Here is a 72,089-nt window from a genome sequence, read left to right as displayed (position 1 = left end):
CTTCCTGGCTCTAAGCTAGATACATCTTTAATTCCCAGTTTGTTAGAATTTATAGTCCTATCTCCCAATCTGTCAGAACCAGATTGATGATTCCTGCCTGGAGATTCCTGCTCACCAGAGTTTGGATTCCACCCCTCTGCCTTTGTTTAGTTACTGTGTATAAATATGTCATGGAGAACTCACATTCTCCAATGGATGCTTTGGACATCAGCCCTGCACAATCTCTCCCTCTCAGAAATCAAAAAAAAAAAAAAAAAAAAAAAAAATTAAAAACTCTCTAATCTCTATCTTACTTCAGTTTCTTTGACATTACAAGTTAATATCAGGGCCTGTTATAAATCCAGGTTTCCTTTTAGAATCTGTGCCACCTAGTCCATTCTGCTTTTTGCTTTTATTGATTCTCCTCTCTTTGGCTGTGATATTATTCATTTTAACATTCTGTTGTTGTTTCCCCCCCTTCTGTTCAATATGCAGTGATGGTCTGTGTGAAGAGGATGAGGGATGTTTCATATGGACTGTGGGGAATGCCCACTTGCTACAAATGTCTAGGCAGACATTGCTTTGCCAATCTGTTTGGTTTGTACTGCTTCCATTCTGACAATCATGGTAGGTTTTGCTTAACATCTGTGTTATTTTTTCTTAGTTACTTGTTTTCTAGCTTTTTCCTTCTTTGTATAAACCTCCCATCTCCTTACATGTAGAATGGTTTGATGGAAAAACATCTAAGTTTTCTAAATTTTGCCTCCTAACCCCAGGTCTGCCCTTAACCAGATGTATAAAACCTTGAGCAAATCTCTACTTTTACAATATGTGCCTCAGTTTCTTCACTGCAAAATTGGGGTGATATAATTCATTATCCCCCAAGTTCCTGTTAGCTCCAAAATTCTATGGTGTCATAATTCCCTGTAAGTTTAGATCTGATCAGACAAAAGACTATTATTCCCAAATAGATGCCTCTGCATTGTAAAAGTTTGGAAGATATGTCTTAAGAGTATGAAGGATAAAAACTGAACCTAAATATTGCTGCCTAGTCATGCTTTGGGGCATTGTTTCATGAGAGAGATGATGTCAGTATTTATAGATTCCATTTCTGCCTCTCAAATCAACTGACTAACTGGCCAGAAGCAAAGACCTAAATTCAGCAGTAGGGCACAGTGGAAGGAATACTGCATTTGAAAATGGATTCAAAGATTCAAAACTAAGATTCAAAAATCTTAGTTCTGCCACTTTTTGCTTATGAATTTCAAACAATCATTCAACCTCTGTGGGTTTGGATTTCTACCATAAAATGAGGCGTTGAAGTAAGGACATTTTAGTCAATGACCTCTAAACTCAGTTATATTGTATGTTAATTATTGTAGTAGCTCTTGCCACCTACTTCCCCAAAGGAAAACTATAAAGCAAATACTTGAAGTGCCTTGGAAGGGCATCACTAAAGATAAAATTTTATAGTGGACCTAAATTAGAATTCTGGCTTTCCTCCTTACATCTGTATAACCTTGACCAAATCATTTCCCTTTAAGGGATTCAGTTTCCTCTTCTGCAAGATAAGAATTATGGACTAGACCATATTAATGGTTTCTACAAGTTCTAAATTCTATAAATCTACCAGGACTGACCATTCTTGGCTATTTTATGTGGGAGATTAAAATTATCCCACTTACAGTAAAAGAGACTGAGAGGGGTCTCTGAGATCCATGGTACCTGTATGTGCAAGAATGTTTGTGGCAGGCCTCTTTGGAGTGGCCAGAAACTGGAAACTGAGTGGATGCCCATCATTTGAAGAATGGCTGAATAAATTGTGGCATATGAATGTTATGGAATATATTTGTTCTGTAAGAAATGACCATCAGGATGATTTCAGAAAGGCCTGGAGAGACTTACAAGAACTGATGCTGAGTGAAATGAGCAGGACCAGGAGATCATTATATACTTCAACAACAATACTATATGATGATCAATTCTGATGGACATGGCTCTCTTCAACAATGAGATGAACCAAATCAGTTCCATTTGTTCAATAATGAATAGAATCAGTTACACCCAGCAAAAGAACTCTGGGAAATGAGTGTGAACCATTACATAGCATTCCTAATCCCTCTATTTTTGTCCACCTGCATTTTTTATTTCTTTCATAGGAAATCATTATTTCAAAGTCCCATTCTTCTTGTGCAGCAAAATAACTGTATGGACATGTATACATATATTGTATTTAGCATATACTTTAACATATTGGTCTACCTGCCATCTGGGGCAGGAGGTGGGGGGAAGGAGGAGAAAAATTGGAACAAAAGTTTTGCAATTGTCAATGCTGAAAAATCACCCATGCATATATCTTGTAAATAAAAAGCTATAAAAAAAGGTCCATGGTTCTCTCCAATGAAGTTAGCCTCAGATCTTCCTCAAGATCTGAGATCCCTCTTTCTTCCAGTAACCTATTTTTATAAGGTTAGATGTCCAGACATTCAAGAGAAACTATACCAAACACAGAATAATTCTATTGATTGATATGACACGTAAATTAAAATAATCAAAACCATATGTCAGCAAAGTTAGAAGTTGGATGAAACAAAAACTATCTCCTCACAAGATGGACAGGCTTCTCCTTAAGTTAGGCAAGAGGGAATGGTACAAGCTATCATAGTCAGTGACCTAAGTGGTCATAAGATGGTCATCTGTTCCTTGGACAAGAAATTGACCCAGAAGTACAAAAATATTTTAGAGGATTTTTCATGTAATTGAGTCACCTCTGCCATACTGGACTTAATTACCCTAACAAAGAAAAACAAAGGTAAAGGACATTTAGTTAACTTCCTTATAATTAAACAAGTAAACTTAAAATCTACTGCTTACACCTCTGGAACCTTATATAAAAAACTTTGATATGATTCTACCAAATTGATTAATATTGATTAGAATAGAGCAGGACTCCAAATGAATTATTTCTCACATTTAGTTTGTGTATTCATTGAAGTCAAGAGATCTGGGTTTACATCTTGCCTTTATCACTCATGTTCTGTGTGATTTTTGAGAAAGTTATTTAATCAGTTGAGATCACCTTAACCTCATCTATAACATGAAAGAGTTGGATCAAATAGCCTCAGAAGTCCCTTCTAGCTCTAAAGCTACATTCCATTATTTTGGGCCAACATTGCTCCCTATAAATCCTAGGCTAGTAGATTGTAATGAAGACAATACAATTTACATCAAGTAGAAAAGCTGAGTGATTATCTGAGGAATTCAAGCTCTTAGGAGATAGAGTAACTAGGATTAGTCCCAATCATTTCAAATTTTGTTTGCCATAGCCCAGATTCATCCAATAACTATACCCTTCTCCATTTGAATTCGACTTCATTTAGCTCAATAAAGAAGAACTAAAAAGAGGGAGATTTTACTTATGTGAAATCACAGATAGAGTGAAGCAGAATGCTAGAATGTAAAGATTCTAAGAATCAAGGGACTTGGATTCAAATTTGATTTCTGGCACTTCTTAGTGATATGATCTTGAGCAAGTTATTTGCTCATTTAATTTTCTTGGGTCTCCTCATCTGTAAAATAAAAGATTTTGAATTTGATGTTCTTTGATATTTTGGATTTGATGTTTGGTATTCACTGATGATCTTCAATTTTTTTCTTTTGTTGCCTTACATTATTCCTTATAGCTTGAGATTTTTACAGAATCCTTCCAGTGCTTTACAAAAGTGGGGCAATTCACAAATATTGTTGGAAGTTGGATGGAATGTTGCTCCTAAGTCCCAAAGGATTTCATTTATTACAACCATGTGCAGAGCACAATACAATGTCAGAAGATTCTAGGAGCATAGATTTAGATCTGAGAGGGACCTCAGAGGATTTCAAGCCCAATCCTCTCATTTTACATATGAGAAGACTGAGGTCCAAAGACTCTAAGTGATTTAAGGTCACATATATGGTCAACATAAGATGTAGGATTTGAATACATATCCTGTGATTTCATAGCAAGTATTCTTTTTCCACTATATCAGAGGGACATTTAAAATTTTTTATCATTTAATAGAGATACATGAAAAATATATATATAAAGAACAAAACTTGCAAACAAAACATACAAAAAGCTCATTCACTAGCCACTTATCTGACCTCTTTAGTCTACCCTGGTTTCTCAGTGTTTCCCCTGCAGTCAGTTAGTATATATTTAGGAAATGTGAATTCATTTGAATATTTTTCTAAAATAGGAAGGCACAGCTAGTCTCCAAAATTTGTATAATGTATTCCAAAGCTAAATACCAATAATTTAGGATTTCCTGCTGTTTGGGGTTATTGAGGCCAGGTTCCTTTCCCTTATGTCAGATGAAAGAAATTATGAGGGATAGCACTCATTAACCTGTGCCATGGTCTCCCTTCTTTCAAAGATTCCACATATATTAGAAGAGAAAAGAGTCAACAATAGCAAAAGAGATGATGCATGCCAAGTGCTTCTTACCGAATGCCAGCAATTTTTATTACCAATTTTATTATTTTAGTGAGGGGGCAAAGTATGTAGAGCCACACAAAAGTGACTTCAAGTAAACTGGCATTCTGTTTTTCATTTTTATTATTATTTATGCATTTATTTGATAGCTTTAACTATTATCTTCAGGAGTTTTAGCAATATTAATGTTCACAACTATGCATGTTATGCATGAAATTTTCATAATTTTTTTAGCATAAAAGTCCAAATATTTGTTGTTTATTTATTAAAATGTGAGTTTCTTAGGGAAAGGGCTGTGTTTTTCCTTTCTTTGTACTTCCAAAGTTTAATACGATGTGTGGCATCTAAGAAGTGCTTAATACATACTTTTGATGGAACAGTTTTCTTACTATGGATGTTTTGTTCTTAGTGGTTTCAGTATCAGAAACAAAAGATGTTTTGGGATGAAAGTTGGATTATAGATTTCACCTGCATCAAACAAGGTTTATAAATAATTATGGTTGATATATTTTTCCAAATCATCTGCAATTTGTATCTTCATATCCTGATAAGAAGTTGAATGAAAGTTCACATAAGACAGCTCTGTCTGGTTGGATTCATGTTATTTTGTCTTAATAGCTCTGCTCACGTGGCCCTGAGGTCCAAAGTCACATTAGTTTATCTCTACAGAGACTGTAGGAAAATAACCTAAGATGCTATTTATGATAGCATAAATGGAAATTTGTCATCTGTGTCTTTAATTCAGCTGTGAAATGTTCACTAGAGGCAAAAAAGAGTGAAAAATCACTTTTGTCATCAGAACTTTAACTTTTTTGCAAGGACATCACTTATTATGGTACAACTTGGAAAATTGAGGAGGGGGTTGAAGACAGGCAAAAAGGTAAATTCTCTCTTTAGAAGCTGATAAAAATTGTCATACTAGATGGGAATCACTATTTCCTTATAGCATACTGTGAAGGCCCTGTGGAGTTTGGAAATAAAATTCAATGTCATTCCACTTAACAGAAACTTTTCTCTATGCCATGCAATAATGAATAAAAACAGACACAAATAGTGAGCATCATCATAACTTATTAGTTCATCTCTGCACTCCAGTTCAACTTTTCCTCCCTTCACAAATGCCCTGAAAATATTCTCTTTTTTTCATTTAAGAGAAATGCCATCACCAAGAGGGTGATGACTGCTGATGTCTTTCTGCTGTGATTCGAACCATTTAATCTAGTGCTTCTTATCAGTTTCCAAAGCTCCCAAGATCCACTTCTCCACATTATCATGCATTTAGGCTCTCCCTGGAAGAGAGCATCTGTGAGTTCTCATGGAAAGCCCATTGATTAGGTCAGAGATAAACAATTGAGGTTATACTCCTCTTAACATTCAGATGTCCCTAAATCCCTAAAATGTCCATAAAATCTTCTTGTTCCATAGGAAAAAAGTTGTTTATTGAGGTTGATTAGTCTGATATTTATAAGAGCATAAAGAAAATGCTATAGGAGTTTGAATGAGGAGTGGAAGGAGGGGAAAAGTGCAGGGATCGGGATAGGCCTTATCTCTAGAAATTTCTGACAAGTATAAGCAGTTTCCAGTTTGCTCCAACCTCCCATAGGAGAAAAAAAGTTTAAATATTCATTACATTATAGGACAAATTGCCTTCTGGTTAGGCTGAACTCTCTCTTTTAAGGAGTTTTTTTGGCTAATTCTTTTGGCTAAAGACCAAAATCAGATAATCTACAACTGGATTATAGCAAGACAATTGCATTCTTAACTGATTTTTCTTTAATAAACTCTAGCTATGCATCCTTCTTGTTAAGTAGTTGATGTTCAGGAAATCACAATTAACTTGGATATTAGTCTAATTAAAAGATCATTAAGTTAGTAAATTTATATTTTAAAAGGTTATAATGGATTTTATAACTAAATTTACATGTTTAGGATTATGTAGTCTACTGTTAGAAATAATGATTGTAAGAGAGTATATGACACAAATTATGTTCCTAAACAGGACCATGTTATAGGATGCCATTTAGTCCACTAAAAATGGTTTAGAGACCTTAGTACCTTAGTAGGCCTAGATGTCCCCTGAGAAACTTTTCAGCTCTCTACCTTTAATCCTAATGAATCCTATACTGATAGTCAAGAAAAGGCTAGAACCAGTTTTAGGCAATGACAGAATAGGACTGAGTAGAGAGGAGTTGGAATTCTTTGGGTCGGGGAGAGAGGCCAAAAAGAGTAAGTAATAGGAGGATATATGAATATCCAATAGGCTTAATAGGTATTCAAGTTATAAGCTTCGATGTCAAATTCAACATTTGAGGTTTGGGGTCAGGAGGGAAGAAAGAACATGTAATCAGATTATGAGTTCATTCATGATTTTCAGAGTCCAGAAGTTTGGAAAAGGTTGGGAAGAATGCTTTGATAGAAAAGAGTCTCCCCCAACCCTACCTCCCAATAGTATTTATTTTCACAACTTCATGTAAGGATAGTTTTCAGCACTTATTTTTGTAAGATTTTGTGTCCTAATTTTTTCCTCTCTCTCCCTTGATAGAGAAGATTCAACATAAGAAAATAAGAGATGACTGATGAAAGAGAGAGGGTGGACCATGTGGTTCCCAATAAATAAGCCAAGTTTAATTATCCTGGTGGATAAAGGATCAAGGGATTAACAAAAGGGAATCACAAATTAGAATAATGTCCTGAGGAATCAGAGTTTATAGAAAAAGAATCTAGCCTAAGAGCAAGGCAACTAGGAAATGGAGACCAGATTCCAATGAGATAAGTGCTATTATGGTGACCATTTTACAGATGTAAAAATTGAGGCAGATAGTGATTAAGTGACTTGCCTAGAGTCACACAGCTAGTAACTTTCTATGATCAGATGAAAAAGTAAGTCTTTCTAATGTCAGGTCTGGTGCTTTATCCTGTTCCCTGAAATAAAGGCAGTGTTTATTAAACCATTCTTTCTAGCAGTTTGGCAGGGAAAGGGAAGGCAGGACAATAGTTGAGGAGGTGGTTCCCCTCTTCCCTGGAAGATTTGAAAACTTGTATTTGGCTAAGGTGAAAGAATCAGTAAAAAAAGAAGAGACTGAATAAGTGAGTAAGAGTGAGTATAATATCTGGAATGAGGTCTCAGAGTAGGCAGAAGAGTATAAATTGGAGGGTGGGTTTGGCTTAGCAAAAAAGAAGTCTACTCTTTTAATATAAGACCAAAAAGAAAGAAGTGAAGATCTCCTGATAGGAATAAAGATTAGGAGAGTAGATGGTAGATGGGGGGGGGGGAGTAGAAGGAATTCAAATCAGATAGCTTTAATCTCAGTAAAAATGGAAGGTAAAAATTATCTTCTGAGAATAAAGGAGGAAGGGTGGAGATAGGAGAAATATTGTAATAGCCATTGTAATGACGAGTCCATAAGAAAAGAATATAAGTATTGCTTGTAGCAGTGAAAACCCAATTAACATTATATGAGTATATTTGTAGAGAACTGGTTCTTTTACTGCAATTCAGAAGCAAAGGATAGAAAACAGAAACTTATTATTATCCTTCTACCAATAAAAAATTGACACAGTTTGCAATTTCTAGAGGTTACATGATTTATTTGAGTTGACTAAGACAGTATATGTCAGAGTTAAGAGTTCGAATCAATGTTTCCATACTGTCTCTAAAATCAAAAACGTTTGAGACTTGAAGGGAGTGCATAACAAGTGTATCTCTATGTGTGACATACTCAAATTTAAACTGCATTATTAACTTTCTCCATCATTTTCTCAAGTCTAGACATTCAGCAAAGCAAAAAAAAAAAAAAAAAAAAAAAAAAAAATCAAGCTCTTATTTGTAGCTTGCTGATTTTTGAGGTGTAAATGGAAAATTTATAGAGCCATTTGGTTCCCTGACCAAAATCCCTGAAACCTAGACATAATTTGGTGACTAAACAGAACCTCAACCTTTTCAGGGAACTCAGAATCAATCTGGGTTTTGAGCTGTTCGTGCAGTATTCTTCTGGGAAGAATATTTGTGTTCCTTCTTTCATTTCACCTTATCTCTAAAGGTAGTGGGCACCCAGACCAGGTCTGGGCTGTGGGCAGTATTCTCCCGTGGAGAGTATTTGCATTTCAGGCAAAAAGGCCTCTTTTTGTCACACTATTTTTAGAGATAGCAGGACCAGGAAATCCGGAACTCTAGACAAGGTAAAAGACTTTTTTTTCTTTCCCTATCCTGCAGTGGATACCCAAGCCTCTCGGTTAGGCTTGGGTGGTTGTTAAAGCTGTATGCTCAGGCACAATTCTTTCCGAATTGCTGCGGATTGGCAAAAGGCCTCCTTTTGTCTCACTCTCTGACTCTAGAGATACAAGAGATGCTGCAAGAATTTGGAAAACTAAAAGCTTTTACCAGTCCACAATCTAGACACACCTCTGCCTCTAAAATCCTATCTGGAGCAGATGCTTGGCTTGAGGAAACTCCCTCTGTCCAAATCCTTCCAGAGACAAAAGACCTTCCTTTGTATTTCAAGGCATTTCTAATCTTTTTTTTTTTTCTTTCACCAGAAAACTCTGTTCTCAGGCAGGAACTTCAAGACATGAGAGGAAGTGTCTCTTTAAACCCACCCCACTCCAGACCAAGGAGACATGGCCATTCTGGGAACCCCACCCCCGAGAGGGCCAGCACTCTCCTTGATCTATTCTGGGGAGATAACTGGAGATACTTAAGAGAATCTGTATTTGAGCCCTTCTCCCATTCCACTGTTAAATACAATGGAGTCTGTAATGGTCAGGTTGTAGCCAGGAGGAGAAAGGTCACTGAATTGAGGTTAGCTTGGAGATATGTCTCTACCCAGCTGCTACTCCCTGGACAGGGGTAAGTGGTCTCTCCTTCAGGTCTTGCTCTCCAGCAAGGTTTGGGGGCTTAGATGAGCTACCCAGCCCTCAAGTTCCTTTTTGAAATCGCAAGAGGAGTCCTCACCATTTGGGACCCATTGGGTAAGATGGCATTTCTTTCTCCCCCATTGTCTCTCTGGCCTTTCCTCTCCCTCCCCCAGGGAGTGGGGATCACAGAACTCAAGGCCTTTTTCAGACCTCTCCCATATGGCTTGGCAACCTGCCATTTAGATGCTTCTATCCTGTCCCCTTCTTGGGGTACTGTACAGTGGGGAGATTGGGGACTCAATCTTAATCTTCTCAAATCTCCAGAAAAGTTTTCACCAACTTTTGAAAAGGAACTTTGCCGGCAATCTGGACAAACAGGCCACACCCCTCCCAGAACTTTTCCTTCTTAAGAGCAGAAGTTTCCAGCTCTCTACCTCAGTTTCTCTGGCATTGCAGCTCAAAGAACCCAGGGGCTATAGAATATGAATATTGTCTAGAGTTAGGAGAAGAGATATTGAATGAAGAACACACCCATTCCTACCACACCTCTCGATACCCTGCCCTCATCAGTGGCTCTTTCCTGAGGTTTTCACTGAGGCAAACCCAACATAGCACCCTTCTATAGCGGGACAATTAAAAATTTCCAGGAATTATTGGCAGAACTGTCGGGAACTAAGATGGGCACCCAGACTGAGTCTGGGCTGCAGGCAATATTCTCCCAAGGAGAGTCCTTGCATTTCAGGCAAAAAAATAGCTCTGAGGATTGTCTGGCTCAGGGACACCTGTGCAAATGAATTCCTGTTTATTGACAAATAGCCCTCTTTCTGAAGAAAGCGTTTTGTTGGATCTTCCTAGAGACATCTAGAGAAGGTTGTGCTAGAGAATTGGAAAATTTTTGGGCTTGTGGCAAAGATGGGTCAGCTTCCCTCCTCCATGTCCAGAGATTCTCCTTTAAGCTGTCTCTTAATGCAGAGACAAACTCTGGGCTTGAGGAAAGTACCTCAATCTCAAAACCAGAACTCTGAATAGATTAGATGAATTCCAATCCCTCTCCACCCACCAACTCTTTAGGCAAACCCTGGGATTGATACTTTTGCCCTCAGGCAAAAAGCGGAGAGCCCAACTCACCCAGCACACTTGTCTCTTTCAAAGCTAAAAACTCAGCCTAATGAGACCACCCCCCTCAACTTTTTTTTAAGGGGTCCAAGGCCAAAACAAGAGGAGCCCATTCTGAGCCCTCGATATTTCTTCCATTTTGCTGCTAACACCTTTTAACTCTCTAACCCAGTAGTCCTCAAACTTTTTAAACAGAGGGCCAGTTCACTGTCCCTCAGACTTCAGGAGGGCCTGCTCTAACTTGAGACTCCCAGCTCTCTTCTTTTCAGGGCAATTTCTGCCTTCTGAAAGAAACACTCACAGCGGATGTGCCCTTTTAATACAAATCTCTTCCAGACTTAGCGCTGTAGGTACCATTGAAACTGTCCAATGAGACGTCAGTCTCTGTCCTGAGTTCGAGCAGGAGGAATACTGGAGAAACTACATCAGCTGAACTGGCCCCTTAGTGTCCTGCTCCCTGGTAGGAAATTGGGGTCTGGCCCTGTTTCCCTTTTTATCCCAGGACAGTCCAAACACCTCAGAGGCTGGTAAGCTGGGTAGGCAATGCTGATGCTTGCACCCCCTCTGACTCCTTCCACCCCTCTCCCACAAGAGTGGGGAAAGTAGGAGGGAAGATTCAGGATCTTTGCTTATTGAAAAGATACAACAGTTAAAAGATTTCTAAGAGCTTAAACTGCATTCTTATCTTGACCAGATATCAAGACCTCCAACCTCCCCTGACTTCAAAATTAAGAATGAAAGAGCTAAACTCTAGGCTACTTAACAACTTTTAGTATCGACTAATAATCTTTTGCTCACAGGATTTTCTCCTACTTCTCTTTGATAGTTAAATGGGCCATCAGCATTCTACAAGAAGCCCACAGAAGTGACCTAATGCATTTCTTAAAAGTCGCCTCCACCTGGATGACACCCCACTGTTAATCTGTTCCCGAGATGTTTTCTCAAGGCTTCAAACTTTGGATTCTCAACTGCCTTCAGCTTGGAGAACATGGGATGACTGACTGGGACAAACACCCCTTAGATGCCCTGCTGCCATCCCCAAACCCCACACCTCATACCTCACCTCCTGGCATGAAACCCCCAAATCTCCACGACCCTTGTCAACTCGAAGCAGTTAAGAGGAGATTGTTGCCCCCTTTCTCACATGCATTTGGAGGTGACTGCTTGAGGGGGGAATGGAGAGGGGACCCCGAACTCTGAAGATCCTTGGAGAAAATCTTAAATTCTGCCTCAATAAGAGACTCTGCCCCAAGTCTTTCTTTCTTTTTTTTTTTTTCTTAAATGAATTTAAGTTTTAACTGCTTGAAGGGGGAATGATACAGGTTGTGCTCCCTTTAAGATATTAGTCCTTTCAGATTGATTTATTCCTTTCTGATTCCCCTCCTAGCTGATGCATTATCAATTCAAGAAGCTAGGACCTTTGATTCACAAAACCTGGTCAAAAGCACCCTTTTGAATTCCAGTAGGAGATCTTGACCTGTGCCTGTCTCAGTCCCCCATCAGATCTGAGCCAATCTGGGACTTCACCCACAGACCCTTTTAGCTAAATCTCTCATAAAAGAGCCAAGCTGGAGTTCTCTCTTTGCAAAGGTTCTAAACATGGCAGCCTTACGCCTGGCACACCAAGGATCTCTGTCCATTGGAATATTGTTTCTGGTGCCCTCTTTATCTTTACCTTCACCTTTACTAATTGGACTTTAACTGTACTTCCAACCCCATAATAAACCTCTTTTATCCATCTAGGTTTTCGGGTCTGTAAATTCCTTTACAGGGGACTCTTGCGCCACTACTAGACCTCATTTAACTCTATATCTTTGTGCCGAATCTAAAGGGGTTGCAAGGGAACTCTATTTGACTCCTTGGACCCCAAACCTGCCACTAGACCTCAATTAAGCTCTAATTTCATTTAGGTATCCCAATTCTAAACTTCATCAGTATGAGCTGTCTCTAGCACACCTTGATGATATTATAATATTGGGGTAAAATAACAAAGTAGCAGAGATCTTACCACTACCAACGTTTATTATGATACTATTTGGGGTTTTTGCCTTCTGGTCAAATGGCCTTGTCACCTGGCACAAGGATTTGTTAAGGTGTTTGTGTTAATTGTATGCCCTCGTTCCCTCAAAGAAGGTAGAGCCAGCCTTTACTGATGAACAACCTCTAATGAACTCAGGGCTTCTTTGTGTTGTCTGCTATATAGTATTCTGGGAGCCATGCCAGCTCCGTCCCCACTGTCAGCTATGATATAATGCCTAAGGAGATAGAATTCTAAGTTTTCCTTTATAGGGTCTGGCTGAAAAGGTCATGTCTCTTTTCCATGCCTAATGTCAACTTTTGAATAAATAGAAATAAGACTTTATTCCACTAATGTAACCAGAGCCATGTAAGAATATTTTAGTCCTTCCTTTGAAATGTGATAATGCCGACAGCCATACTATAACTTATCAAATACTTTAAATGAGGCTTGTCTCAATTCCCATAATTATTTGCAACCTCCTTCTCTCTAATAGTATTTTGTATTTGCTTTGTATAGATTTTATGTTTAATTGTCTGTATAAATGTCTCTTCTCCTTTCCCCTTCCCCCAGCCCCCATGGAATCATTTTCAGGACAGGGACTTTTATTTTATTTTTGTCCCCAGATCCTAGAACAACAATTCTTAGCACGTAGGAGATACTTAATAAATGCTTTTTGAGTTGAATAATGACATATCCATTCCTGTCTGAAGCAACTATCTTGGAGCTTGTGGAACTTCAGATTTTACAAAAGATTCAGGCAGGCCAATAATGTATAAAGAACTTAGAACTTTATGATAGGAGTCTTAACTCCCATGAAGGAAAAGAGAGAGAGAACCAACATTTATTAAGTGCTTTAAAATATTATTTCATTTAAGATTCATAACAACCCTATAGGATAAGTACTATTATTAGTCTTAATTTACAGATGAGAAAATTGAGATAGCCAGAAGTTAAATTTCTTGCTCAGGGCCATTAGTGGGATATGTGGATAACTTTGAACTCAGATCTCCTTGACTCTGGCTGGGCTCAGTGCTCTATCAACCCCACCATCTAGCTGCCTCAAAACCTAAATTTATATACTTGAGATGGACGCAAGGAGGGCAAGGACAAACAAGGAGACAGCCATGGAAACTACTAGACTCTTAGGAATTATGGTCTCTATCGAAGGATAAGCGAATTCCTGGAAGAAACTGACATCAATTTGGTGCACCTGGCTTTTATTAAGTTCTTGATACAACTTCTAGTCAATCAATAGGATACTTGAATCATTTGTCTCATCCATATTGGCAATATAATGATAGAGACTGGCACAAAGTAGGTGTTTACTAAATGCTTGTTGGTGGAGTGACTAAATCATGAATTTTATAGATGAGAAGTAGGTCCTCATTCAAGGGCATTGGGTTGATTTCTCATCTCTGAAGACACAGGCAGGTAGATTCTAGGGATAGGCCAATGAAACCCTGACTTATCAGGCTTGAGACTCAGAAGTTTTCAGCAAGATACATGGAAATTTCCAGAAAAGGTTGGGTAGGTGTGTTGGGCTGGAGAAGAGGGTCAAGCCTTATCTCCCTCCTCCCCAAAGATAGCAAGTAATCTGATATAGGCTATACATGTACAATTATTTTAAACATATTTCCATATGAGTCATGTTATGAAAGAAAAGTCAGAAGAAAAAGGAAAAGACCATGAGAAAGAAAAAGCAAATAAAAAAAGGAATAAAATGGTAAGCTTCAATCAGCATTCAGTCTCCATATTTTTCCCTCTTGATGTAGATGGAATTTTTCAAGTCTATTAGAATTGTCTTAGATCAACACATTGCTGAGAAGAGTTAAGTCTACCATAGTTGATCATTACCTAATCTTGCTGTTACTGTGTACAATATTTTCCGGGTTGTGCTCAAGAAGTACCACTTTCTATGTGAAGCCTTTCTTGATCCCTCCAGTTCCTAGTGTCCCTCCCCTACAAAAATCTTGTATTTAATTGTTCTATGTTCTGTAGATGATTTTATGTAGACATTTTGCCCAATGGAATATAAGCTATTTGAGGGAAAGTGCCTTTTGATTTTTAAATTTGTATTTATATTACTCAGTACAGTACCTGGTGTATAAACACACACACACACACACACACACACACACACACATATCCCACACACACTGTTTTAATCAGCCAAGATCTGCCTTCTCCTTCTTTTCTCTCCCCCTGACCCTTTTGATCTTGAGAAAACAAAAAACATGCATAGTTTCTACATTAACAATATAAAAACAAATATTAGTTTCATCTTGTATTCTGAGTCCTTCACCTCTCTATCAGGAAATAGGTACCATGTTTTATCATTAGTCCTCTGGAATTCAGCATATTAGCATTCCTTCACATTTATACATACCAATACATGTTAACATTTGCCCAATTTATGGACACTATCTAATGGTAGCCATCCCTAGGATGTGGGTAAAAGGTTGGGAAGAAAAGAAAAGGAAAAAAATTGCATGATAACTTTGTTGTATATTTGAAAGGAATAGCAAGTTGAGCATAATGGATTTGCTGTTTTGTATGTAATCATCTTTTTTTTAAAAAATTGTACATGTTATAGAAATGTTTGTTTTATTCCATAAATTAAAAGTAAAATAAATATTTAAAAAGAGCTATAGATATTTTTGCACATCTTTAGAGTTTGTTTTGATTAGGATTAATTACTGTTTCTTCTAATTTTCCCTTTCCCTTTTCCCTTTATTCTATCCAACTCCCAATTTTTCTCCCTCCTTTTTCCTTTCCCTTTCTCCCTTCTCTCTCCCTCTCTCTTCTTCTGTCTCTCTCTCTCCCTCCCTCTTCCTTTCCCTCCCTCACTCCCTCTCTTTTTGTCTCTCTCTCTCTGTCTCTATCTTCTTTCTTATTTTAATCAGTTTAGACAAGAGTAAAGTTTGTGTTAACTGCTCCTCCAACCTTCTGCTTCTTTTTTGTATAGTTATAGTCTTGTGCACCTTGATTATGTGAAGTAACCTTTTGTCTCCCTGTCCCCTACCAATGTATTCCTTTTCTTCTCTTTTTTAATTCTTTTCTTAATATCATCAAAATATAACAAAATCATGCCTAGATCTTGTATAATTAGACTCCCTCATTGAAACCTGATAATAATATAGTTCAGAGAACACACATATATTATTTCTACATATTTGAATGCTAGCAATTTATCCACTTGTCTAGTCCTTTATCATCATTCATGTTTACCTTTTTCTCTTCAGTTTGTTGTCTAAACTTCAAAGTTTTTTCTTTTCATCAAGAATGTTCAGAAGTCCTCAATTCATTAAAGATTCCTTTCCTCCCCCTGTAGCACTATAGTTAGCTGTGCTGGGTAAATTATTTTGGGGCTGTAAGCTTACATCCTTTGTTTTCTAGAATATCGAATTCCAAATTCTCTGATAAGGTTGCTAAATTGTTTGTGACACTGACTGTGTCTTCTCAGTACCTGAATTCTTTCTTTCTGGATGTTTGAAGTATTTTTTTTTTTTTTTTGACTTAGAAGATCTGTGCTTTTGCTGTCATGTTACAGCCAATTTTCATTGTGAAGTTTATTTCTATTCGTTCTATTCTATGGATTCTTTCTATTTCTGCTTTGCCCTCTGATTCTAAGAGATTTGGACCATTTTTAAAAAAGGTTTTTTGAACTATGATTTTTAGGCTCTCTTTTTTGTCTGTAGAGTTCAGATAGTACAGTGAATTCTTAAATACTTCCCCTCATTATGTTTTGCAGTTCACTTGTTTTTGCTACATCTTATATCCCCCCCCCCCCCCCAGGCTGGGGTTAAGTGACTTGCCCAGGGTCACACAGCTAGGAAGTGTTCTGAGACCAGATTTGAACTCGGGTCCTCCTGAATTCAAGGCTGGTGCTCTATCCACTGCGCCACCTAGCTGCCCCTACATCTTATATTTTCTTGGTTTTTTTTTAGCCTTTGACTTTATTTTAACATTTCTTATTGCCTCATGAAGTCATTGAATTCTATTTATTCCACCTTTTTTTTTCCAGGGAATCTTTTTTATGAAAGCTTTTTATTTTCAAAATATATACATGGATACTTTTTCAACATTAACCCTTGCAAAAAACTTGTGTTCAATTTCCCTCCTCCTTTCCCCCATCTCCTCTCTTGGATGGCAAGTAAACCAATATATGTTAAACAGCAAAACTGTATGTTAAATCCAATATATGCATACAAATTAATACAGTTACCTTGCTGCACAAGAAAAATAAAATAAAAAGAGAAAGAAAATAAAATGCAAGGAATTAACAACAAAAAGAATGAAAATGCTATGTTGCCTTCCACACTCACTTCAGGGAATTTCTTGCAAGATTTTTTTTAAAAATTAAACATTTTTTTTTTCAAAATACCAGCAAAGTTATTTTCAACATTCAATCTTGTAAAACCTTGTGTTCCAAATTTCTCTCCCTCCATTCCCCCCATCCTCTTCCCCTAGACAGCAAGTAATCCAATATGGGTTAAATATGTTCAATTCTTTAATACTTTCTAATATTTCTATTCTTTTTACTTTATCATGCTACACAAGAAAAATCAGCTCAAAAAGGAAAAAAAAATGAGAAAAAAGAGAACAACAAAAAAGTGAAATTACTAAGTTATGATTCACATTCAGTCCCCACAGTCCTCTTTCTTGGGTGTAGATAGCTCTTTCCTATTGCAATTGGCCTGAATCACTTCATTGTTGAAAAGAGCCCTGGCTATCAGAATTGATAATCACATAATCTTGTTGTTGCTTTGTACAAGGTTCTCTTGGTTCTATGCACTCCACATAGCATTAATTCATGTAAGTCTCTCTAGGTTTTTCTGAAATAATCTTGTTAATCATTTCTCATAAAACAATAATATTCCATAAATTCATATACTATAACTTATTCAGCTATTCCCCAACTTATGGGTATCTACTCACTTTCCAATTCCTTGCCACTACAAGAAAGGCTGCTACAAACATTTTTGCACACGTAAATCCTTTCCCTTTTTTTAATGATCTCTTTGGGATATAGATTGGGCAAGATTTTGTAACAAACAGTTAATATCCATTTTAATTATTGCTTTCATAGTTCTTATTTCTTTTCCAATTTTCTTTAAACACTTTTATTACATTTGTAAAAATATTTTTACTTTTTAAAATGTTTACTTTGTTGATTGTTAGGGCCATACATACCAATCTTCCCTGACAGACATGGAGATGAGACCCATGTTAAAGGTGCCAAATAGCCTTTCTTTATTGGTAATCTCAGCAGGGGTTAGCAGGAAGCAAGAGCAGATGCAGCTCTGCTTCTCTGAATCCCTGAATTTCTCTGCAGCTCTCCCCGTCTCTACTTTTCTCCACATCCTTCCCCTGCCTATGGCAAAGCTGACCATTTATATTTATTCTCCTCTGGGATTACCCCGTGCCTAACCCACCCAGCACAGCATAAGTGGATCCGCAGAAGGGAGACACCTGGAGTTAGTGCTTCATCCTAAGAAAAGATCTAACACATGTAAGGCACAACCTCCTGCCTCAGAGGCCAAGCCCCCTTCTACCTCCTGGGTCCACTCTACCAGCTGACATGATAATACATGGCAATTCTTGGAAGGAAAGTCTCTAACACTTTATCTCTTCCAGGAATTTTAGTTGAGTTTATGCTCAATATGTGTTTTTCTCTGAGACATTGCTTATAAGTGTTTTGGAATAATTTCTTCTTTTACATTTGTATGTTGAGCATTTTCTGCCATCATAATAGCTGATAATGGTGAAATTCTCCCTCTCCCTCTCCCTCTCCCTCTCCCTCTCCCTCTCCCTCTCCCTCTCCCTCTCCCTCTCCCTCTCCCTCTCCCTCTCCCTCTCCCTCTCCCTCTCCTTCTCCCTCTCCCTCTCCCTCTCTCTCTCTCTCTCTCTCTCTCCTCATTGTTCCAGCTTACTTCTTGAGTTCCAATTTAATTTTAGGATTGTACTCTGCAGCATATCTGGAGGAAAACTCTGATCTGGTCCTATTGCTGTTGCTTTGGGATATTATATTTTTGACTTCCTTCACAGGCTAAGTGTACACTGTTTCAAAGTCCAATTCTTTTTGTACAGCAAAATAGCTGTTTGGACATGTATACATATTTTGTATTTAACCTGCCATCTGGGGGAAAGAGTGGGGAGAAGAAGGGGAAAAGTTGGAACAAAAGGTTTTGCAATTGTCAATGCTGGAAAATTACCTATGCATAAAATTTTTGTAAAAAGAAAAAGAAAAAAGAAAAAATTTGTCAGCTCTGTTGTATATATGTACAAGTTTTATGAAATTTATTTCAAAGTTATTTAATTGCGAATCTTGAAGTTTAAAGTTTAAAAAAAACTGATTTAAAAACAAGGGATAAGAAAGACTGATTTGAACTATTTCAAAAAATAGTTTAAATGGAGCATCTAGTTAGAAGGGTTATTGGCTTGGGAATGTGTTTAAAATATGTCAGAGAAAGTTTGAGCAAGTAGATATCGGGAGGAGATAAAAATGGGACAGGAAGAGATGGCATGAGAGAAGGAGAGAAAAAAAAAAAGAGAGGAAAATGGCTTGCCGAAAATAGGGAACAAAAAGGCGCAAACCCCTAGTGAATTTGCCATTTGCCATGAGAAAGGAGATATCCCATGAAGTTGGTTAGCTGGCAGATTGGATCCTGGGTGATTTGGCACCTTAAAAAAGTTAGCTGTAAGAAGTTGGGGTCAGGAAACATGGTGGAGTTGGGAGAAATGTCATATGGAGTGAGTGACTCCCCCTCCCCCCACTAAATGTGGCTGTTTTTTTTTTTTTTTTTTTAACAAACTGCAGCTCCTTGCTGCTTCAAACATTAATTGCTTCTACTGTTTAAAGGAACAGCCTACATTTACATGGTGTTAATAACTGAATGTTTTATTTTTATTTTTTAAGTCTATAGCTGCTCTAAGAGGTTTGTTGGAACCGTAAGCTTTCGGAAAGCAATTTATTTCTATTATGTCTTCAGCAAATTATTTAATGTTTTAGTGCATAATGGTCTCCTTGTTTGAGGAATATGATAAAAAACCCAGAGCAGAATTTTAATCTGATCTGATAATTGGATAGGTTATTTCCAAAAGTTTAATATATTTATTTTAGGATGAAAAGAGTATTAATGTTAAATCTGAAAGGTTCTTTTATGTGGAAATTGGATATTCTGTTTGAGTTTTAATTGATTGTATCGATTCATCTTAAAGTTGTATCATTAAGGGACTCTGAGAATAATAGTTTTTGCTTTTGTCCCTTTGAAAATGTTTCTATTATGGACAATATGCAATTTAGCATTTTTCTCTGTATTGGGCATTTTAAAAGCAAAAATGATCTGTGTAATGTTGAATTTAGAACCATCTACTTAGATATAAAAGATAAGCTGTATAAGCTATGAACTTTCTAGGATGAATTTCTTACTATGATCCTTGAGCTAAATTCATCTGAAGCTTTGATTAATGATAATTGCTGTAGGAGATAAAATCTTTTGGGACTGCAGCTGATATTTATTTGGAGTTTTAAATTCAGGTATGACTGCCTGGATAAATCATCAAGCTAATAACACCATCTGAAAGGAATATGCCAAAAGTTACTCAGAAATTGTTACAGGTGGAAGTTAGTATCTGGGAACGAATTAGAAGGACAATCTTGGCCTCTTCTGAAAGTAGTATCTTTCTGACTCAATTTCCAAGGGATGTTCTTTAGAATGAGAACCCACCTGATTATTCCTGAGTCTGGCTTAAAGTGGAATTATTAAAAAAAGAAATTAGGACAGTTACCTAAACTAAAACTACTTTAAGTAAATGATGTCCCTGATTTTTCCTTTTATAGCAAATGTCTGTAATCAGAGCAAGTGATCAATGGAAGATATAAAACACAATACAAGTATATAGATATTTTAATTTGCAGCCCAGCCTTGGACTGCTGAAATTTCACTCATTATAATTCTTGCCTTTAGTCTCTCTTGCTCTGATGTTCTCTCTTCCTTTATTCTGTTTTTGTAGGAGACTTAAAGAAAGAATGAGGTCTTAATATATATGCTGGATAATATTGCTTTCTACTACAAGCACAAACCTATGGCAAATTACAATGAATACAACCTTTTCACTTCATATATGAATTACTTTTCCTTTTAGACTTCTCCAAACAACTGAAGAGCATCTTCCACAGAATAATTACTCAAAATACCTGGGGGATCAAGCTGACTTCTTTGTTAAAACTATATCTTTACATATTATCCCCTAGCTTGGTCCTCCGGAAAAAGTGAGGGCAATATTTTTCTCATTTAATTAGAATCTAAATAACTTTCCCCCCTCTTTGCAGTGATGGAAAGATTGTAGCCATCAAGAAAATAGCAAGGATAATATTTTACACTCTCCAAGATAATACACAAAGAAGTGAAGCAAATAAGGTAAATAGAAAATGTTGGATAATAGAATTGTGGAATTTCAAATTTGAAGGATCTTTAGAAATCAATTTATTCACTCTTTACAAATGAAGAAGTTGAATTAACCTCTCGAAGTTAAGTCACTTAGTCAAACTGTGTAACAAAGATTCAAACTAAATATAAAATTTATATATATGGAAAAAAAGAGAGAAAAGGGAGGAAGGGGAGAGAAAGGGAAAGGAAAAATAGAGAGGGAAAAGGGAAAAAAGAAAAGGAAGAGAGGATAGTAGAGGGGCAAGAGAAAAGTGAAAGTGGAGGGAAAAGAAGGAAAGAGATGGAGAGGAAGAGGGAGAGAGGAGACAAAGTGGAGAGAGAGAAAAGGGAAGAGGATGAGGGACAAGGATTGTGGCAAAAGTATGACAGTGGATGGGGAATTTAAAACCAGGAAGACTTGGGCTCAAGTTTTTGTGTTGACACAAACTAGCTGTATGATCTTTGACCAATCCATTATTTCAATGCCAGAGGTGTTAACATGGATTGATAAAGGGGGAATTTTCACACCTGATATTTCCTTATACTAATGAATATCACAAGTTTTGTTCCTCTCTCTTATCGTGTGTGTGTGTGTGTGTGTGTGTGTGTGTGTGGTTGTATATGGGATAACTTTTTTTGAAAAGTCCATGATATGGTATGACTATGATGTTCAGATTATACCATGACATTAATTTTACTAAGCATGATTTACTAAATATGATTATATTTCCCACTTATCAAGTTGATTAGTTTTATGTGGAATTTTCTCAAAATTTGTAGAATAAAAATTACCTCATAGTAGAGTTGTGAACTTGTCAAATAAAAATGAACTTGGAGATACAGGCAGAGGATCTCAGTTTTGATCTGGTTTTACTGCTTGCTACTTATGTCATTTTGGGTAAGTGACAACCCATTTGGACCTCAGTTTCTTCATTTAGAAAGGAGTTTGGGGTAATTGAACTCTAAGGTCCCTTTTAGAACCAATTCTAAGTCAAATAACATTATAGCCTCATACAATCTATTCCTGATTCTTCAACTTTGATAGGTGACCTCTAAGTGAGCTTAGCAAAATTAATGTCATGGCATAATCTGAACTACATAGTCATCAACCTACAAGTTAGGAGAACTTCATTTGATCCTGTATCATTCTATTGTAATTAGTTCACTGTTCATTTTTCTACAGTACTTTCACATTCCTCAATAAAGTCCTTCTCTAATTCTATATCATGGTGTGGAGACTACTCATGTTTCCTGAAAGCTTTGCCAAAAAAGCACAGGTTCTACAAAGTTCTACTAAGATGGAAAGGCTTTGATTATTTCTATAGCAATACATTGCTTACTGAGGCACAGGCAAGCTAGGGACACCTTATCTAGCAGGTTTACCACTAAGAAATGAATTCTCCAATTGAAAAGACTCATAAAACATACCCACATCCACACACATCCCTTTCTCTCTCCCCACCAAAAATGCAAAATAATCTTCAAATCTGTGAACTTTCTATTTTCACAGTAATGAATTGTGGAAATGACAGAATGGGAGAAAGTTAAAGAGGATATTAAGAATTAAACAGCTGTTGGACTATTTTCAAACATCAGTCTAATTATGTACTCAACAGCTGGGTGGTGCAGTGGATAGAATGCTAGGCTACGCTATCAGGTAAATGGAACTTCCTGAGTCTAAATGTGGAATCAGATACTTACTAGTTGAGTGACACTGGGCATGTCATTTAGTCTAGCTTATCTCAGTTCCTTAACTGTAAAATGAGCTGGAGAAGGAATGGCAAACTACTCTGTATCTTTGCCAAGAAAACTCCAAATGGAATCATGAAGAGTCAAGACTTAATTTAAAAAAGGACTGAATAATGACAACAATGCATATATAGATATATTGAATAATATTGTTTCCAATGAAGAAATAGAAGAGAGTTACAGACTACTCAGAAACATGTCCTCATACCATGGATACTTTCCAAAAACAGAATCAAAAAGTTCTGGATATGATAAATATAGAACATAACAGAAAATGAAATTATTTTATAATAGACAGGAAATGATTAATTACTCATATAAAAGTTATTTCAAAAATGACCCTATTGTTAGGCATGTTGATTAGTTAGAATACAAAATCACCTCATAAAATAGCACATTAGGGGAAAAGATAAACATGAGATGGCACTAATCCAATTATAACAATTCAAATCTACTCTATAATACTTAATACATCTTATAAATTCCATCTTGAAACTCAGAAATCTGTAAAAGTAAAGTAAAATATTTAGTATTTGGTATTTAGTAAAGGTATTGGTTTTTAGCATCCTTTCTTCAAGAAACTTACCTGTTAAAAAAAATACAACAGTGAGAAACCCTAAAAACCCCACAAATTGATCAGCTAATAAACATTTGATTTCTTTGCCAAGTACCAATATGATAGGCAAGGGGTAATAGGTATCTAAAGTATAACATCTTTTCCAAAATACTATATATGACAGAAGATGAAAAGCAGTACCATCTCATAAAACAGTCCAAAGCAATAGAGAAGGGAGATTTTGTTACGAGAGCCAATTAAGGCAAATTTCCTTAAGAACATTGATTGCCAGATGAATCTGGAAGGAGGACAATGAATTGATATGCCATTGATTGGCATTTCTATTGTGATCTATTCTTATTATTAATATTTTTATAACATTTGTACTCTATGATCTTGATATCCAATATTAAGATATGGAAATGGTATTTAGTTCATATCTACAGATAAAAACCTATTTTTATAAGAACACAATTTTACAAACACATGGAGGTCAATTTTCAAAATATCTTTGAGTATATTTCAAACTAATAGAAAATCACAAGATGGAGAAAATATTAATTGAACTCATATGTAACCTTTCTCAAAGTCTTTTTTTTTTTTTTTTTTGGAGGCTGGGGTTAAGTGACTTGCCCAGGGTCACACAGCTAGGAAGTGTTAAGTGTCTGAGACCAGATTTGAACTCGGGTCCTCTTGAATTCAGGGCTGATGCTCTATCCATTGAGCCACCTAGCTGCCCCTTTTCTCAAAGTCTTTATGAGAATGTTAGTTGACATATGTTAGGTATCCTTACTGAAAATTTGAGAAGACAATAGGAAGTTATCATGGATTATCATGGAAGTTATCTGGTCTGGTCTACACAAACCACTTTTTCAAAGTCACATAATGGGTTGAGTACTATACATGATATACACTATGTTCATAGTTCCTAGATTACACAAAGTACTGTAAGATGTAGAATTAGAAGTTCTCCTGTAACAAGGTATTTTCAGGCATATGATAAAAACATGCAAGATTCCATGATAGATACACCCATATAAAACTTCCTTTAAACAATACAGAGTATCAGTTGGCATAAGAAATAGATTTACTAAAGGTAGCTACCAAGATGTCACCTAGACAGTCCAAATGGAAGAGCAATTTAATATAGATAGCAAGCTTCTTTAGATGCTTGTTTATGGATGGCATTATGTAGATTTCTATTGAACTCCAGAACACTATTAGGATTACTCCATTAGGGACTCAGAAGAAATCAATGTACCAATCTAGACAGAAAAAAACCCTAATGATTTGCTGTTGGACAGTCAGACCATTGAGATAGTTTATCACTAGAAATATTTTAGATCAGCAGTGAAGATGGACAATAGCTCCAGAAGTCAAAGGAGGATATGGGCATGTGGAATTACATTTGGGGAATTTCATAATGTCTTCAGTAATTTTATGCCTCTCTATGCCACCTGTTTTGGTCCAGGCATGACTTGGGCAAATCCAATGATTCAGATTCAGGATTGGAACAAAACGAGACATATACCACCTAACATTTAACAACAATTTTACTTAATAGATCATAGAAAACAGATTCAGCAAGGATCCAGTACCAGTTTAGGCAGCTGCAGTTCCCTTTGTGTACATATAGAAAAGTTCTGGTTAGGAGTATGTCTTGACTTGCATAACATGAAACATCCATTAAGACTGAGAAACCTTATCTCCTCATGGGCTGGGCTTTTTTTGATATAGGTACAAAGGAAGTATGCTCAAGTCCTATTTCCCTGACCCAATCAAATTTTGAAAATGGTTTCTTTGCCTTTTAGAGATAAACTAGTTCTGTATTTATGTAAAGAATATGAGTATATTTTGTTCTTACCATACCATTGAAGTCTAGCTTTTTGATACCAACATTCTAGCAGTGACAGGGATGGCAGGGATCTAGGGAATATCATAATCTCAGAAGAATCACTATTACAGGTACACTGTAGCACATTACCAATCAAATGGCAAGAAAAACTGGTCATCAGGGTCATGTATGTCTAGAAAAGGAGGTGAATTACTTAACTAGTGAGACTGAGGAAGTGAAGGTGAACAATTCAAATGTTGTACGGGTATTCTCCAATATGAAAAGAAACATAGGGATTATTCATATCAGGTAATATGCTTTGTGAAGACTTAATAGAAAGACATGGACAAGACTCACATAGGATCACAATGCATGGATGAATTGCAGATTGTATCCATAGAGGAAATACACTGATGAGATTTCATATTCATCAAAATAATTTCATTTAAATTCTACAAAGCATTTCCCTCAAAACAATCTTATAGAATAAGTACAAGTATTATTAGAAAGTAAAAATGCTTTGCTTTGCCTATGTTTACATAGCTAATAATTATAGGAATCAGGATTTAAACTCAGGTGTCCTAATCCCATCTGGTGAGGTTTCTAGTGTACTAGGTTGCCAAATATCGAAAGAATATTTCAGACCTTGTTCTTGTAGAATGTGTGGCCCTTGAATGTATTTGTTTCATTTATTGTTTTTGTATCCCTAGAACCTAGCACAATCTAGTACAATTTTTGTATATATTCAATGGTTAATAGATGATTATTGATTGAGTGTTTTCAGAACTTTAGAGAGAACTTAAAAGATAATGATATTGAGTTATACCTTGGAAAATGTGGCATTTTCGAATTTGAATCAGGGATTTCTAGATTTAAAGTTGGGGATGAGAAGAAAGTAATGAAATTTTTACTGGACAAAATTGCTAAATTTTCATGAAAGCCATAATATTTGGTTCTGCTGAGAGTGGAGAATTTTAGTAATCAACATTGCTAAAAGTGTCAGCACAGCTAATGCTTTTTAGAAAAGAGAAATCCTGACCCTGTCTTAGGGATGTCAGTCTCAATGAAAGCCAATTCATCAGGGACAGGTTTGGAGGGAAGCAAACTGATATCCAATAAGCTTGTGAAAAACATTGCCATTTGTTTTCAAAACTACTGGATAAAATGGGTAGCAGAAACATTACTAATATTTGGGAGACAAATTTTCCTCAAAGATCAGAATTTTCCTTTTCCTGTGCTACCCTGCTATTACTTTTTTCTCCAAACAGCTTTCACCCTCCATAACAAATAAAATGTGTCTGGTATTACGGGCTCTTTACAGAGTCTTAAGAAGTACAAGGAAATGTATTTCTTATCTTGCTTTTTTGCAGCTTGCTTATTTTCAGTCCCAAATACTTCTGGTTTTATCCTTAGCATTCAAATTTCCTTATGAAGCAAACTAATAATGGCTGCAATGATAAGACCTTAATCAAATTAATAACCATTTTTTTTTTCAAAGCTATTCTCTTGTCTACATTAAGGTCACATCCCACTGTTTGGTTGTGCAAGTAGTTTTTGATATATTTTAATATCTACAGCTAACTTTAAAATCACATTCTTTCCTTTATATTAAATTTAATTCAATTCTGCAAGCATTTTAAGTGCTTACTATGGACCAGAGACTTTTCTAGGTGTTAAGGGTAGGAAAGAAAAAGAAATAGTTCTTGCCCTCATGGAGCTTATCTTTTACTGAGTGAAGAAATCATATGCATAAATAAACATATGTAAAATATAAACAAAAAACATAGAATTATCAGCAAAACAGGATGAGATCTCCAATTGAGGATTAATAAGGGTGTTGTATAGGATACCTGAGCATTAAGGGGAGTTAGGTATTTGATATTCTTCATTTTTTTCAAACTGCAGGTCAAGCTCAACTTCTATTTAGTTCAATTCAATAAAGATTTCTGATATTCTTTCCATGTGCCAGATATGATATTAAGTATTAGAAATACAAATAGAAAAAAAAACAACACTCGGTCCACAAAGAGCCTACAATCTCATGGGGGAAGACAATATATACAAAAGGAAGCTGGAGATACCAAGTAGTACTCTGGATCAGGCATTTTATTTCATCAAGTTCAAACAAAGCAGAGCTATAGATGGAATAATGCTTTCTCTTACTTGTGATTAACCATAAAGTAGACACTTAACAATGCTTCTCCTTTGAAAGTGTAGAAGTAAAAAGGGAGATCATTCTAGGCATGATAGGTAATGATAGGATGGAAAGCATATTGTCAGAAAAAAGGAGGAAAAATAGTGTTAGTAAATATGCTCTGGACAGACCCTATCAGACTCATCAGATTTTTGTAGAGAACTGTATAGTCCAAATATTTGCAAATTCATTGGAGGCTGCATCGAAAAGCCTAACATTGCCCTTATGACTGAGTATTGTCCAAAAGAAAGTTTTAATCATGTTTTGCTCACTGAGGACATTCCCATCAACTGGAGCATCAGGTACAAGATGAATGTTGGAACAATTGGAAATGTGACAATTAGGTTGGCCACTGAGTTATGACATCTTGTGACTATGTTTCATTATTGTTAATGTTCATAATTAATTGCTTGTTATCTGCTGCTGTCCCCAAGGAGTTATACTAGAAGCAGCTGTAAGCCAGTTTGCTAGGCAACATTTTCCTTTTCTTTTTCTCCTCCAAACTTCTTTAACCTCACAGAGTGAGTGAATCAGGGCCCATTTGACATTCATGGAGATTAAATTGAGTAGGGTTTGGCAAAATGTTCACCACAAACTGTTATTCCTCTCCAGTTCTTCCTCTATTTGTCCAAGTTATTGCTCTGCTCATCTCCTTGTTAGGACTTAAGTCAGAATTATACTGAAGTAATAATAATTACTATCCGAATATCTGGGCATATAGGATTTTGGGGGCGAGTAGTCAGGAAGAGATCAGATGATTATTTACTAGAGATGTCTATCACAGAGGGAATATCTGTTCAGGAACTAAGTTGAAACAGGTAATCTTTCAAGACTAAGATTCTGTGATTCTGAGCTTTGTTTATATTGTATAACTTTGATGGGCATTTATCCCATGTGCTAAAATTTATGTCTTCCAGAGAATAGTCCTTGGTTTTATGCTGTGATTATGCTAGGTCCTTATTTGTGTCTCAGGTTTTCCTTTGCTGCAGACATTGCCCAGGGAATGGCTTATCTCCATTAACACAAGATATTCCATGGACATCTGAAGTCTACCAACTGTATGATAGATGACTGATGAGTAAGCAAAATTTCAGGTAAAGAAATCTAATGAATATTTAGCATTTGTTTTTCATGTCAATTGAGAGTGTTTTGTCCTTCTACATTTTCTAATTCTTATAGTGCTTCCACCTCATAATATTTTCCTGTACCAGGCAGTGAATTCCATAAGGGCAAGGAAAACTTTCCATCTGAAATTTGTACTTCACCCAGTACACAATACAGAGATCTGCAAATAATAAGAATTATTATTATTGGTGAATGTAACATATGGCACCACCCCCATTTCATAGGTATTTATTGAAATCAAAGAAGAGACAGGTAAAGAGAATTGTATGGTGATTATTGGAAGCTGAGAATCATTATGCTTTTATGAGGTAGATGGGAAATATGGAGTAAATGTCCTAAAGAGATCAGGATGCTATTAATATTTAGGGAGCAGAGCTAAAGAGAAAGTATAAATGTCAATGTTCTCTTGGAATTGAGAGGGCAGTTGAGAAAGGAAATAACTGGATTGTTTCAGTGCTGGTCTGATATGTGAGTAATTTAAAGCTTTTAGTTTGATACTGTTGTACTTGGAAAGATAGTATCTAATAATTATATTTAATACATATACATATAATACACACATTTTTTCTATTAGTTACTACATATAGCATATTTCATATTAATAAAAGAGAAAAAAGTACAAATAATATGGAGCAAGGAATGATTCAAAAGTCTTTTAAATATATGTATTGAATATGTTCTTTAATATGTACACAAAGGCACAAACCCCTATTCTTTGGTCCTGAGTATTCCTCATTTAGCCCTTCTGTTGAAAATCTAAGCCTGGTTGGGCACAAACTGTAATCCATTAAGTCTACCCTCAGATAATCTAGAAAAAATCTGAAAAATTATATCTTTTAGTCAGATATTTTCCTGCTTTAGGAATGGTAATGGACCATTTATTTTGCAGAGAAGATGCTGACTTGTATTAATAGGGAAGTTTCCTCACTTGAGATTTCCCTATAACAATAAAAATGAGGACAGGTCCTTTCCCTATCCTTTTTCTTATCTTTTGTTTTTATACTACCTTAATTCTCAAATATTTCTCTCTTCCAATTTCCTACCTTGCAAACCATCTCTTGTAAGAGATAATAACAAAAATCATTTTAGCAAAATTAACAAACATATCAACTGGGTCTGACAGTATATTCAGGGTTTCACACTCATAATTCCTCACTTCTATAGAAGGAGGGAGGAATAGAACATTTCTTTTACCTTTTTTCTTCTCTTCTACACCAAAATCTTTATTAAGGGTCAAATTTAATTTTACACAAAAACAATTTTTTTTAGATTCTAATTTGAGTGTATTTATTATTCATTACATTAGAACATTATAAATGAGGGTACTCTATCTACTCTTAGATTGTTTTTTGCCATTAAGATTTTTATTCATCTTCTGATGGAAGTGGATATCTTCAAGATAAAGAAGATCCAACTCACTTCCATTTGATCAATGATGGACAGAAACAACAACACCCAGAGAAGGAACACTGGGAAGTGAATGTAAATTGTTAGCACTACTGTCTATCTAACCAGGTTACTTATACCTTCGGAAGCTAATAATTAATGTGCAACAAGAAAATGGTATTTACACACATATATTGTATCTAGGTTATATTGTAACACATGTAAAATGTATGGGATTACCTGTCATGGGGGGGAGGGAGTGGAGGGAGGGAGGGGATAATTTGGAAAAATGAATACAAGGGATAATGTTACAAAAAAAATTACTCATGCATATATACTGTCAAAAAATTTATAAATAAAATAAAAAAAAGATTTTTATACATCATAGACACCTATATTAGCATCATTTTAGATTGATTGTGATGATATTAACATGATATACAATGGTACAATTACATGAATAATAATTAAGTATTTTCTTTCTCTCTTTCCTTAATGGTAAAGTTATACAGAAAGAAAGATTTGCCTGAAGGTTTTAATTCATATTAGCAGCACCTGAGGCAAATATATCTGCCTCTAGAAGCTCATTTAGTGCAAAATTGGGAATCGCCTGCATTGGGAGATGTATATAGGTGATCCATGACCTTCATGTTTAGACAGAAATTTCTTTGATATATTCTGAAATTCATTCTGTGAAGCATGTGTCATTATTAGTCTGTTAGAGATCAGAAAACTGAATTTGAGAAAAGATAAGTGATTTGCCCATGGATATACAGGTAGTGTCTGATTCAGCAAGTGAACCCAAGTATTTCATCATTTAATAAACTCACTGCTATCTAATATGCTCATTCTGTTTTTAGAGAAATCCTCAAGTTTTGTATAAAAATTGAGACTGAGAGCATTTGCTTGATAATATATCAGTTACATTATTATAATGCAAGATTCATTTCATATCATTGTCTTTTATTGTAGACAAAAAAAATTAATAATGAAATAAACACTGCTGGAAAGGATGAAGGGGGAATTGGTTGGGGATAAAAATTGAAAAAGAAGTAGGTTGATCAATTAAATATTTTCCTTATTGGCAGAAGGCCATTCAGACTTTGAAGTAAACTCATTGGTGCTCTTGTGGCATGTTTGTGCTCAAGTCAAAAATAGTAGTTGTGATAAGTTGGAAGAAGATTAAAAAACCAAGGTCACAGAAAGCTTGATGTTACATAAAAAAGCACCTTCCTGGAGTAATTGGAGCTATAGAGTGTCTCAACAATGAAGGTCATTAACTCTTTGTCTCTGGCAAGTTGTAAACATGATAGATAGCTAAGAGATATTGATAATACTCTGAAGCCTCTTATTTCATAAAATATAATAGATCAAAGTGGGTTAAAGTAGATGAAATAACCCAAAACAGGTAGAAAGAGAAAACTTATACTGTATGAACAACTAAAATATCAAGTGACAGTATTAATTATAAAGTATTAAGTGACAAACACATAAAGTTTTCTTAAAGGAAAGAGTTACGTAATAATTACCCTTGAAATTTAGTAGAAGGTAGTAACATAATTTTTATATCTAGATATTTGTATTCCTTTAAAAACCTTCTATAAATTAAGTGTCATGCTGTTTGTAAGAATAGTATATGCTAATCGCATTTATTTTTTAATATGCAGTTACATTTTCTTTTAAAATATGCATTTATGATGTGGTTTGCTACATAAATTATTGATAAGATTGTTGTAATTTGCCTCTCACTAGTAGAAAGCACGATGAGTATCATTCAAATTACCTTTTCCTGCCAATTTGGAGCCCCAGGATTATTAACACTTTATAGTTGTGTGAGTATAGTGGGCTTGGGGTGGTAGAGTGGATGAGGAAGGATTTATGCTGTTATTCTGAAACTCTGTCCTAAGAAAAGTGTGTCTACAAATTAAACCTCTTAGTATCAGCACCCATCTATTTGCTAAACTATGATTGTTTTCAGTATGTCTCATTACTTCAGAAAGATATAATTAAGATAGCAAAAGAAAATATAATCACATTTAGTAATCTGAATCACAGGCCCAGTCACCTAAAGAGTAGGAAGGGCAAAATTTGAGAAATACACTCTTAAGTGGCTCTCATTCAGGAACTGAGCAAAGGTACTTCCTTAACAAATAATTGTTGCTGATAAATGCAGGAAATGCAGGGTGCTCCTGGAGCTCTGGTCATTCTATTTTTACTCTGTGAGGGCCATCTTCATTCTAGATGGCATGTGCATTCCATACATCAGTCCTTTGAATACTAATAGTATGTTATTTTCCCAAAGAGATCTAATCTCTGTTGTATCCTTTTGTTTCTCTCTTTTCTAATACTCAATCCTCATGCTGCTTAGTTTGCACATGGATGTAAATTAGGGTACACTCACAGAGCCAAATTACTTTTGTTTGTGTTAACTAGTGGATAGAAACACTAATTAGAATATACTTCTAATATATATACAATGAAACATTATTAATCAAAGTATGCAAATAATATTCATCACCAACCTGATTCTTAGAGATTCTGCGAAACATTTACACTAGACTTTATTTATATTTTCAGGGAGTCAATGTGATTCAGTGGAAAAAGGAATGGATTTACAGCCAGAAATCTTGGATCAAATATTGACTGACATTTCTTACCTACGTGAACTTCCACTAGTTATTTAACTTTTTTTGAGTTTCAAACTCTTCATTTATAAAATGATAGTGTTGCACTAAATGACCTCTACCATTCTTTTCAGCAACAGTTATGATTGTATATATCAAAAACTTGTTGGTTAAATAAACTGGATTCATTTCTACATAAGAAATGGCTTCTACTTTTAAAATCTTTTGTGGTTGTTACAGAAGCAAGACAAACACACAGAACATATAGAATGCCATTAGGAAAAAAGAAAATATTTTAAGGCTGAGATTTATAGTACAGACAATTGAGACCTTTGAAGATCATGAAACAGAAACTGATTCAAAGTGAGCTGAAGATGTCAGAGAAGGCTTTTGCAAAGAAGGGAATATTTAAGAAGTGTTTGGACTGATGGGTATAGTAGATTTGATAGACAGGACTGAGAAAGGGCTTTCCAAACAAAAGAACTAGAAAAAGTTTCAGATTGTAAATTTGGAGGCAGCTAGGGAGTGTCTAAACTAGAATGAAAAGTTTGCATAGGAAGTATGGAGTTCAAGTTCATATATATAAAAAGATATAAGGAGGAGAAAGGAGAGAAAGAGGAAAAGAGGGAGAAAGGGAGAGAGATAAAGATAGAGAGAGAGACAGAGAGAGAGATAGACCTACTATCCAGTTCCTATTAAGAAATAAAAGTGGTATGTATTTGTGAATTCAAGCCTATTATGTCTTAATGTATTTAAAATATTTAAAATACTGAAATAAGCAAAGAAGCTTGGACTACATTATCATTAAGGTCCTTTTCAATCCTATGATTATAAGATGCTTACTTTAATGAGCAAATTATTTTATTTCACATTGGAAATGTGATTAGTTAAATTATTTTGCTAGTACATTTTGTCTTTGATCCCAGGAATTACCCCGTGTTTATCTTTATCTTTAATACTGGCATATGTAATATATATTTTAATGGGAGGATAAATTTTAATTGTGTTCTGTAAAGGAGTAGTTATATAGAATATTTTCTTTTTACATCTGGAAAATTTTACTTATTGGAGAATAGTGAAACTTATCTGAAAAAATTTTTTTCCATGAAAATTATTTATTTGGACAAAAGGCAGGTAACTTGTGTGAATTCTTTCAATGTATTTGTGTGTGGATGAGAATTTTCACATTAAAATGATGTACTGTATTGTTTTGCAGCTATGCAATAATTTTATTGGAGATTGCTATAAGAAGTGAACCAGTACAGGTAAGACCTTCAAGACTCTTCGACATTTTAAAAAAGAATCATTAAAAATCCGTTTCTTAATTTTTTAAAAGAAAATATATCTGTGACATAACAAAGAAAATATTGTAACTTTTTTCAATTCCAATGGTAATGCCCTATCTAAGGAACAGTGCTCTCTGATTTATTCATGAAAAATTTAAAAAGCATAATTTTGAATGGCAAATGCTTTGGGTTTGAAGAGAGAAAAAATGTAGAAAAATTAAATCCTACCTTGTAAAACTTGTAAGTTTCAGGGTTTTGGCAAGTTAAAATTTATCTTCCTGCTTTATTCTTCCCTTCTTTCCTCCATCCAACTCCAAAGAGTCAGTGGTACTAAAAATATTCATGCTTTACTTGAAATACTTTTGTCCTCTGAGATTTAATAAGTTTATCTGAATCTTAATCTGTGATGATAAAAAATAAAACCCAAAGCCAAATTTCAACTTAATTCTATAGGATATGGACTCTCTTTCCGATCCCTTTTTCTCACCATCTCTCTCTCTCTCTCTCTCTCTCTCTCTCTCTCTCTCTCTCTCTCTCTCTCTCTCTCTCTCACACTCTCACTCTCTCTCTCTTGTTCTCTTTCTCTCTCTCTGTCTGTCTATCTCTGTCTCTTTCTGTCTCTGTCCTCTCTTTTTGTGTCTCTATCTTTCTGTCTCTGTCTCTCTCTCTGTAGGTATACACACAGACAATTGGTCACCCAAGGTTTCCTCTTTCCTTTTGGGAAATTATGTGTAACCTTCTGCGTTAGTTGTATGTTGTTGTGGGTTTTTTTTAACCCATAAGCAATTTTGAATTATGGTAAAGAAGTGAAGGAGATTAGTGATAAAAAAAAAAACACCTATATCAATCTATCATATATTGCACTGAAATGTTTAAAGGGACACTTTTTTGAAATAGGGAAAAAAAGAAACCCAACTAGAAAAAATGTAGAGATCCAGCAGTTGGGGGAATTGCCAAATTGTGGTATGTTATTGTAATGGAATATTATTAATATTTTAAGAAAAATTGGAAGACCTACGTCAACTGATACAAAGTGAACCAACAAAACCAGGAAAACAATCTATATAATGATTACAACAAAATAATACAGTGGAAAGAGCAATGACTTTTAAATCAGAGGATTAGAGTTTAAATCTCATGTGCTTAAATAGTTTAAATACTACCTGTGTGACCTTAGACAATAAATAATAACAATGGATAGCATTTACATAATGCTGTAAAGTTTATAAAGTATTATATTCACATACATGTGCATGTATAGTTCCATCAATTGATCTATATATCCATTCATTTGATTTTCACAACAACCTTGTGAAATAAGTACTATTATCTCCATTTTACAGATGAAGAAGCTGAGGGAAATAGAAATAATTTGCCCAGAGTCCATATAGCTACTAAATGTCTGAGGAAGAATTCAAATTCATCTTCCTGATTCCAAGAACTATGCTCTATACATTATGCCAATCTTTCTGAGTCTCCATTCCTTCATCAATAAATAACCTCCGTTATTTCTTCCAACTCTAAATCTATGTTCTATGATCCATGTACAAATCTTGTATTGAATCAAAGACTAAATCCTATTCATAACTCTCAAATTGGCTAAGGTGACAGGAAAAGATAATGACAAATGTTGGAGGTGATGTGGGAAAGCTGGGCCACTAATGCCTAGAATTGTGAAATATCCAACTATTCTGGGGAGCAATTTGGAACTATGCCCAAAGTGCTATAAAGCTGGGTATACCCTTTGAATTCAGCAGTGACTATACTGGGTCTCTATCCCAAAGAGATAATTTTAAAAAGGGAAAAGAATCCACGTATGCTAAGATATTTGTAGCTGCCCTTTTTAGTGGCAAGGAACTAGAAACTGAGTGAATGCCCATTAGTTGGAGTACAGCTGAATAAGTTATTATGGTATATAAGTATTATGGAATATTATCTATAAGAAATGATCAGTAGGATGATTTCAGAGAGGCCTGGAGAGACTTACATGAATTAATGCTAAGGGAACTGGGTAAAACCAAGAGAGCATTATACATAGCAACAACAACATTTTTTTGGTGATTGATTGTGATGGACTTGGCTCTTTTCACAATGATGTGATTCAAGCTAATTCCAATGGACTTGAAAAATAGAGAGCCAAATGCATCCAGAGAGAAGACTATGGGACCTGAATGTGGATCACAAAATAATATTTTCACTTTTTGTTGTTGTTATTTGCTTGCTTATTTTTTTCCTTTCTCACTTTTTTCCTCTTTTGATCTGACTTTTCTTGTGCAGCATGATAAATATGGAAATATGTTTGGGAAAATTGCACATGTTTAACTTATATGGGATTACTTGCTGTCTAGGGGAGGAGGTAGGTAGGAAGGGAGGGAGAAAAATTTGGAACACAAGATTTTGCAGGGGCGAATGTTGAAAACCATCTTTACATGTATTTTGAAAAATGAAAAGCTATTATTAAAAAAAGACAAAATCCTAGTAGCTTATATTCATATAGTACTTTTCAACAAAGTACTCTCCTGATATTACTTCATATCCTCCTAAAAATAATAAAAGGAAGAACAAAAGCTATATACATTTTATAGATAAAGAGATTGATAGAGATTTCTTCAAGGTCACACATCTAAGTAGTGAGTACTGGAATCAGGACTAGAACTGATCTTTTCTGATTCTTAGTCTTGAAGATTTCCTATTACCCTAAACTACCTTTACAAATTATGTCTATAAAGGAAAAAGAATATGGGAGGACAGAAGAAAGAATGGTTTCTTATAGTTCTTTCATTTGATTTCTTTAAAAAATGCTTGGACACCAGTATCAGAAACCAGTATCAGGTAAAGGGAGAGTTAATATCTAAATTCCCATATTGTGACAGTGATGAAGGATTTGTATTATGCAAACTATTCATACTACTCAAATTTGCTCAATTTCATTATTTCCATTTTATTCTCTTGTTTTCTAAAAACATTTTGTAGCAAATGAATTAATTTCAATTAACTTTGCAGTATGTTTCTTCATATACTAAGTCAAAATTCTTGCTTTCCATAAGGATTGACTGGTTGTTAATCTATGATGGTTGACATAGTCAAAACCACTAGAGAAGCATGGATTCAGAAGTTACTTCTATACTGAGCAGTTTTATAACTCTGGAATATTCCAGAGTGATGAGATTCTTCTGGTTATTGGTTTCTTACTCTATAAAATGAGATGGTAGAACCATTTGGAAGTTCATAACCTGAGGTCTATCAATTCTGATAGATAGATTTAAATTATCTATCTACAAATATAAATATAGATGACTATTCCAATATATGGCTTCCTTTATAATCCTTTGCTTTTTATTTTGTGCTTTTAAAAATATTTCTCTGGAAAAGGGTCCATATAGGTTTCATAAGTCTGACAAAGAGGTCTGTGATACAAGAAAGGTAGTAGTAACTCTAAGGTTCTCTTTAGCCCTGATATTCTTGTATTGAATCAAAGACTAAATCCTATTCATAACTCTCAAATTGGCTAAGGTGACAGGAAAAGATAATGACAAATGTTGGAGGTGATGTGGGAAAGCTGGGCCACTAATGCCTAGAATTGTGAAATATCCAACTATTCTGGGGAGCAATTTGGAACTATGCCCAAAGTACTATAAAGCTGGGCATACCCTTTGAATTCAGCAGTGACTATACTGGGTCTCTATCCCAAAGAGATAATTTTAAAAAGGGACAATCACACACAATCACAGTAATGAGCATGGTATGGGTGTGTAGGCAGAGAAGGAGAAAAGTAGGGCAGGGGGTGAGTGTGAAGATGGAAAGAATCAAAGTAATGAAACAGCTTTATTGGAAAGAAAATGTGTTAGGAAGTAGTGATAGATAAAATTGTACAGTTGAGATGAGACCAATTGAATGAGGAATGTAGGACTTGATCTAATTCTGTCAGCTCACGAGAGTTGGGATTGTTTCATTCCTTGTATTTGAGTATCTAGCACCTGGCAGACAGTGCCTGGCACATATTCAAGGGTTAATGAATGCTTGTTGACCAAATAATTGATAGACAACATTAAGCTATTATAGTGTGAGCAAAGTTACCACTTTTTTTTTTTCCCACTGTTAGGAAGGTTGGAAAAGATTTCAAAATAGATTATTTTCTCTTTAGTGCTACTTATGGGAGATAGTTCACAAGTCTAGTGGTAGTTCTCACTCTGAAATCACCCTTCTCCTCCATAATTTGATGGGTTGTTAGAGCTAGGCAGGACATTAGAGACTGTTTAATCCAGGGATCATTACTCTTTTTTGGGTGTTTGACAGTTTGATAAAGCATCTGATGATGAGGGCTATGGTGCCTTTCTCAGAATAATGTTTTTAATTATATAAAATTAAATACACAGGATTGAAAGAAAAACAAATTGAATTGAAATATATCTATATTGAAGCAGGTAGTTGATGCAGTGGATAGAATACTGGCCCTGGAGTCAGAAGGACCTGAGTTCAAATATTACCTCAGACACTTAATACTTCCTAGCTGTATGAACTTAGGCAAGTCACTTAACCCAAATTGCCTTGCCAAAGGGAAAAAAAGAGAAATATGTCTATATCTATGTTTATATCTATCTATCTATCTATCTATCTATCTATCATCTATCTATCTATCTATCTATCTATCTATCTATCTATCTATCTATCTATCTATCATCTATCTATCTATCATCTATCTATCTATCTATCTATCATCTATCTATCTATCTATCTATCCATCATCTATCTATCTATCTATCATCTATCTATCTATCTATCTATCTATCTATCTATCTATCTATCTATCATCTATCTATCTATCATCTATCTATCTATCTATCATCTATCTATCTATCTATCTATCTATCTATCATCTATCTATCTATCATCTATCTATCTATCTATCTATCTATCTATCTATCTATCTATCTATCTATCTATCTATCTATCTATCATCTATCTATCTATCATCTATCTATCATCTATCTATCTATCTATCATCTATCTATCTATCTATCTATCTATCTATCTATCTATCTATCTATCTATCTATCTATCATCTATCTATCTATCTAGTTCATGGACCCCAGGCTAGAATTTCTAATCTAGTCTTACTTCTTTTTATAGGAAGGAAATTGAGTCATGGGAACATGAACATGCTTATTCAAGAGTACACAGGTAGCTGGGGCTAGATAGGAAATCAGGCCTTCTAATTCTTTGCTTTCAAGTAGTTGAAATAATTAGATCAATAGAACTCAGGTTGGTTTTCAAAAGGCTTACAAATGTATTGTTTTTATTTTGGTGATGTTAGTTTGGTGATGTAGTTATAATACCAAATTGGTTTATTTTTTCTCATTCTACATCTTATCACTTTTTTCTTTTCATAAAGAAGAGTCTCACTCAATGGAGTACTTCTTATGCTTTCTTCTACAACAATTAATTACTAGAAAGTTGGAAAATTCCTGCCCTTGCCCCTTAGAGTATGTGAAGGTAAGAGATGTATAATGTCTTCTATAATCTGGATACCCAAATTAACTTTTATTTCTTGAGAAGAGTCATATTCTGTTCTTCCATGTAATGTTCTTGATGCTTCTATGAATTTTTGGATAACAGTTATGATTTTGCCTACAACTTTAGATTACAAACTCTTGGCAGCTAGATAGATCAGATCTTTTCTTTTCACTGGAGTCTATTGTATAAAGTGCCCAGTATATTTTCTGATACATACTAGAGTTCTTCTGGTCTGGGAGGCATGTGATCCCACCTGACACTGTCAGCAAACCATGGAATTTTCTTTATCTCTCATTCCTAGGGGATGAACAACATGGGCTTTTTATGCTGTTGGGATTTGATTGAGATGGGTCAGAGAGATGAAAGCATATGCTAGTGAGGCACCCTGCTTGACATTTTGCCCATTGTTTTAGAAAAGTACTTAGCTCAGTTCATTCAGTATTACCATAGGAATAAACACCCCAGGCTTTTCAGGGGGGAAAATAAACACTTCTCTTAATTGACTTGAGATAGAAATTCTCTCCAAATTCTCCACTGCGGGGGGGGGGATTTGCCTGTGTCTCTATTGGGCCTGTATCTCAAAGAGATAATAAAAAAGGGAAAAGGACCCACATATGCAAAAATGCGAAAAGCAGCCCTTTTTGTAATGGCAAAGAACTGGAAACTGAGTGGATACCCATCAGTTGGGAAATGGCTGAATAAGTTATGGTATATAAATGTTATGGAATATTATTATTCTATGAGAAATGATCAGCAGGATGATTGTAAAAGGCTTGGAGAGACTTACATGAACTAATGCTAAGTAAAGTGAATAGAACCAAGAGAACATTGTATACAGCAACAAGATTATGTGATCAATTTTGATGGACACAGCTCTTTTCAACAATGAAATAATTCAGGGCAGTTCTGATGGTCTTGTGATGGAAAGAGCCATCTGTACCCAGATAGAAGACTGTGGGGACTGAATGTAGATCACAACATAGTATTTTAATTTTTTTGTTATTGTTTGCTTCAATTTTTTTGTCTTTTTAATTTCCCCCTCTTTTTTTTTTTTTTTTTATTTTTTCCCCCTTTTGATCTGATTTTTTTTGTGTGTGTGTGCAGAATTACACATGTTTAACATATATTGGATTACTTTCTTTCTAGGGCAGGGAGTTGAGGGAATGGAATGAGAAAACAATTTAGAATACAAGATTTTGCAAGGGTAAAATGTTGCAAACTATCTATGCATATGTTTTGAAAATAAAAAGCTTTAATGATTAAAAAAAAAACTTGCCCAAATTGCTTATAGAGGCAGTTGGTGTTTCAGTGAATAGAGCATAGCTCATTTCAGTAGTGTCCAAATCTCCATGACCCCATTTTGGGATTTTGTTAGCAAAGATACCTTTTTTGCCTTTTCCTTCTTCAGCTCATTTTTACAGATGAAGAAACTGAGGCAGAGTCAACTGACTTGCCCAGGGTGACACAGCAAATATTTGAGGTTTTAAATTTGTGAATTAATGAAGATGAGCATTTTTTGATTCCAAGTCCAGTGCTTTAATTACTATGCCACCTATTGAGGAAGACCTGTGTTCAAATGAGGTCTTAGTCACTTATTGTGTATCCCTATTTCTCTCAATTTCCTCATTTGTAAAACAGAGATAATAATAGCTCCTACATCCCAGCGTTGTTGTGAGGATCAAGTCAGTTAATTGTAAAATGCTTAGCACAGTACTTTAGCATGTAGGAAATGCTATATAAGTGTTAGCTATTATTATAATTTTATCAAAATTATTAGTATTTATTAAAAGTAATCAATAGAGAAGTATAGTTTCTAGAGTAAGCACATTTTGCATCTTTATGCCCTTGTACTGGCTGTTTCTTATATCTAAATAGCTCTTCCTCTTCTCTGAACTCCTCAGTTTTCTTTAAAGTTCTACATAAAGCTTTTCCTCCTCAGTTGTTTCTCATTCAATAATTATCTTTTACAAATCCCTGATGAATGGCAAGCTCTTTGAAGCCAGAGGGTTCTTCATTCTTCAGGCCTGACACACTATTTGGTACAGAGTAAGTTGTCAATAAATTATTGCTAATTTTGAAAGGGTCTCCCCGCCCTTTGCAATCTATATTCTGTCTTAATCGGACTACTTTCAGAGTGTTCTATTTAGTTCTGAGAACCCATTTTTTAAGAGAGTGGAGGGAACAAGCATTTATTAAGTGCTTTTGCTATGTGCCAGATTGGGTAGCTAGATCATACAGTGGATAGAGCACCAGGTATGGAATTCCCTGAATTCAAATATAACATCAAATACTAGCTGTAGCAAGTCATTTAATTTAATTTGTCTTAGTTTCCTCATCTGTAATATGATTTGGAGAAGAAAATGGTAAATAATTTTAGTATTTTTGCCAAGAAAACTCCAAATAGAATCATGAAGAGTCAGACACTACTGAAATGACTAAAAAACAGTAATAGCATGTACCTACTGCAGTATACCTACTTAGAGCAAGAGCATGATATAGCGGGTAGAGTGACAGACTTGGATTAAAGAAGATTTAGACTCAAATAAAGCCAGTTGTATGACTATGGTAAATTACTCAACCTCTCAATGCCTCAGGCAATTCTCTAAAACTAAAAATTACAAACTATTTGCTAAGGTATGGATCTTCCTAATGCTTCTCTTTTTCTCTCCCCCCAAAAAGATGTAGCATTCATATTAAGTGCTGGAAGGGAGTGTGAGGGATGGGACATGTCAAGATAAGTAAAGAATAGTCCTTGTTCTTTTTTTAAATTGATTTTTTATTTTTAAAATTAATTTTATAATTATAACATTTTTTTACAGTACATATGCATGGATAATTTTTTACAACATTATCCCTTGTATTCCCTTCTGTTCCAAATTTTCCCCTCCTTCACTCCACCCTCTCCCCTAGATGACAGGTATTCCCATACATGTTAAATATGTAATAGAATATCCTAGATACAATATATGTGTGCAGAACCGATTTTTTTTGTTGTTGTTGTTGTTGCATAGGAAGAATTGGATTCAGAAGGTAAAAATAACCTGGGAAGAAAAACAAAAATGCAAACAGTTTACACTCATTTCCCAGTGTTCCTTCTCTGGGTGTAGCAGATTCTGTCCATCATTGATCAATTGGATCTGAATTAGATCTTCTCTTTGTTGAAGATATCCACTTCCATCAGAATACATCTCATACAGTATTGTTGTTGAAGTGTACAATGATCTCCTGGTTCTGCTCATTTCAGTTGATGTAAGTCTCTCCAAGTTTCTCTGTATTCCTCCTGCTGGTCATTTCTTACCGAACAATAATATTCCATAGCATTCATATACAACAATTTACTCAATCATTCTCCAATTGATGGGCATTGATTCATTTTCCAGTTTCTAACCATTACAAAAAGGGCTGCCACAAAGATTTTGGCACATACAGGTCCCTTTCCGCTCTTTAGTATTTCTTTGGGATATAAGCCCAATAACAGCAATGCTGGGTCAAAGGGTATGCACAGTTTGATAACTTTTTGGGGATAGTTCCAAATTGCTCTCCAGAATGGCTGGTTTCTTTCACAACTCCACCAACAATGTATCAGTGTTTTCCCACATCCCCTCCAACATTCATCATTATTTGTTCCTGTCATCTTAGTCAATCTGACAGGTGTGTAGTGGTATCTCAGAGTTGTCTTAATTTGCATTTCTCTGATCAATAGTGATTTGGAACACTCTTTCATATATAAATAGTTTCAATTTCATCATCTGAAAATTGTCTGTTCATATCCTTTGACCATTTATCAATTGGAGAATGGCTTGATTTCTTATAAATTAGAGTCAGTTCTCTGTATATTAGAACCTTTAACTGTAAAAATATTTTCCCAATTTGTTACTTCCCTTCTAATCTTGTTTGCATTAGTTTTGTTTGTACAGAAGCTTTTTAATTTGATATAATCAAAATCTTCTATTTTGTGATCAATAATGATCTCTAGTTCTCCTTTGGTCACAAATTCCTTCCTCCTCCACAAATCTGAGAGGTAAACTATCCTATGTTCTTCTAATTTATTTATGATCTCGTTCTTTATGCCTAAATCATGGACTCATTTTGATCTTATCTTAGTATGTGGTGTTAAGTGTGAGTCCATACCTAGTTTCTGCCATACTAATTTCCAGTTTCCCAGAAGTTTTTGTCAAATAATGAATTCTTATCCCAAAAGTTGGGATCTTTGGGTTTGTCATACACTAGACTGGCATAGTTATTCACTGTTTTGTCCTGTGAACCTAACCTATTCTACTGATCAACTAGTCTATTTCTTAGCCAATACCAAATGGTTTTGGTGAAATAGTCCTTGTTCTTAAGTTTATAGTTTAATAAGGAAAATAATACAGGTAGACAGATAATTATAATTCAAATTGGAATAGAAGTTTGCAGAAGAGTATAAAGTGCTATGCAATCAGAAAAAGATGAAATGAGAATACTTATTTGAGATGCATAGTTATCTGAGCCTCCTTTATTAGGCTTGGTCATTAATAATATTTATATTAGAAAGTCATGCCCTTTAGGAGTTTTATCATTAAATTTAATCTGTTTGATTCAGTACTCAGGATAGCATGTGCTAATGGTACATTGGCATTTTTTGGTTTTTAGGAATGATGACAACAATAGATTCCTAGACATTCTGAGAGTCCAAGACACTTATCATAGCGTATATAATGACACATATTATGTAGCAGACAGATTGTAGAATGTTTAAAGGCCATGCCTATAATCAAAGACAAAGATGAGCCTTTTAAAAGTTTTCTGTAGTGAAAAATTTTGGAAAACCTAGTAGTCTGTGGTAGAAGAGAAATATTAGAATTTCCATTGTGTTCCAGGTTACAAGCAACACATCATCCAGCAGGTCATCAATGACTTAAGAGGTTATACTCTACTTATGTTATAAAAATATTAATGTGCTGTGTGAGAGATATTAATGATGTAATGTAAAATACTGTAGCAGATCAAGTGTCAGCTTGACACTATGTGACCTTGCTCAAGAGGCGTAACATCATTTAGCTACAATTTCCTCATCTGTAAAAAATACTGATACTTCCTAAATGTTAGGGAGTCACGAGCATCATAAAAAGCATTTTTGATCACTCAGAGATTCATCCTCCACCCAGCTTCCAAAATAATTTCCCCAAAGTCTAAGTCTAGCCATGTTAGTTCCCTATTCAACAAGCTCATGAAATTCCCTATTACTTCTAGGATCAAATAAATATATGTCTATTTGGCATCTAGGGTAGTTAGGAGGTATAGAGGACAGAATGTTGGAGCAAAGAATCTGGAAAACTCATCTTTCTGGGTTCAAGTCTGATCTCATATACTTACTATCTGTATTACCCTGAACGAGTCACTTCACTCTGCCTTAATTTCCTTATATGTAAAGTGCGCTGGAGAAGGAAATAGCAAACTATTCTAGTATCTTTGCCAAGAAAACCCCAAATGGGATTATAAAGAGTTGCTCATGACTAAAAAATGACTAAACAATGTATGTTTGTCAAATGGTCAATTGATTAATGAATAATATTTTAGGAGTATTTTGACACATCATTTTTTTTTATTTTTCTAAGTCATTAAAGAATGGTAGTAAGGAGGTTAGAAGGGAAAATGAGAGGTATGAGTTAATTCAGTAGAGATATTGAAGTATGGAGTTAAGCAGTGGGCAGGGAATAAATAGGTCTAGACTTTAGCTTGAGACTGAGCAAATTATAGAATCAAACAGAATCACAGAACCTGAGGGTGGGAAGAGAGCTCAGAGGCCATTCAGTCCAACTAACACCTAAACAAAATTCCTATCTGCAATAAATGTTATACCCAGTTTTTCCTCAAGGGTTCCAGTGAGAGGAAAACCTACCAACAGTTTAGTCTATTTTTAAAAATTAAATCATTGGTTTTTAAAAAATTGTGAACTTATCAATAACAAAGATGAAAATTTAACATATCAAAAAGAACAAGAAAAAACTATGAATATCTGTTATATAGTTTGTTTTTTTAAAAATTCTATATCATATATAGCTATTTATCTAGTTTTAATCATTAAATGGGTATGGCCTAAGTAAAACTGAGACCTGTTAAAAGCCTTAGCTTTAAAAGGTCAGACTCCCATTGCATCCAGGATCATCTCTTGTCCTGATCCATATCTAGCCACTGAATCCAAATGACTCTGGAGGAGAAAGTGAGATGAGTGACTTTGCATAGTCCTCACTTCAATCACTTACAAGTCAAGGCATCTGCCCTCTGATGTCATGGTCCTCTTTGAGAATGAAGGACAAATAAGATCTATCTAGTGAGATAGAGAGGAACAGAGTCATAGATAGAGGCAGAGACTGAGAAACAATGTTAGCCTCAGTCAGAAAGATCTGCATTCAAATTCTTCCTCTAACATCCTGAGATTTTAGGCAAGTTGCTTATATAAGTATTATAAAACTAGAAGTTGTAGAGATAAAAGTAACTTGCATTAGTGGAGGAAGTTACTTCTAATGATTCTCTAAACAATGAAATCATGAGTTCAAAACCTATCCCTTTCTGTAACAAGGTTGTTAAAAAAAACTGCTCTATTTGCCTATGTTCCCTTCTGCCCCCTACCCCCTTTTGCTTCTGTGAAATTTAAAGAAATGTTTTACTGTTTGTTTGGTTTTTTTGCTTTTATTTATTACTTACCTCTATACCACCTATCTTACTGAGGTGAAGCATTTTCTTGTAATAAATATGTATTGTCTAGGAAAGGAAATAAATATATAAGTTATATCTGATAATGCATATTTCATTTTCCATCTGTAATCTGTTAACTCTTTAAATAGGTGAAAGATAAACATCATCATAGTTTTTTTGAAATCACTATTGTTTGTCACTTTCATTATAATTTTGTGATCTTTCAAAGTTGTTTTTTACCCATATTATTGTTGTCATCACATAAATTATTTACCTGTTTCTGCTTTTTTTTTTTTACCATGCATTAGTTAATAAGACTTTTCATGTTTCTCTGAATACATCATTTATTATTTTTATTTTATGCAAGAATATTCCATTCACAAATTTTGCTCATTCTCCAGTTTGTAAGAACCTATTTTGTCTCCAATTCTTTGCTACTACAAAAAGTGCTATTACAAATATTCTTATTGTATGGATCCTTTCCCTTTATCCTTGTTGCCTTTGGAATAATCAGTGGGTCACAGAATATGTACAATTTAATTAATTTTTGAATATAGTTTCAAGTTATTTTCCAGAATGATTGAACCCCAGTAATTTATAATTCATAACCCCAATAAATTAAGAAAATATCCAAATAGGATTCAAAATTTCAAAGTTGTTTTAATTGGTATTTCTCTAATTACTAGTGATTTGGAACACTTTTATATGGTTGTTAATAGTTTACATTTCATTTAGGAACTGCCAATTCATATATTTTGATTGTTTATCACTTGGGGCTCTTGTTCTTATATATTTGTATAAGTTCCTTATACATGGTATAACATAAATAAAATTTAAGATGAATAAATTTTTAAAATAATAAAATTTATAAGTAAGTTTCCCTTAAGCACAGATCTGATCTTGTTACTTTACTACCTGATCTACTCCAGGGGCTTTCTGTAGCCTCTCAGATAAAATATAAATTCCTGTTTAGAGGCCCTACCTTATCTTTCTAATTTCATTGGACATCATTTGCCATATCACACTTTGCAATGTAGGCAAACTGACCTTCTCTCTGGTCTTTAGAGGATACCTCATTCTGTCTTCATGTCCTTGTGCTGGATGTGTCCCATATGTCTGAAATGTATCCCTTACTTGTCTCTGCCTCATAGAATTCCTCTCTTTTTTTAGGATGAAGTTTAAGCACCTGTAAAGGGCTAGAACTGAGCAATGCACTTGGATGATGAAGCACGTGAGACTAATTGCCAATTGGACGGTTCCCTATTAACTTGTTTAAGGTTGACCCTCCCCAGCTGTTCTGTGCTGACTTGATTGGTGAGACAAAGAGAGGGAAGTGACTTGTGTGGGAGGAGTAAGAGAAACTTGGGTGGTGGAACTCACGCTCACTTGCACTTGTGACCTGGCATTGGAGGCTATGGAAAAGATCTAGAATAAAGACGTTTAGTGATCCTGACTCCTGCTGATTTCTGGAAAGATAGAGTTCCAGCATTTTGGCGTCCAACGTGTGGCTGGCACCCTACTTCCACCGAAGTCCTCCTGTGACCAGGAGATTAGGTGAGTATTCTAATAGAAATAAGGAACTTACCTTGTTAAGGACTAAATCAGCAATTTCTAGTAACTGAGATGGGGCAGATGTTAGGTAAATCCTGGGCCTCAGCTGACCCTGCTCCAACCCCAGCCCCTGCCTCATCTAGCAATGCTATAGAGGATATAATTAAGATAATTGATGAGAAAAGTTTACTTGTTCCCATCCCACAAATGAATAATCTCTTACACTCATTGATTCACACGTCCCCTTGGTTCTTAAATGAAGAAAAACTACGTATAGATAAATGGAAGCTAGTGGGACTTGAAATGAAAGAATTTTACTCAAAAAATGGGAATTGTCAAATTTTCCCAGAGGTATTTTATCTATACAACTTGATTCTATTAGACTTAAGCTACCGAGAAGAGTTTAGAAGAAGGAAGAGTTCTAAAAAGGCACGGAGAAGGAAGCTTGAGGAACAAAAGATAGAAGATAGGCAAACTCAGGACATTGCCAGAGGGCAAGGGGATTTGAATGAGGAATCTGAGTGTGTAGACTCTGATTGTCCGGAAGAAATTTCAACCCCACCTAGAGAGCAGATTATTGACCAGCCCACATCCACTCCACCTTCAGGGACTGAGGGAGGAGGAGTAGTGGGAGGGGCGGTGACCTCATCAGCGCCCCCCCCTCCTCCCACACAGAGCCCCCCCTCCCAACAACTGCCCACTCCTGTAACTAGATTAGAAAGAGGGCTTATTGAAGCAATTGAAAATGGAAAAGAAGTAGATAATGATTTCAAACTTCAAATTTTTCCCGTGATTCAACAGCATAATTCTGCAGGTCAAGAGAGTAGAAGATATGCTCCTTTTAATATGGATGTCCTTAAAAACCTGAAAAAATCTTGCACTGTCTTTGGGGCTACATCAGATTATGTTAAAATGTTAATACACAATTTGGTTTATGAAACCTTAACTCCTAGTGACTGGAAAGTCATTGCAAAAGTGTGCTTAGAACCTGGACAAAATTTGTTGTGGTTTTCTGAATTTACTGAGCTCTGTAGAATTCAAGCCCAACAAAATAGTCAAAGTGCAGCTAATACTTCCATCACCTATGACCTACTAATAGGTATAGGTTCTTATGCAGACGCTTCGGTACAGATTAATTACTCCATAACAGCATTTGAGCAAATTTCTGCTGCTGCTATCAAAGCATGGGCTTCTCTCCCCAGTAAAAACTACAAGGGTGAGACCTACACAAAAATTGTACAGGGACCAAATGAACCTTTTGCTGATTTTGTGGCACGTTTGCAGACAGCTGTCACACAGACTAATGGTGAAAATGAAGTAACAGACACTTTGGTGAGGCAACTTGCTAGAGACAATGCCAATGAGGTTTGTAGAAGGATTATACTAGGACTACGTAAGGATGCTCCTTTAGAGGAGATCATAAGACGCTGTGCCACAATGGGCACAAATACCTTTTATAGCCAGGCTATGGTGCAGACTTCCCAAGATCCCAACATGGGGAGACAGGATCCCTTTTGGCAAGGGGTTTCCAGAGAGACTCGTCAATGCTTTCAATGCGGTAAAGTAGGCCATTTGAAAGCTCAATGTTGGCATAGAGACAGAGTGAGAAGACAGGCTGGGAGAACAAGACCCAAAACCCCATGTCCAAAATGCAACAGAGGACTCCATTGGGCCTCAGAGTGTAGACTGATTCAGGGAAATGGGATGAGGGGCCCAGCTCCAGGGCCCAAGGCAAAAAACACTTGGGGCATGATGGCAGCCGATGCCACACCCAGAGAGTGCCTCCAAGTCCAATACCCAGACATGACCAATCAGCCAGGAAGCCATCTGAGGGGAGAAAGGGATTACACAATCAGTCAGCCAGGAAGCAACATGATGGGAGAAAGGGACTACAATTAGGGAGGATAGAGTTGTATGCAGCTGGGACAATTGAGATACCCCCTGGAGAGGTGAAATCTGTTCCTCTCCAACCTATGGATCCCTTGCCTCCAGGCACAGTAGGCTTGACCATTTCACCTCCTGGGAGTACTTACAAGACAGTCTTCATTCATACACTGATGTGGGAAACTGGGGAATGTGTAGATAATATCCCAGTCACTAACACAGGGAGACAATGTGTGACTTATCAACCAGGGGAAGTAGTAGCATCAGGTTTATTGATACAGACTCCTAATAAGCAACCTGGTGACAGTCACCCATGTTCGGACTCCAAGCAGAAAAACCCAGGAATATACTGGACAGCAGCTGTGACAGCTGACCGACCTATGCTCACCATCTATATAAATGGCATAGCATTAGAAGGACTGGTGGACACAGGTGCAGATCGCACAGTCATTAGAGGTACCAACTGGCCCAGTCACTGGCCAAAGACTAAGGCAGACACCTACATGTCTGGGGTAGGAGGATCAATAGCAGCTGAAGTTAGTGCTACCTCTTTAAGATGGGTATTTGAAGGTGAAACAGGAGTTTTTACTCCTTTTATAGTTGAAAAAATCCCCATCAATCTGTGGGGAAGAGACATTTTACAACAATTAGGGTTAAAAATGAGTACTTCGGTTTTTTAGGCAGGGCTGCTGTTGAAGGCCTGCCAACACTTTCACCTGTTCCTATCCAGTGGAAAACTGATACACCAGTGTGGATAGAACAGTGGCCCTTAGATAACAATAAAATTCAGGCCTTACTAGATATAGTACAGGAACAACTTGACCAAGGACACTTACAACCTTCTCTAAGTCCTTGGAATTCCCCAGTATTTGTTGTAAAAAAGAAATCTGGAAAATGGAGAATGTTGACTGATTTAAGAAAGGTAAATGAACAGATGGAAACTATGGGAACTCTTCAACCTGGACTTCCATCTCCTACTCAGTTGCCTAGAGAATGGCCTCTGTGGGTTATAGACATTAAGGATTGTTTCTATTCTATCCCTCTAGATAAGGAGGATATGAAAAGATTTGCCTTTTCAGTGCCCAGCGTTAACTTAGCTGAGCCTTATAAAAGATATGAATGGACAGTTTTGCCACAGGGAATGAAAAACAGCCCTACTATGTGTCAAATGTATGTTGCTGCTGCTCTTAGTCCAGTAAGAAAAGCATTTCCAAAAGTAATGTTATTACATTACATGGATGATATATTGGGATGTGCACCTGAGGAACAAATGTTAGAAGCATGTCTACAAAAAACCATAGAAACACTAAGGAATTATAAATTGCACATAGCTTCAGAAAAGATTCAAAGACATGCTCCTTTTCAATATTTAGGATATGAAGTATATCCTAAGGTGCTTACAGTACAAAAACTCTCCTTAAGAACAGAGAAGCTAAACACCTTAAATGACTTCCAGAAATTGATAGGAGATATCCAATGGATGCGTCCCGTGCTAGGCTTGACTACCTGTCAATTGCAACCATTATATGACATTTTAAGGGGAGACAGTGCTTTAAATTCACCACGCCAGCTTACAAAAGAAGCTCAAGAGGCTTTGAGACAAGTTGAACTGGCTTTATCCAATGTGGTTGAAAGAGTCACTCAAAAACCCTTGGAAATATCAGTTTTTGCTACACAAGAGGCCCCCACAGCAGTCCTTCATCAAGGAGACAGTGTGATAGAGTGGGTGAACCTCCCAGCACAACCAGAACAAAGCCTTATTCCTTACCCAGTGCTTGTGGCTAGAATTTTATTAAAGGCCATTAAACGAGCAGTACAATTATCTGGGACAAGACCTGACAAGATATATACCTTTTATACTAATGCACAAGTTAATGTGTGCTGCGAAACCATCCCAGAGTGGCAAATTTTATTAACCATGGCTCCAAATTTTGCACACGGGTCTCCATTAAAGATAACCAGACTGCTACATAATTGGCAATGGATTCTTGAAGAAAAGGTTTCTAAAGTTCCTCTTAAAGGACCAACTATCTTTACAGATGCATCCAAACATAATATTTGTGCTGTGTATTCTCGTGACTTAACTATAAAGAAAGTAATCAGAACTCCTTTTCAGTCCACTCAGCAGAATGAATTGTATGCAATCATTCTAGCTCTTGCTTATTATCCGGGAGACATAAATATAATATCTGATTCAGCCTATTCAGTAGGTGTGGTACAAAGAATTGCCACAGCCCAAATAAAATTTGTAGCCTCCAATATATATCAGCTCTTTAAAGAGCTTCAAGAGCAAGTGAGAAAGCATCCAGGTAAGATTTATATTTTGCATGTCCATTCCCATAGTGGACTTCCAGGTCCTATTTTTGATGGTAATTCAAAGGCAGATAGCCTTCTAACCATGCTGGCCAGTACTCCTTTATTTCAAGAAGCACAAGAGTCTCATTCTAAATATCATCAGGCTGCCCGAGCTTTACATTTGCAGTTTGGAATAACAAGAGAAGAAGCTAGGAGCATAGTAAAAGCCTGTACAGCTTGCCTTCCTTTCCATGCTCCTACACTCCCTCCAGGGAAGAACCCTCGTGGTTTGAGACCTAATGAAATTTGGCAAATGGATGTGACCCATTATAAATCTTTTGGTCGTCTATCTTTTATCCATGTCATGGTAGGCACCTTTTCAGGATTCACATTTGCAATGCCAGCAGCAAAAGAGACAGCCCGAGTGGTAACTGAATTCCTTATACAAGCATTTGCAATTATGGGTGTGCCACAAGCAATAAAAACAGACAATGGACCTGCATATACATCTAAACATTTTATACATTTTTGTGCACAGTATAAGATTTTACACACCACGGGCATACCCTTTAATCCTCAAAGGCAGGCAATAGTAGAGAGAAGAAACAGAGGTATTAAGACACTCCTTCAAAAACAAAAGAAAGGGGGAGCCACGGGTAACCCTAGAGAACTTCTAAATTTAGTTCTCTATACCATTAATTTTTTAATTTTTGACAAAGATGCACTGGCTCCAGCAGACAGGTTTTATAACTCACCGGAAGGGCAGTGTCCAGCGCGAGCAGCTCCACTGTCTTTAGATAATCGCCAAGTGATGTGGAGAGACCCAGAAAGTGGTGAATGGAAGGGACCAGATAGGTTAACTGCTTGGGGGAGAGGGTTTGCTTGTATCTCTACAGATGGAGAAGGAATCAGATGGGTGCCAACGAGCCGTATTCGCCTTGTCCATCGGAGGGAGACAGAGCAGACCCTTGAAACGAAGGAGAAGGCCCAAGAAACATCGGGTGATTCCGTTGCTGACTGTGCCCACCACTGAAAGAACCTGGCAGTTATGGCGTTTGACCCATGGACATCAAAAACTGTTGGACTTGAAAATCCTCAGGAATCATTGGATTCTCTGAGACATCATAAGACTATTGTAGGACTGAAATCCTCAGGAATCATTGGATTCTCTGAGACATCATAAGACTATTGTAGGACTGAAAGTCCTCAGGAATCATTGGATTCTCTGAGACATCATAAGACTATCGTAGGACTGAAAGTCCTCAGGAATCATTGGATTCTCTGAGGCATCATAAGACTGTTGCTGGACTTCAAAATCTTGTGGGGATCATTGGATTCCCTAACATATAAAAAGACTGATGTGGGATTTCAAAAACTTGTGGGGATCATTGGATTCCCTAACAGTGAAGCAATGGACAATAGATTGGTTTTGGACTATCTCTTGGTTGCTGAAGAAGGGGTATGTGTGTCTGGTGTTTACATACCCTCCTTCTAGGACTTCTGGAAATCTCTTACAATACCATGTTGATTTATATTGTTTATTATATCATTACTTGCATGTACAATTCCTGTTTGTTACACCACATCGAGTCTGCACTGACTGTGGGGAGAGTCACCACTAATAGCCTCTGCGTTATTGCTATGTGCTTGTGTAATAACTCCCATGCTGATGGGTTTGTGCATACTTGTCTCTAATAAGGCCCTTCAATCCAGAAACCCACTAGCAAATCCCCACTTCTCTTTGGTGCTTCTCATCTCCCTTCCTGAGATGTCAGGGAGGGTGTGATTATCTCCTTTTTAGTGCTTTCATCTCCCCTCCTGAGAAGTCAGGGGGGGCGTGATCACCTCCTTTTTGGGGTTCTCATCTCCCTGAAAAGTCAGGGATGGCGCGACCTCCTGTGGTCTAAAACAAAAGAAAGCGGGAGATGTAAAGGGCTAGAACTGAGCAATGCACTTGGATGATGAAGCACGTGAGACTAATTGCCAATTGGACGGTTCCCTATTAACTTGTTTAAGGTTGACCCTCCCCAGCTGTTCTGTGCTGACTTGATTGGTGAGACAAAGAGAGGGAAGTGACTTATGTGGGAGGAGTAAGAGAAACTTGGGTGGTGGAACTCACGCTCACTTGCACTTGTGACCTGGCATTGGAGGTTATGGAAAAGATCTAGAATAAAGACGTTTAGTGATCCTGACTCCTGCTGATTTCTGGAAAGATAGAGTTCCAGCAAGCACCAACTTTTATATTAAGCTTTTCTTGATCTACCCTACTCTCCAAATGCTAGTGTCCTTCTTCCTAAACTACTTTGTATTTAACTACTTCATAAGTACTTCTTAACTTTATATTTATGCTATAAATATTTTTAGGTATCCTTGTTGTCCCCCTAAAATTTATTGCAAGTAAGGATTTTTTTTTTCCCATAGGTGATCCAATGTATATATTGCTGGAACTTAGAGTCAGGAAGCCCTGAGTTCAAATCCTACTTCAATTTCCATTCCATTTACTAACTGTAACTCTGGAGTTCTCACTTAATTGCTATTTGCCTCAGTTTCCTCATCTGTAAAATGGGGATAATAGCATCTAGCTCCCAGGGTTGACTAGTGGAGGTAATGGAATTCCAGCTGAGCTATTTAAAATCCTAAAAGATGATGCTGTTAAAATGCTGCACTCAATATACCAGCAAATTTGGAAAACTCAACAATGGTCAATGGATTGGAAAAGCTCAGTTTACATCCCAATTATAAAAAGGTCTACGCCAAAGAATTTTCAAATTACTGAACAACTGCATTTATTTCACACACCAGCAAAATTATACTTAAGATTCTGCAAACTAGGCTTAACCAATATGTGAGCCAAGGATTCAAAAAATGCAGGCTGGTTTTCAAAGAGGCAGAGTAACTTGAGGCCATTACCAACATTCACTGGATTATAAAGAAAGTAAGAGGATTCTGGAGGAAAAAAATATCTGCTTCTGTTTTGTTGATTACATTAAAGCTTTTAACTATGTGGATCAAAACAAAATGTGATAAATCCTCAAAGAGATGAGAGTATTAGATCATTTTACTTGTCTCCTGAGGAACCTGTATGTAGGTCAAGAAGCAATACTTAGAACCAGATATGGAGCTACAGATTGGTTTAAAATTGGAAAAGAAGCACAAAAAGATTATATTTTGTCACCTTATTTATTTAACTTATATGCAGAGTATATCATCTAAACTGCCAAGTTGTGTGAATCAAAAAGAAGGAATTAAAATTGCTGGGATAAATGTCAACAGTATCAGATATGTAGATGTTACTTGATATCAGAGAGTGAAGAGGAATTAAGTCTCTTGATTAAAGTAGAAGAGGAAAGCATCAAAACTGGTTTGAAGTTTAACATCAAAAAAACTAACATCTTGGCAACTGTTCCCATCACTTCCTGGTCATTTCTTGGCAAATCGAGGGAGAAAAAAATGAAAAGGTATCAGGTTTTATATTCTTGGGCTCAAAGATCACTGAAGATAATGACTGCAGCCATGAAATCAAGACGATTGCTCTTTGGAAGGAAAGCCATGGCAGATTAGGACAGTACATTAAAAAACAAAGACATCATCATGTGCATAAAGCCAAAGCTGTGGTTTTTCCAGTAGCAATGTATGGCTCTGAATGCTGCTGAATTGTCACTTTTGAATTGTGGTGCTGAAGAAAACTTTTGAGAATCCGTGGACAATCTGGAAATCAAATCAGTAAATATATAAAGAAATTAATCCAGACTTCGCATTGGAAGAACAAATACTAAAGCTTAACTACTTTGTTCACATATTGAGAAAACAGTACCCTTTGGAAAAGACCTCAATATTGGGAAAAATTGAAGGCAGAAGGAAAAGGGGGTGGCAGAGAACCAGATGAATAGATATTGTCATGGAAGCAATGAAGATGAGCTTAGAAAGACTTTAGGAAATGAAAAACCTGTTATGCTGTATACCATGGGGTCAAGAAGAGTCTGATGTGACTAAACAAATGAATAGCAGTTCTGGATAGCAGTTCTGGACAACAGTCCAGGGTTATTGTAATGATTAAATGAGAAAAGAATTGTTTTTTTATTTTATTTATAATTTTTTCCCACAGTATATATGCATGAGTAATTTTTTAAAATAATATTATCCCTTGTATTCATTTTTCCAAATTATCCTCCCCCTCTCTCCACACCCTCCCTCCAATGACAGGCAATGCCATACATTTTACATATGTTACAATATAACCCAGATACAATATATGTGTGTAAATACCATTTTCTTGTTGCACATTAAGTATTAGATTCCGAAGGTATAAGTAACCTGGGTAGATAGACAGTAGTGCTAACAATTTACATTCACTTCCCAGTGTTCCTTCTCTGGGTGTAGTTATTTCTGTCCATCATTGGTCAACTGGAAGTGAGTTGGATCTTCTTTATGTTGAAGATATCCACTTTCATCAGAATACATCTTCATACAACATTGAAGTGTACAGCGATCTTCTGGTTCTATTCATTTCACTCAGCATCAGTTGATGTAAGTCTCTCCAAGCCTCTCTGTATTCCTCCTGCTGGTCATTTCTTACAGAGCAATAATATTCCATAACCTTCATATACCATAATTTACCCAACCATTCTCCAATTGATGGACATCCATTCATCTTCCAGTTTCTAGCCACTACAAAAAGAGCTGCCACAAACATTTTGGCACACACAGGTCCCTTTCCGCTCTTTAGTATTTCTTTGGGATATAAGCCCAATAACAGCAATGCTGGGTCAAAGGGTATGCACAGTTTGATAACTTTTTGGGGATAGTTCCAAATTGCTCCCCAGAATGGCTGGATTCTTTCACAACTCCACCAACAATGTATCAGTGTCCCAGTTTTCCCACATCCCCCCTCCAACATTCATCATTATTTGTTCCTGTCATTTTAGCCAATCTGACAGGTGTGTAGTGGTATCTCAGAGTTGTCTTAATTTGCATCTCTCTGATCAATAGTGATTTGGAACACTCTTTCATATGAGTGGATATAGTTTCAATTTCATCATCTGAGAATTGTCTGTTCATATCCTTTGACCATTTATCAATTGGAGAATGGTTTGGTTTCCTATAAATCAGGGTCAGTTCTCTATATATTTTGGAAATGAGACCTTTGTCAGAACCTTTAACTTTAAAAATATTTTCCCAATTTGTTACTTCCCTTCTAATCTTGTTTGCATTAGTATTGTTTGTACAGAAACTTTTTAGTTTGATGTAATCAAAATCTTCTATTTTGTGATCAATAATGATCTCTACTTCTCCTCTGGTCATAAATTCCTTCCTCCTCCACAGGTCTGAGAGGTAGACTATTCTCTGTTTCTCTAATCTATTTATTATCTCATTCTTTATGTCTAAATCATGGACCCATTTTGATCTTATCTTGGTATATGGTGTTAAGTGTGGATCCATATCTAATTTCTGCCATACTAATTTCCAGTTTTCCCAACAGTTTTTTCCAAATAATGAATTTTTATCCCTAATGTTGGTATCTTTGGGTTTGTCAAAGACTAGATTGCTATAGATGTACCTTTTTTTGTCCTTTGTATCTAATCTGTTCCATTGATCGACTGGTCTATTTCTTAGCCAATACCAAATGGTTTTGGTGACTGCTGCTATATAATATAGCTTTAGATCAGGTACACCTAGACCACCTTCCTCTGACTTTTTTTTCATTAGTTCCCTTGCAATATGAGAAAATAATTGTAAAGCACTTAACACACTCTCTAGTACTTAGTAAGCACTAAATAAATGTTAGCTATTATTAGTTCCATTTCTAGCACTTATCACATTGCCTGCCATATAGCGGATACTTTGTAAATATTTGTAAATTGAGTGATTTGTTAATTGACATATTTTGGATAGCTCTAATTTTTAGGATTCCCTCATCCCCCTTATATCACCCCTCTGGTGAAGTTCCTCATCTGAAAACTTAGAATAATGGAGTAGGTAGTCTTTAAGATCTATTTCAACCCTTACCTGTTAAGATTAAATTTAATGAGTCAGTCCTTAAATACTCAACATTTGTGCCAGATGCTGTTGGAGATGCAAAATTTAACTGACATGTTCTTTAACCTCATGTAATTTAGAATCTTTATCCCCTATGACATTGATTTTTATTCATTTTAATACTTAGTTTGCTTTTACACCTCCTTCATTTCTAAATATATCCCTTTCTTCTCCAGTATTTAGATTTTCATTGTAACAAAGAAGAAAAAAAGAGAGGGAAAAAGCAGATCAAGAAAATCAACAAAGTTACCATTTTTGACAACATATGCAATTTTTCACAAGTGTAAAATTTTTCACAAATTTCTCCCACTTCAACAAAGAAAAGATGGAGCATATTTTCTGTTATTCTCTCCAGCCAAATTTAATTATTTGTTGTTGTTGTTGCTTCCCTTCTTTCTACATTATTGTAGTCACTGTGTATATTGTTATCCTCGTTCTGTTTATTTCACTCTGCATCAAATCCATGTTTTTCTGAATTCTTCATATTTATAATTTCTTACAGTACAGTTAATATTTCATTACATTCATGCCTGTTTGTAGATTAGAATCTACTTGATAATTATGACATAATATATATTTTTGTTGTGGTTGAGTTGTTTCAGTCATGTCTGATTCTGTGTGATTTGGAGTTCTTTTGGCAAAGGATACTAGAATGGTTTACCATGTCCATGTCCTCTAGCTCATTTTTTACAGATGAGGAACTGAGGGAAATAGGATTAAGCGACTTGCCCAGATTTACACAGGTCCTCTGTGTCTGAGGCCGAATTTGAACTCTGGTCCTCCTGATTCCAGGGCCAGCATTCTATCCACTATACCACCCAACTGCCCATTTCTACTAAGAATGATATTTAATCATAATGTTTATCTGTTCCTTTTAACCAATATAGTTAATCAGAAAGTGCAGGAAAAATAATCCATCCCAAAGACCAACAAATGAACAAATAAAGAAGCTTCTATACAAGATGAATCCCAACAAAGTCAGTTCAATGGACATGATGATGACTTTGGCAAGTTTGGAAAATTTTAGATCACATTAAGAGCCACTCTTGAAACTTTATGAAAACATGAGCTTTTATAATTAATGCAACCTTCCAGATTTTATGTCAAGAATTAATCTGATGTTTTAAGGAATGTCTTGATGACCTAAACACTATAAATTAAATTCAGAGTTTTCAACAGGCATGCATTACATTGGATTTTATTTTTTTATTATAACTTTTTATTGACAGAACATATGCGTGGATAATTTTTTACAACATTATCCCTTGCACTCTCTTCTGTTCCTACTTTTCCCTTCCCTCCCTACACCCCCTCCCTTAGATGCCAGGCAATATTATACAATTACATTGGATTTTAAAGGGATGATGATTCCAAAGGTAAAGTTCCTTTAGGAAATTCCTTTGTTTTCAGGCACCTATTAATTTAAGAGTCCTTCAACAAACCCTATGGATTCTATATAGAGAATAAAGTGATTCTTTGTGAAAATTCCTTTTGTTATGCTTAGATGGAGAAGTACAATAAACACTTAGAAGTGTGGGGATTGAAAGAATTCAAACCTAATGCATGAAAAGCAAAAGACTGATCATATGCTCTACAGTATTTATTTATTCAAGTGAAGAAAACTATGCTTATATATATATATATATGCATATATATATATATATATATATATATATATATATATATATATATATATATATATATATATAAATTCAATTATATTCAATATGTTTATCAAGTGTTCAACTACATGTAAGGCACATTGTTAAATAATGAGGGTTAAAAAATAAGGCAAACCAAGTGCTTAGTATACACATAAAAAAATCCCTACAATATATTAGAATATGATCAAGTGAAGAAAAAAGTCAAATGGACTGGTATGAGAAATTCAAAGAAGGAGTCTAGTTATTCTCAGAGAAATTGTTGCCAGTGTAGATCAATGTTTACCTCACAACTTCATTGATGATTCTGGCAGTTGAATTTTGTGGAAAAGTTAGGTTTACTAAGCAGTCTGAGTTACTTTAAACACTATGTTCAATGCAAGCATAGTAAAGAATTCATCAAAAAACAATAAGTATTATGAAGGGCTAGGCACTAAGCTGAGTCCTTTGATTCCTAAGGAAGGTAAGAAAACAGTTCTTGCTCTTAAATAGCCCAGCCTAATTGGGGGGAGGGGAGGGGGACACTAGCATTAGGAGAGATTAGGAAAGGTTTCTTTTAGATGGTTGGATTTATCTAGACCTTGAAGGAGGTCTCCATGTGTTGGAGATGAGAAAGAAAGAGAATCCCAAGCATGGGGTAGGGATGACAGTCAATGAAAATGAACAGAGTAGGAAGATGAAATGTTTTGTTTAAGAAGTAGCAAGTAGAGCAAGAAATAGCAAAGACTGGAGGACTTAGAAGCTGGTTGATATCTAAGAAAAGTTAGAAAAGGCTCAAAGTTAATTTCAAATGTTAAAAAAAAGTAAGTCTTAGTTAAATGTTTATAACTTTCTCCTTGTTATAAGAGATCAAAAGATGAAAAAAAAGTTACCTGAGTGGATTTTTAATGTCCTTTGAAGCAATGGAATCATGTACATATCTGGGAGAATTTTTGGTTCTAAGGAAAATTTACAGCAATTTAGTGTCAATATGTATTGATATTATTGGAAAAAAGTTACACTGAGAAGGTAAGACTTGAGTTGAATCTAGAAGATGTTGAATCTGTTGTAAAGAGGATATTCCAGGTATAAGAACAGCAAGAGAAAAGACTCTGGGTCAAAAACGAATATAGCATCATAAAGGATAAAACAGGTTGTATCTATACATTGCTTAACTGATTTGACTGAGTCATATAAAATTGGCTAATTTTTGCTATAATTGACTGAATCAGTGGCTTGGTTGATCCTCATGTAGCGATAACAGCTTATATGGAAAAGTAAGTAAGTTGAACCAAATCGAAATTTTGTAGAGCTATTTTTATAAACTAAAATTTGGAAGGACTCAGCCACTTGCCAGGGCTATAAACTTGCAAAATGGATTTTTAGTCAAGAACAATTTCTCAATCAGTTATCATCAATGCTCCTCTTTGAACACATGAAAAAAATATATATATAATATCCAATTAGCAATTAATGAAGTTCTTGACAAAGGAAAGTGGTATACAGCATTTAAAAGCATTTAGTTCCCTAGCAGGATAGATTATGAAAATGTATATGAACTATAACCTAGTAAAATAGAAATTCCTGAAGGAGTTATGAAAATATCACCTTATTTCACATGCTGAAATAACTGTAAATTCAGATTTTTTTTTTTTGCTATGATTAGACTCAAATAAATATTCATCCTCTATTCCTCCAGGGGGTCCCATGCCTCTTGCAAACCAAATGAGGACTAAATGTGCTCAGTAAATCACTATGATTTTTATACCCTGTAGTTAGCATGGGAATCTTCCTTCTTCTGTGGGCTCCAAGATGTTTCATATTATATAGTAAGTAGGGTTTAAAAAGGGAGGAAAAAGCAAAAACTGCTTGTATAGAAATAAACAAACAAAATGACTTTTGTTTGGGGGAGATATTTATTTGAAGTTTAAGACCAAAATGCATGTCAAGGGCTCAAAAATTTAAGTTCTCTGAATGATTAGCATGTTTATGGCATCGTGATGGAATATTACTGTGCTATAACAAATTATGACCTCAATGATTTTAGAAAAGCATGGAAAGACTTGCACAAAATAATGAAAAATGAAATGAACAGAACCAAGACCTCTTTGTATGCAGTAATAGCAATATTGTTTTAAGAATGACTTTGAACAAACAAGTTATTTTGTCTATTATAAATATCCACATTATCTATAAAGGATATATGAAGAAAGACACTATCTTCATCCAGAGAAAGAAGTGATAGAAGTATGTATAGAATATGTGTATGTGTATGTGTGTTTAATGGTAGCCATCTCTAGAAAGGAGGAAGGGAAGAATAAAAAGGAAAAAAAAAAGAAATTTACATTTTGTTATAATTTTGTTATATATTTGAAAGGAATAGCAAATTGTGTGTATTAATTTAAAGTTTCATGTACAATCACCTTTTTATTGTATTATGTTATAGAAATGTTTGTTTTTTCCATAAGTTAAAAATAAAATAAAATTTTAAAATGTTTATGGCACTGCAAACTACTGGAGTATGGAACTGTGTGTGACTGACTTGGTTCATTATCAAATACAAAGAACAGTTCCACCAGGTAGACACAGAGAACATGGGGAGGAAGAGGATAAATCCAAAATAACAAATATCTGCTTTGCTCGTTGAGTTAGAACATGAGGTTTAAGTCCCAGATATGCCAGTTATGATCTTTCTATTTCATAGTTTCTGCTTTACTTCTAACTCCATCTTTACTAATGTGTGACATTAGTCACAAGAGCGTATATGGATCAGTACAGATCTATTACAATTGGGAAAACAATTCAAAGTGACCTACTTCCAGTATTTGGAAGCAACTGATAGTGATAAATAGGAATGTTCTACAGGAAGGAAGAGAAGAAGAAAGGAGGTGTGTGGGGGGGGACTGAGAGAGACAGAAAGAGAGAAAGAGAAAGAGAGAAAAATCAGAGACAGAGAGAAAGAGATACAGAAGGCTCTTTGGGTCATCTTCCCACAAAAATATGATAATTGTTAATTCTTTTTCACATCTAAAAACAGGCATGTTACCCAAACAAGTCTCAGATGACCTAAGACAAGGCAAACTCTCATAAGCCCAAAGTTACATAAGTGCAATCATCTTTTTCAGGTATGTTATCATGACTTGATTTAGAATTATTTTGCAAAATGCAGCAATATGGATAGTCCTAAATTTGTTATTACTTTAATTAGGTGAGGTACCCATAGTGTCTGTGAATGGAGAATAAAATGCAGATATTTAAATAACATATCAGCAGAAGTTTATAGACTGCCTCAAGTAGCAACTCAAAATTGTGTGATCTGGTTATGAGTTTTTTGTTTTCTTTCTTTTTTTTTTTTCTCTTAATGTAGAAATAACAAAAAAAAGTCACTTCAGTGAGCCAAAAGGATATATTTAACAAAAATAGCAGGAAATTACTCTAGAAAGGTACATTTTGGCCTCTCAGAAAAATGTGTTTTAAAATTTGAAGTAAATAGGTCACTCAGTTCTTCTTCACTGCCTTAACAAAGGGAATGTTGGTAATATCAGCATCATCACTGAAGCTGAGCCAATTCATTTTGCTTGGGGGCAAGTTTGTGAATTTCAGAGAAAAAATCCATAAAATCTCAGCTCTAAACATTGACATGGAAAAGACCAAAATTTGAATTTACATAAGAGCATCTTTATAAACACAAAGTATATAAGAAATACTGAGAATTAGTATGATTAACTTAATTGAAGAGATAGAGAAATTGAAGCACAGAAATCAAGTAACTTGTTCAGTAATTGATAAGGAGTCTTCCTTATTTTTGGAGAATCCCTATCTAACACCCAGGACAGTCCCAAACAATATCTGGATAAAATAATAAAGGCACTGAAAACTATCTGAAAAGGGATTCAATTCTTTAACATTTCAATTAAACAGATGTTCATTAAATATTGTGTGCAGGGTACATTGTACTTGGTGTTGGGATCTGTCATGTATGTATTTTGTATTTTGAAACTTTAGTCTAAACAAATAGGTTTTCTTTTAAAAATTATTTCAGTTCTGTATGACTGCTTCTATATAACTGTATATGTAAATTTTAAAATGTTCAAGTACATAATGGATAAAGGGAAAGTGAATGTCTGAATGTTTGAAGCTAAATTTTCTTTGATTTGGTCAGACCCAGGCAAGGCTTTGGCTATGCCATTATAATCTTGCAAAAAGCATAATAACTTTACTTTTAAACATTCAACTGGTCACCAACTGAATCTTTCTGAGATCAGCTTATCACAGCTTAGAGAAATACTATTGAACAAGAAGAAAAGCATCTTATCAGAAATTGTCACATACTTTGCCTGACTTAACTATTTTCTTTCTTCTGTGTCTCCCCAGTGATATTGTTGGCTTCACCCAGCTATCTAATACCAGCACACCATCTCAAGTTGTAGAATTTCTCAACAAGTTGTATACTACCTTTGATGAGATTATAGATAGCTATGATGTCTACAAAGTGAAGACAATAGGGGATGCATGTGAATAATCATTATACTGATATTTTTAGGGATATTAATAATGTATTATAATTGGAATAAAATGAGATGAACCGGAATCAATGATTAGTGTATGTGAAAATTCAACCTACCTTATTAAGGGCAAATTTATTATGGAGGAAGCATTCAAATTTAATATTCTCTTCTTAATATTTTATTTATTGAAGTTGGATTCAGAAATACTCATAGATACAAAGGTACAAAAATTCCTGTCCCTTACTTCATTCATATTTATCTTGGCAAGATGGTGATTGAATGGACAGCAAGAGAAGGCAATGAATCAGTGACAAATATTTAGCTTACTATAAAATAGCCATTTTATAATTTTTCTTCATTTAATCAAATATATTTATAGAAATAATATGGAAGAAATACCAGCCTTCTAAAATTACCGCTGAAAATGAATTTGTTGTATTACTCGAAAGTTTAAAGTAAATCTAGAATTATCATAACATGATAAATTATTCAAATGATAAACTTCTTAATGTCACAATAAAATGATATATCACTTATTTGAATTTTTTCATTCTAACATTTTTCTTTTGTTTAGCATTTGTTACTGGAAAACACTGACTTATTAAATTGATAGTATTCTACTTTTTCTTTAATTATATGTTGATGTAGAAATACTATATGTAAACAGTTATTTCTTTTTTTAAAAAAATTGAATTAATTTTATAATTATAACATTTTTTGACAGTACATATGTATAAGTAATTTTTTATAACATTATCCTTTGTACTCCCTTCTGTTCCGAATTTTTCTCCTCCTTCCCTCCACCCTGTCCCCTAGATGGCAGGCATTCCCATACATATTAAATATGTTATAGTATATCCTAGGTACAATATATATGTGCAGAACTGAATTTTGTTGTTGTTCTTGTTGTTGCAAAGGAAGAATTGGATTCATAGGTAAAAATAACCTGGGGAGAAAAACAAAAAATGCTAACAGTTTACACTTGTTTCCCAGTGTTCTTTTTCTGGGTGTAGCTCATTCTGTCCATCATTGATCAATTGGAATTGGATTAGCTCTTCTCTATGTTGAAGATATCCACTTCCATCAGAATACATCCTCATACAGTATCATTGTTTAAGAATTTAGATGCTGCACCATTTGGTGCATATATGTTTAATAGTGATACTGCTTCATTATCTATGCTACCCTTTAGCAGGATATAATGCCCTTCCTAATCTCTTTTAATTAGATCAATTTTTGTTTTTGTTTGATCTGAGATGAGGATGGCTACCCCTGCTTTTTTGGCTTCACCTGAAGCATAGTAGATTCTGCTCCACCCTTTTACTTTTAGTTTGAATGTATCACCCTGTTTCAGGTGTGTTTCCTGTAAACAACATATAGTAGGATTCTGGCTTTTAATCCAGTCTGCTAACTGCTTCCTCTTTATGGGGGAGTTTACCCCATTCACATTTATTGTTAGAATGACTAATTCTATATTGCTTGCCATCCTGTTAACCCCTGCTTATGCTTTTCTCCTTTCCTTCCCTCTTACCCCCCTACCCAGTATTAAACTTGTGAACACCACTTGCTTTTCACAGCCCTCCCTTTTTAGTATCTCTCCCTCCCTTAAAATTCCTCCCCCTATTTTACCTCTTTTCCTCACAATTTCTGTATTCCCTTCCCCTTAGCTTACTCCTTCCCTCTCACTTTTCAGTGAAGTGGAAAAAGTTTCACCATAAATCAAATATGTCTATTGATACACAATATGTTCATCTCCCTCCTTTCTTTCTCTCAGATATAATAGGTTACCTTTGCCTCTTTATGAGATGTAGTACCACCACTTTACCCTTTTTTATGATATAATTTCCTTTCCACCTCTAGTTTCTAGGACAAATTATACATATGTTCTTTACATATTTTTATGGCAGAAATATAGTTCTCAAGATTTCTTTTTACCTTTTTAGAAATCTCCTGAGTTCTGTATTTGAAGATCAAACATTTTGTGTAGACCTGTTTTTTCCATCAAAAATAGATGGAATTCATTTATTTCGTTAAATGTCCATCTTCTTACCTGGAAAAGGATGCTCATTTTTGCTGGGTAAGTTATTCTTGGCTGCATACCAAGTTCCTTAGCCTTTCGGAATATCATATTCCAGGCCCTTCTTTCCTTTAATGTGAACGCTGCTAGATCCTGGGTTATCCTTATTGTGGCTCCTCCATATCTGAATTGCTTTTTTCTAGCAGCTTCCAATATTTTTTTCTTTTGTCTGATGGTTCTTGAACTTGGCCACTATATTTCTTGGCATTTTGATTTTAGGGTCCCTTTCAGTAGGTGATCGATGAATTTTTTCAATGTATATTTTACCCTCAAACAGTTATTTCTTAGAGGATTCTCTAATTAAGAAGAATTAAGAAGAGACAATCAGAAATAACAAAACTCAATTACTTAGGGTTCAGTAAACTTGAAATCATTTATATGTAGGAGAAATATCTATTTGATAAGGATTACTAACCAACTGGAAACAATCTGGCAAAAATTATGCTTAGATCAAGATTTTAAACCTCATTTCACAATAATTTCAAAAAGGCTACATGACTTATGCATCAAAAATCATACCAAAAAATTTGAAGAGATGATATGCCTTTCAAAACTATTGATAAAAGACAAATTCTTAACATAAGGGGTAAAGACAATTATAAAAGATAAAAATAGATAATTTTGATAATGTGAATTTGAAGAGCTTATGGTATTCAGGATAAGAAAGAAAGGAATTGATTAGGAAAAAGAACAGCAACTTCATATTAAAAAAAATTTTTTGGTTAAGCTTTTGGTATTTGAGATATACAAAAAATAACAGAAATACATAACCAAAAATCATTCCCAATATAATATGAATGAATAGTTCTCAAAAGAATTGTGAACTATAATACAGAAGGATGCTCCAAATCAATAAAAGAAAAACAACAATCAAAGCAACTCTGAAGTTTCATCCTTGAGCAAATTGGCAAAGATGACAAAATGTGGGGATATTCAATATTAGAGGAGTTGTGAAAAAATAGGCACACTACTGTGTTGTTTTTGTAGCTGTCAATAAATAAAACCATTGTAGAAAACAGTTTGTAATTATTTTAATACAGTGAATAAACTACTCTTTGACCCATAGATTTTACTGTTTGGCAAATCTCCTCAAAGAGGAGATTGATAAAAAGAATCTCCATATGCAACAAAATATTTATAGTAACACTTTTTTTTTTTTTTTTCTGGTCATAGAGACCTGGAAACAAATTAGATACCCAATGATTAAGGAACGCCTACACAAATCATTGTACAGGAATGTAATGAATTATTTCTATGCTAATAAAAAAATGTGATAAATAGAAGGAAACATGAAAAGACTTAAAAAGAATTAATGCAAAGTAGAATCACCACAGCCAAAAAATAATATACATAATGTATAAAAGAATGTAAATGGAAATATCAGCATCCCCAAAACAATTAAAAAAAAAACATTGCAAAATTACAAACAACAAATTTGGTCCTAAAGAAAAGTTATAAGAAGATACCTTTTTTGACTCATTTACAGAGGTTGGGTTGATACATACATTGTCAGGCTTTTAAAAATGTATTGTTAAGTTTTGTTAATTTTTTTCTCTTCCTCTTTAAAAAAATTTTTTTTAAAGTTTTTTGTTATAAGGAATGGCTCTTCAGGAGTGAAGACAAGAAATCAAGGGGGAAACAGGAATGATTTAAAAACAAAAGAAGTCAATAAAATTAATTTTTACAAAAGAGAGTACCTAATTTTTCATCACCAGATACAGATGAACTCTGTCTGTATTCCAGGATACAGCAAGAATAGATGGATAATACCATTACTGATATTTAAAATATATGAAAAATAGAAGTGCAATTATTGTCCCAATTTTTTTTAAAAGAAAAATCTTTAAATTGTAGTTTCATGAATTTAATTTTGGTTTCTGCTAAAATCTAGAATGCATTGGCACATGAACATTTAGATAAGGAAACAGTAATCAGTAATTACTGATTAATTAATTGATTGTAATTGGCCACCAAGGAAAATATTTCTGGAATGTCTCTGACTCTGAGTCCTTTTTTGAGGAATTTAGTGAGATCTATTCCCTTCCACGTGGGAATTGAACAATTGTAACCACAACCATCTAAATGTAATAGAAAGAATATTTGATGATTTGGAGTCGGAATTCTCTTGGTTTCAATTCTATCTTTACTTATTACCAGAATGATTTTTGGGCACATCTTTAACCTTAATGGGCTTCCTTTTTTTAATCTGTAAAATGAGGAGGTTTCACTTAGGTAATATTTAAGATCCTTTGACGATATAAGACATCACCATTCTGTTTTTAATTCCCAAAAAATCTTCTTAGGAGATAGTATCCTCCAAAGCTAATGCAATCTTATTTTGTATTGAGTGGTATAATGCCCAGAATAAGGAAGGATATAGTTCTGTTGGCTTGGGAAGTTTTGTGTGATTAAGAGGAAGCTTTAGGTGCTAGGTCTTATGATCATGCTATATGAGGACTGCATAAATGAGCTGAAAATGTATAACTTTACAGAGGGCATGGTGGTTGTTTTTTAGTATTTGAAACTAATTAGAGTTTTTATATCCATATTTAAAGTTAAATAGGGAGAGAAAAGAATATATCCCATCTATACCCTCTGCAGATTAAGGATTAATGATGGAGTTTCTAATAGTTTCAGAGGTGATCCTAATTGCAACAGGCATCTGTTACCCCATCCTATCACTCCCAGGTTCTTCTAAGCTCAATCTAGTGTTTTAAAATGTTAAATTGTTTTTTGCAAATAATATTTCATTATGATTTTGGCTCATATTTTTGCCTTACCTAAAAATTACTCCCCAAATCTCTAAATGTAGATTAGGTGTGATTTAGGTTTCTTTTCTTGCTTAGAATCTCATCTACTTTCCCACTCCACAAGACCCACAAAGAAGCATATTTGCACTATGATTTAGTGTAGCTTTATTGCATGAAATGAAAAAATAATAAGGCATAGAACAGAGACTCCCCAAAGACTGTTTAGATATAAGGATCAGGCATCTCTGTACTCAGCAAGGATCCTTGATTCACTAATGGCTAAGTTAATTTCTTCTTCCTAAAGAAGTAGGTAGTGCTGATGTAGTTGGGTCTGGATCAGGTAAAGCCGGACCCTTTTAAACCAGAACTCTCCCAAGCTTTTTAATCAATTCCACAGAAAAAAGAAAAGGAATTATCTCCTCAGCACCTGCTTTGGCTCCTTTACTCAGAATCCTATTGGTGGTGTGTTATCCTAACTCTCTTGCATGTCTTGATACAACAGTCTCTTCCTGACAGCATTTATATAGTCATCCTCATGGGCACTAAAGAAATACAGGGGGAAGGTGAGAAAGGAAGATTCTCTTCCATTTATCTCCTCATTTTGGCTCTCTGTCTCAGGCAGCTGTATTGTAGGCTGACATATTTCCTTCTCTGCCATGCCCCTTACGGTAGTGTGGCTATGATGTCCTCCATCACAGCATCCAATATACCTTTTGGAAGCATCCTAATCAGGATGACAATTCACAACATTTGTGTCCTTTTTTCAGTTTTTTTGCTCTTTAATTCTGATTCCCAAGACTTACAGGTTTAATAGGAAACCAGGTAAACAAGGAGGAAAAGTACAACTTCAAAAGCCACAAGCGCCATAAAATATTGCTATACTGAAGAGTGGTTAGATCCTTTTTTCTTAGCATCAGAGGATTGAGCAAATTGAAGGAAGACAGATTTGGGATTGAGGTAAGGAAATCTTCCTGACAATTAGAGCTATTCTCAAGAGGAATATACTACTTAGGAGACAACTTTCAAGCAAAGGCTAGATGACTACATTTTAGGTATGTAGTAGAAGGGGCTCTTGTTCACTGTCTCCCACGTCTGCAATGCTGTCCTTCTTCCCTTCAACCTTCTGGCTTCCTTCAAGATTCAGTTCAAATTCTGAATAGACACCTTTCATGATTTATATCCTACATGCCATTTGCTTGTGATTTCCTTTTGAAATTAGCTTCCATTTACTGTCCACCTATCCATCCATCCATTTATCTATCTATTGTATGCAAATAATTATTTTCATAGTGTTTCTCCCACTTTGTATTGTAAACTTCTTGAGAGTAGGGAATGGTTTTCTGCCTTTCTTTTTATTCCCAGCATTTAGCACAATAGGTGTTTAATAAATGTTTTTTGAGTGACTTACTAACCCCACTCTACACTGCTTGACTTTAATGCCCATTGCTAGGATTAATGGCTTTAAAAGCCTTATCCAATGTGAAGTTAAACTCTCACTAACCCCATCCACTTAGGTAGGCCATATGATCTTATGTAATAATGGAGACAATAGAATTTTATATTATTCTTTCAGTCACCTGTCCTTGAAATCTTGCAATAATCTTTGATTTCTCTCTCATTTTTCTTCTCTACATTGTTGGGATTTCAAAATTGCTCAATTTACATTGAAAGAAACTGAGGCAAAAGTCTGAGCCATGGCCTCCTCTAATGAGGCAGATTTTCTATCTTCTTCACAATCAGAGATGCCTCCTTCCTCCAGGGCTTTAGTTTTATTGTACTTGAAACTCAGACAATACAATACAGAGCAAAAATATAGTCATTACTCATGTCCAGATTATTACTATAATCTCCTAATTAGTTTATATCTAGTTTCTTTTCCCTTCAATCTATTATACATATTAAAACCAGAGGGTGTTCCTGATCCAGAAACTTTCAGTAGCACCTAGGAGGGCAAATACTCATCCCTTTTAGCCTGGTATTCAAGATTATTCACAATCTGGCTCCTACTTGATGGATTAATATTTAAAGCTAATTGATGGATGAGGCATTTATATTATCATCATTCCTAAGGACACAGTTTATAACATTCACACTGTGCAATTAAAGTTCTAAGGCCACTAATAGCTGTGATGGACATGAAGATCCATTTGCAAAATGTTTCTTTGTTCCCATTTTTGTTTTGTAGTGGGCACATGAGTGCACATGCATGTGTGCACACACAAATTATTGACCAAAATGTCAGAATCAGCAGCTCCTTGATTAGACACAGTATTTACTGTTTATTTATTTTGTCTTGTTCTTTATGAAAAAATTTATTATTATCAAGCTGAATTTATGTCAGTGATACAAGAATGAATCCACATTACAAAAACTATTGACTTAACCTCATTATTTTTTCTGATTCTTCAATTATCTAATAGTTTTATGTGTTATAAATTGTGAGGATAACAGATGGTATTAATAAGGCTAATCAAAAATGTCTTAGACATACAGTGGGAAATAGAATATAGTTTAATCCATTTCTATAGTTACATGTAATAATGCTGGATTTGGGAATCAGTGGAGCTGGATCATTTACCAATAGTGTGATCTTAGGCCAGTTACTGATTTCCTTATCTGTAAAAGGAGAGGACTAAACGATGAACTCCAAGTTCCCATATAGTTCTAAATATGTGATTATAAGATTCTAAAATTAAAGAGAGCAATAATAGCAATCCATCAAAGTGAAACCAATCAATTACATGCTATAAAGGACAGCAGGATTTCATGTAAGATAAGTGTTTAAGGACCTGAGTGCTTTTTTTCTTTCATCAGTGCTAACCAAGATTTTTTTTTAATGTATAATGATATTATCTAAAAATAGAGATACTGCATGATATGTAAGATTTAGATTTCTTGAAAGAGACAGTGGTTGGCATCTCAATGAAATTATCTTAGACTGCCTCTTGTTTAGGGACATAGTAATAAAAAGTAGAGCTAGAAGGAACCTTAAAGCTCATGTAATTCAACCCCCTCAACTTATAGGTGAAGAAAGTGCAGATTAGAGATGTTACATGAGCCCAAGTTCACATAGGTAGAAAGAAGCAGGACCAGGATTTGAATATACATTCAGTGATATCAGTTAGTGATTCAGCCTTCCTCCAAGTTCATTGTTCATTCCACTACATCACACTGATTCTGGAGATAGGATAATGTCATACATCCATCACTCCTCTGTTTCAGAAATCAAAATTCTTTTTTTTTAATTTAAAAATTTTAATTTAATTTAATTTAATTTATTAATTTTATAATTATAACATTTTTGACAGTACATATGCATAGGTAATTTTTTACAACATTATCCCTTGTACTCCCTTCTGTTCTGAATTTTCCCCTCCTTCCCTCCACCCCCTCCCCTAGATGGCAGGCCATTCCCATACATATTAAATACGTTATAGTATATCCTAGATACAATATATGTGTGCAGAACCGAATTTTGTTGTGGTTGTTGTTGTTGTTGTTGTTGTTGTTGCAAAGGAAGAATTGGATTC

General features: G+C 35.2%; 1 long non-coding RNA gene across 1 annotated transcript; it reads left to right on the top strand.

Moving 5' to 3' along the window:
* Positions 1 to 47,012: 47,012 nt before the first annotated feature.
* On the top strand, positions 47,013 to 64,024 carry LOC141550315 (uncharacterized). The gene is made up of 3 exons (XR_012484582.1): positions 47,013 to 47,372; positions 62,262 to 62,349; positions 63,599 to 64,024. It is a non-coding gene; the product is annotated as an uncharacterized LOC141550315 (long non-coding RNA).
* The last annotated feature ends 8,065 nt before the right edge of the window (positions 64,025 to 72,089 follow it).

The sequence above is a fragment of the Sminthopsis crassicaudata genome, chromosome 1, assembly GCF_048593235.1.
Source record: "Sminthopsis crassicaudata isolate SCR6 chromosome 1, ASM4859323v1, whole genome shotgun sequence".
NCBI classification, from domain to species: domain Eukaryota; kingdom Metazoa; phylum Chordata; class Mammalia; order Dasyuromorphia; family Dasyuridae; genus Sminthopsis; species Sminthopsis crassicaudata.
This window is presented reverse-complemented; position numbering and strand designations above follow the sequence as displayed.